At 37.2% G+C, this 72,089-nt stretch overlaps 1 protein-coding gene and 2 non-coding genes across 3 annotated transcripts; 2 read left to right on the forward strand and 1 right to left on the reverse strand.

The window, feature by feature from the left end:
- The first annotated feature begins 21,519 nt into the window (after positions 1–21,519).
- On the forward strand, positions 21,520–21,623 carry LOC148571504 (small nucleolar RNA R71). Its single transcript, XR_015909012.1, has one exon. It is a non-coding gene; the product is annotated as a small nucleolar RNA R71 (small nucleolar RNA).
- A 16,295-nt stretch (positions 21,624–37,918) lies between these two features.
- Positions 37,919–38,979, forward strand: LOC148571505 (uncharacterized). Its single transcript, XM_088507272.1, has 2 exons — positions 37,919–38,053; positions 38,155–38,979. Exons 1-2 carry the CDS (start codon positions 37,919–37,921, stop codon positions 38,977–38,979), a joined length of 960 nt encoding a protein of 319 aa, XP_088363398.1.
- A 17,763-nt stretch (positions 38,980–56,742) lies between these two features.
- LOC148571506 (small nucleolar RNA R71) lies at positions 56,743–56,850 on the reverse strand. The gene has a single exon (XR_015908619.1). It is a non-coding gene; the product is annotated as a small nucleolar RNA R71 (small nucleolar RNA).
- Between the last annotated feature and the right edge of the window lie 15,239 nt (positions 56,851–72,089).

Below are 72,089 nucleotides of genomic sequence, written 5' to 3' on the forward strand. Positions count from 1 at the left end.
GGGGTGATTGGTGCTGCCTTGTTCCTCTTGGTGGCGATGAACGCCAGGAATGGGGTGGAATGTGGCGTTCAACGCTGGCTTAGGTTCCTTTGCGGCGTTGAACGCTAGAAAGGGGGTAACTCCTTGGCGTTCAATGCCCAATATAAGCAAGCTCCTTCGAAGAAAAGTATAGAACATTATATATTGTTCTGGAAGTTATCTTTCCAAAGACGTTGAGAGTGCATTATTTTGACCTCTGTAGCTCCAGAAATGCTCATTTGAGTGCATGGAGGTCAGAATCTGACAGCATATGCTACGCTTTCCTTGCCTCTGAATCGGACTTTGCCAAAACTCCTCAATTTCAACCAGAAATTACCTGAAATCATCAGAAAATACAACAACTCAAAGTAGAATCCAAAAATATGAATTTAGCACTAAAACCTATGAAAATATAATAAAACTTAAACCAAACATAACTAAAACAATATGAAAATGATGCCAAAAAGCTTATAAAATATCCGCTCATCAATTGACGATGACTGAGTATAGCCGGATTGGCTGAGATGGCAAGGTCTGGGTATGATCCCGCTTACATGTTACCTCAAAAAATTATATTGGCGCCTACACTAGGCTAGGAAGGAGGTTCCATCCCGTTTTGCTCGTGGTTGCGATGTCATGATGGAGGCAAAGTTTTTATCTCGCCCATGGTGAGGACGGGGGTTTAATCTCACTCACGAGGTTGGCAAGTTGAGGATGAAGGATTCTCTCTCTTGTCGTGATGTGGATGTGGGAAAGGTGAAAAGGCACTCTCATTCATATTATTTTTTCCCCACATTCTTCATTGGTTGGAAGGTGGAAAGGCACACTCCTTCGATGTGGAAAGGCACTCTCCTTTGTAATTCCTCTAGGAGATGGTGAAAAGGCACTCACTTTTGTTTGTGTTCCTCCTAGGGATGCACAGCCTAGAGACAATATCCGGGTTAGCTACTAGATGTATTGGGTCCTGGGATGTTGGGATGTTGGGATGTTGTATTTTGGGTGCTTTGATGTATATGTATATATGTGTATAGACTTATCCCTTATTTTGTTTCGCTCTTATACCTCATAGAGGTTTTTGATGAAGAACTAAAGTTATTTTCAGTATTTTGGAAACTTGGAACTTGTATATACTTATATAAATATCCTTCGGCCAGCCTTAGCTTTGCAGGTTGAGCTTGGAATTTGAATATTTGTATCATTGACACTCTGTTCTTATCATATATATCTATATTCACTTTTCTTCGTATGCAAGTTATCGTTAACTTGAGCGTTGCACTTTTATTTTTCATGTTTTTGCTTAACCAACCTTCAAGGCTCCTTGAATATTATATTCTTTCCATTATATTATGTATGTATATTTTATTTTATAGGTTGTAATACCACACCACCTTTGTTTTACGGCTTAAGCGGAAAGCTCTATGTGGTAAGGTGTTATACTTTGTATGTGAATGATTGTGCGGGGACGTCTGTAAATATAGAATGGCTTCCAGGAGAAAGGGTCACATGCTTCAACTGGAGAATCAGCGCATACAAGAAGTAAAAACTTGCAAAGGTTATGTTGCTGGAATGCCTTATCCAACTTTCGAGTTGGATTGCGTCAAGTGCGGATCGAAACCGACAACTGAGCTCATTACCTGTGATAGGACCAGAGATGCATCATCCTTGCTGCGCATTTGCATTTTACTTGATAATGTGAAATTGTCTGAGATTGTCTTCTTGTGTTTGTGCATTCCTTAATGGTATTCTGAATTATTGTGACTAGCTATTTCTCTGTGATTCTTGTGTATTTGCCTGTAAATTAATTGAACTGTGATAATCCTGACTTAGCTAACTACCCCTAACCCTACTAAGAACTCCAGTTCTTACCTCTTCCTTTCTTTCCCATCAGATGTGATTGAGATTTCCTCTAACGATGACCGTTAATGCTTGGGAGCTGAGGATGTGGCTTTTGGGAGTTTTTGTGTTAGCCTAGTTTTTGTGTTTAGTCTCTCACCTTTGATTAGACTCACTGAGAAAGTAGGATATATATAGTTGACTAGGCTAGTTTTCGGGCGCCAGCTTAGGGGCTTTCTATATGGACCAGGGCTCGGAATGTTGATTATGTATATAGTAACAAGATGTGAAAGATTGTACGCTAACTCAGGACCTGTATGGCAATATATATATATATAAGTAGTATGTATGATGTATATTATCTCTATCTCTGATGTTTGTGTTATTTTATCGTACTTACTTAATTATTTCAGTTTTTTGAAAACTCGATCGCGCGCTAATACAATTACAGGATTAATAATAAATATTTCTTTAATTTTTAGGAAAGCAAGTTAGTGACGCTTAATTTTCAGTATGATCATGGCATACTGAAAATTGGTTCGTTATAATGATTTGGTTTGATTGAAATTAGGAAATGAACTTAGGATTTTTTATGATTTTCATCCAATCACTTTACATATATAGAGAATAAGCTTAGTCGAATAATGAAATTTTCTAAGAAAAACATTCTTTATAGGGCACCCTAATTGATTTGAGTTAAATTTCTCATTGAACTTGCTTGAAAAATATTGTGGAACATAGTTGAGAGCTAAGAACACACAACTTTGTGAGTTCTGAGCCTTAATGTGTGGTTACATCATATTAACCACTATTTTCATTCTTGTGTGTTATGCTCTTTCTATAATTCTAATCTTTGATTTGTTTGATTCTTTATGTCCATTATTCCGTGTATGAATGTATTTATACGATTGAGACCTTATGATTCTAATCTTTGATTTGTTTGATTCTTTACGATTGTTTAAGTGTAAGGAGTTTGATAAACCACAATTTTATGGTTTATTTTGGATTGAACTAAGTGGATTTTATCAACTTATCTTGCATTTATTCACTAAAATAGCATGGTTTTGTGAATTCCTCCTAATTGTGCTTAATGATTAAAAACATACTTTTTAGGCCCTTAAATTACTAAATTTAATTCACTTTAATTCCATTCGATGCCTTGATATATTTGTTGAAGTGATTTCAAGCATAGAAGGCAGGGATGCCTTGAAGAAGTGAAGAAAAAGCATGCAAAAGTGGAGAATTCATGAGAAAATGAAGTTTGGAGCATTTTATGGTCATGCGTACGCATGTCTTGCACGTACGCATGTTTTGGAAATTCGCCACTTTGTGCTTACACATGCCTCATGCGTACGCAAGACTGCTAGCACATGATTTTACTTAAGTGAATACGTGGGTCGCAATTTCAGGCCAATTTTGCCCCAATCCAACTCATTTCTAAAGTATTTCAAGCCAAACTCAAGAAGGATCAAGGGAGAGAGCAATTAGGATAGTTTTTGCCATATTTTAGGTTAGATTTCTAGACAGAGAAGCTTTCTCTTCTCTTTAGAATTTAGGAATTTAGGTTTAGTCTTCCCCTTAGTTTAGGATTTAATTCTTGTTTTAATGTAGTGTGAATTATGTAACAGCCCAGATCACCCGCTAGCACGATATTGTCCGCTTTGGCACACAAGGCCTCACGGTTTTGCCTTTGACGATAGGGATGATAGCCGAAGCCCCCCTCACTCATCAAAATGCGTCATGCTAGGGAGAGGTATCCACACCCTTATAAGGCATGCTTCGTTCCCCTCCCCAACCGATGTGGGATCTTACAAATTACAATTTCCTTATTTTATCATCTTGATTTTTTAGTTTTACTTGTTAACTCCTCTATTTTGTTGCTTGTTTTAGTTTTATGAACTCTTGTTAATTTTGGTTTTCTTTTTGCAACTTGGTATTTTATGTTTTTTTGATACTTGTTGAGTTATTACTATTGTTATCTTGTATTTGGTAGCTTTAGATCTTATTGTTATTGCAATTTTACCATGTTTTACTTTTATGCCTTCTAAGTATTTGTGAAAATACTTCTTTTAGTTTTAGGGTAGAATTTTATACTCTTAGCTTAGAATTGAGTAATTGGAGTTACCTTGATGTCACTAATGTCTGAATTGATTGATAATTTGTAGATTTTAATTGATCTTGTTCCCATTAATTAGTAAGACCTATGAGTTGAGATTGATTAAACCCGGTTGACTTATCTCACTTTTAGAGGTTGACTAATTGGGTTTGCTCTTATAATTATCATGTCGTAGTTAGTGACAAGAGAGTCATTGATGTCCAATATTGATTGGTGATTTAGGGTTGTTAGCTATTCTTATTTCTATTGATGAGTAAGACCTATGTATTAAGACTGACTATGCCTATTTGACTTTTTCCCGATGTTGGAGATGACGAAATAGGATTAACTCTAGGTAATCACTATGTTTATGGTCAATGACTTAATTAGGAAGCTTTGATTCTCAATCCTTTCCAGGAATGTCATTTAGAATTTATCTTCCTTAGTTGTTAGCTTTACTTTCTTGCAATTTAATTTCTTATCTGTTTATCTACAAACCCCCTCATTCTCATGACCCATAATCTGCACACCTCACTACAATTCCCTTGAGAGACGACCGACTCTCGGTTTTTATTGGTTTACATTGTGACAAACAAATTAAACTTTGATTGTGGGTCATTTGTCGGTTTGGAACTATACTTATAACGAAGTGATTCATTTATTGAAAAAACTCCAAACCGACGTCTGGCTTGCCATCAGTTGACGAGGCTAGTTTCAACGGTGGCGATGAGGACTAAGCTTCCTCTCGGTCACTGCTCGCGTCTCCCTCTCGTCCGTGTGCTCGACGGCGACGCGTAGTGATGGCGACGATATCAAGCCTACGACGCCACACCCTTTTCCCTCTCCTTCTCTTCTTCCTCGCCACTGGTTCTCTCTCTTTCTCATATCTCTTCCTCTCTGTTCAATGTGTGTGAGGGTGAAAGGGGGTGGGGGTGCGGCTGAGTGTGGTGAGGGAGGGTATAAATTAGGGTTAGGATTTATTATTTTGGGAATTAGGGTTTTTGATTTTGGGAATTTAGGATTAAGGTTAGGGTTAGGGTTAGGGTTTTTATAAAGGAATAAAAATAGCATAGATATTTTGATAAAATTGGAGAGTAGAATAATAATTTTAAAACCAAATGTACTCTATTAAAAATATTTAAGAACACTATTTATTATCGCTAAGTTCAAATAATTATTTCTAATTTAATTTATAAAATAAACATATTAATCACATTCTATAAAGTAAGGTTTACATCCAAAATATCAATTATCTAAATTAAATCATATAACTTTTTATCATTTTTCCATTACAAAAATTTTTATTTCAAATTTATATAAGATAACCAATTATAATAAAATTATTCAAGAATATTAATTAACATAAACTCAAAGTATTTATAAAATCAATTTAATTATTTTTAATAAATTTTTTTAAAAATAAGGAACTCAAATTAAATCATAAATTATTCATAATAGAAGTTAGTTAGATTAAATTATATAATTCTTTCTTATTTTTTAATTATTAGAATTATAATTTCAATTATACAAATATCCAATTATAATAAAGGTTATATAAAAATCCTAATTAATTTAAACTCCATCTATTATGAAAATTACATATAACTCCATATTATTATTTTTTTTTTTAAATTCAAAGTATCATAAAGTTTTACTTAATTACTTTTACTAAAATAATTTTTTTTAGAATAAAATCTTCATCAAATATAATAAATTTAATTTTTCAAAAACTTGGATTCTTACAGTTTTGAATTTGAATATTAAGTAGAATTAAGATATAAATAAGTGAACAAAATTCAAAAGAGAAGGCATCCAGGAGGGGGATCTTCGGATCCAAATCCCATTCGATTTTTCAGTATAATTTTCTTCTCGTTTTCTTTTACTTTTTCATGGTAACTTGTAACACCCTACCCTTTAAAGACTTATGCTTATGTCATAATTCAATGATGGTTTGGTACTATGACACAAGGTTGAAATATAAATACTTATGTTTAGAAAGAGATATTAAACTAGAAGCCTGTAAAGGGATTTAAACCCCGGATAAAAAGACAATTCGCCAATTGTTCACACTTGATAACATACATAAGCATGACGAAAATGTAGATAATTAAAAGTTTGAAGAAAGAATAAGGGTAAAGAGACATATACAAGTATATATAAAAATATCTACTAGTGTTAAGACTAATTTTACCTTTACTGGCTTAAATTAGTGATAGAAACCACTAAGAACACAAGCTAGATAACTCCTATACCATCAAAGTCACCAAAAATCCTCAATACTCAAGCTCAAAATGTGAATTCAGACTTGAATGAGAAACTGGAGCTAGGATTTCGAGTTACTTACCAAACCAATCAAATAAAATTGAAGAGGAGGAGATAGACTTCGTGTAACTGCAAATGGTGCAGCGATCGGAGTTCCAGAATAAAAGTTATGAGCAATCAAAGATGATAATGAATAGTGCCAAGAGTTTTCTCACACTGCTCTTCTCTCCAACGTTGCTTTCACTCTCTCAAATGGGAGAAATGTTGAATTTTGTTAAGTGTTGTGGGTTTATAAGTCATGACCTTGGGCCCAAGTGAGGCCCAATTCAATTTTTGCCAGTTATTGGGCCAAACCTTTAAGATAGGTGCTCGGGTTTTTATTCTAAATATTTTCCTTGTTATTTTCAAAGCCTTAGTTCCTTTACTCGCAGTACCAAACAGATTTAAGCCAATACAACTAATTTTAATGCTGGTACGCATTTTTCCCAAAATAATTATATTTTTGCGCTTAATTTAATTTTCTTAATTCAAATTTTACTGTTAAATTTCTAAATTATAGATTCTAATATTTTTAAATATTATGGGCGTCTTACTCCCAATTAACGCAATTTTTAGTTAGTCATTTTTACTAGTTAATTTTCTCGAATCTTACATAACTAATCCTCTATCAAAGGATTAGGAGCTCTGTTTATGTTTTCTATGGATTATTAATCTAAGTTTATTCTATTTTAAAGTCTTGTATTGAACTATTTCATGATTAAGTTATTCGTTCTTCATTTGGATTAGTGGTATCGCAAGATATACTAATCCCTCTTGAATTCTTTTATTATAATTGGAAAATTTAATATTTGATTAAAGTTTGAAAACTCTTTCACATGACCTCCTTGAATTTGGCTAGGAATAGTGGTTCAATTAGTGTGTGACACATACATAATTTTCCATCATTCTAATTTTGAATAAGTGACATATTATTCAAATTTGATAACTTTTGAAAATTGTGTTTTCTTCTAAGGTTTAACTAGACATGACTAGCTTGAATAAGTGACATGTAATTCAACTTAAGGACTAATTTTAAATCTTATTAGAAACTAAATCAGTTTTTGTGCTTAAACTCTTTAATTAATTAACTGACGATTAGTTGCTTAAAGAGAAACTGAGGAATCAAGGAATTGAAAGTCAGTTACTAAAAATTTGTTGTCAAAGATCTTTGCATACTTCAAAATAAGTAAACAAGTTTTGGTTTTTCTAAGAGCATAAACATCTTCGAAACCCTTGACTCTCACCATCATTGCCTTCTCTCAATCAACATCCAAGTTCACTCTCTCTCTCAAGCACTCAAGATTCCAAGAAAGATAAAAGTTTTGCACTCATCAATCCAAGTTATTTTAATTTAATAAGGTATTTAATCTGATATTTGGTTGCTCAATCCTTTATTCCTTGTAAAAATAATATCCACTCACCGTGACATTACTTAAACAATTCAGTGCACTTGGTGATATCCGTGAGCCTTCATTTTCGCTCATCAGGAGTTACCATCTTCCGGCAGTGATTCATCTACAGGTGGGCTGCACGAGGATCTACTAAATGGTGATATCTGAGTTCAGTTAGGTGGACATCAGTTAGTATTTTGGCGGCATCTTAGTTTAGTAATAGGAGAGTTTAGAAGTGCTAGGCTAGTCCGGACACCAATTTAGTGACTTTTTGTATGGGCCAAGACCTGGAGATGTCATTATGTTTATATATTTATTTATTTATTTATCTTATGGAATGTATACTGACGGGGTCTATAAATGCTGTACTAATATATGATGATATGTGAATATCCTGTTAATATTTGTGCATATGATGTTGACTACTCCTGTATGCTTTGTGAAAATAAATTGGTAAATGTTTTCAAAAAAAAATTACTCGTAAAATGACTATATTTTAACAAGGTGGAAGGCTCATATAATATATAATAATTACAAGTTAGAGAAGTAAGTTAGTAATACTCGCCTTTCAGTATGATCATGATATACCAGAAGTTGTGTAAGACTCCGAATTTTTAAAAATTAAATAATAAATTATTTATAATTTATTATATTTGTTAATAATTTTATTTAAAAAAGATTATTTTTCTAAAAGTAATTAAATTAAATTTTATAATACTTTAAATTTAAAATTCATTAGGATTTATAAAATTTTTTAAATAATTAAATATTTTCATATTAGGAATTTAAAATTTTAGTAATTAAAAATAATGAGTTTTATGCCATTTAAATTGAATAATTAAAGGTTGTGAATAATTTTATGAATTAAAAAAAAATTTATTTATTTAACTCTAATTTTGAATTAGAGTACTTAATTAAAAATAATTTATAAATTAAAAAATAAATGATATTTTTAAAATTTATTATATTGAATTAAATTTGATTTTCAATTAGTATTTCACCCAAACCCTAATTCCCAAATCAAAACCCTAATTGACACTAACCCTAACCTAGCACTCACACCCTCATTCCTTCATCAAATCAGCTCCGCTACCCACCCCAAAACCTTCACCACGGCACATTCACACACAATAACACCACAGCACACAAACGCGCACACACACATTCGTGAAGAAGAGAGAAAGAGAGGGAGCCGCTATCACGCCACCATCGTCCAACTCGCTGCCGTTCGCCACATCGCCATCGTCGCCGATGATGAAGGACCGAGGGAAGAGTGTTGCGTAGAAGGGAAAGCTCACGGGAGAGAGAGAGTGCAACACACAAGCCAATGAGAGAGGAAGAAGACGCGTCGTTCTACCCAAAGCCGCCATGGGAAGGATTGTCACCGTCGTCGCCCCTGGACCCATCACCCTGTGTCGCCGTCAAGCCTAGCTACCATCGCCGCTGCTCGTGCCTTCGTTTCACACCGTTGTGACTCTCGTCGCCACCAGATCTGTAGCCATCGCCATGCACGCCGTCGTCGAGAGAGAAACAGGACGCACGTGGAGAGATAAAGGGTCGTGGGGTGGTCCTGCTGCCGTTGGAGCTCCGCTGTTGCTGCTGTCATGGCCATCGCGCCACTGTCGCCAGAAAACGATGTTGTGGTCGCTGGAAAATGCTGTCAGAGTGGGTTGTTGGAGTTGCAGTTACTCTATTCTTGGTTCTTTTTTGGTACAGTAAATCGTTTTGTTCTGAAAACTAGTTTAGTCACTTTTCTATTATATATTACTGAGGTTTCTTCAGCATTTTTGCGATAGGGTTGAATTGCGGTGATTGCATGTCGTGTTTAGAGTTATTGTTGTCACTGCGAAGGTGAAATGGAGTTGTGATTGTGGGTGCTATTGCTGCAGGCTGAAAGAAAAAGAGTTTTGTCACGAAGTTGAGTCCCGATCAAGGTAGGGATTTTTCTTAAACTTATTTTTACTTTCAAGAATTATTACAAGTTGATATTATTGTGAAAAATGTATTTTTGTGATTTCAGAAGTCTCATCGACTAAACTAAGTTGCTTTGAATAAATGTAATTTCTTGCCTGGTTGGTTGTTGTTGACGTGATCGCTTGATGATTGTATTGGTTTCTTAATTATGTTAAAGTCATTGAGAATTCTGATTTATTAATTCATTTTGTTAAGTTGTTGGTTGATGAAATAAATTGAGATTTGTAAATATTTTGATATTGGAATTTGGTTTTGTTGGTTTATCCGAAATGATTTTGAGAATTAGAAATAATTTGAGATATGAAAATGATTTGAAGAGAGTTTGAGAAATGGTTTGGTTGGGATCCTTGAAGGGTGGCATAGTCCGAATTTTCACTACAAGAAAAAAGGTCGACAAAAAAGGTCTGTCGGCACATTTTTTTTTGCCACGCTTTTAAAGCGTGCCCAAAAGTAGTCTATGGGTACGCTTTTGTGAGGGTGGCTACTTATTTGTTATTTGACCACACTTTTTTTGCCACGATTAAAAAGCGTGGCCATAGAGGGAAATCGGCACGCTTTTATGAGGGTGGCCACTTATTTAAAATTTGGCCACGCTTTCTTATTGCCATGCTTGTAAAGCGTACCCATAAAGAAAAATTGGCACGCTTTAAAAACGTGACTAATTTCTTTTTAACAGTCACATTTTATAAGCGTGCCCATATACTGTGTTTATATAGGCACCCTACAAAAATGTACCGATAGAGTGCCACCCTATTTTTTACACACTTCACTTTTTTCTAAGTTAACTTTTAACCTATAGAAGTTGTAACTGCTCATACACTTCATTTTTATTTCCAAATTCATTTTTAACCTAGAAGATAACCTAAAAGCAAGCCGTCGCACCCAGCAAGCCATCGCACTAAGTTCATCACTGCCTATCGCCAAGACCGTCGCACCACACAGCTCGCCGTCATGTTCATCTAACCCTCACACCCAGCTCTTCATCTAGCCCTCACACCCATCCCTCTCTCTGTCGCACCCAACCCCGCACCATCAACGATCTCTCGTGCCCAGCTGTTTCTCGACGGTCTCTCGCACCCAACCCTCGCACCATCGACGCAACCCTCGTTAGATTTGGAACCCTCCATCGGCGCTGCTCCGTCCATGCACCATCAGTGGTCTCTGTCTCGGCGTGCCCTCCTACTCTCTCAGTGGTCTCTGTCTCGCAAACCCTTGTCGGATTCGGAACCTCAATCGTTGCTCACTCTATTTCGCAAACCCTCAATCGCCGCTCCTCCCTCCGTGGTTCAGCACCCGTCGCGTTGCCGTCTCCCTCTCTGAAGTCGTCGCGCCGCCGTCTCCCTCTCCCTCACTCGTCGCACCTCCGTCAGCCATGTTCAACGTTCACAATGCCGTGGTAAATTATTTGGTCAATTTTTTCCTTGATCTGATTATTTGATTTTTGAATTTGATTTTCTTGGTTCTTCATTTTTTTTATTTTTCTAAATTTCTATTTTTTGTTCTAATATGATCCGTGGTTTAGGGTTTTTTTTTTCTCTAAACTTCTTGACATTTGGTTCTGTTCTGCTGTAGCTGTGGTAGTGCTCAGCTACTGATATGTGGTGCTCATTCTGAGTTCATTCTTTGCTGAATCTCGTTTGGCAGAGAATACCTCTAGATTTTTTGCAAGGTGGCAAATTTAGAGCAGCAGCAGATAATTACATTAGGCCTCCCCTAACTAAGGTATTCAAGTTTCTTTTTAGCTTCAAATTATGCCTCGCTCAGGTTTTTCGAAGTTGATTGTGATTTCTTTCTTTTGTATTCTCTCCAGGGAGTTCCATCTCTTTTCTCTGATCTTTCGTCTTTGTATAATCACCCTGGGAAGGTCAACTTTATCCCTTACATTTCTATAACTGAAAAACTATGAGATATTTGATTGTATTTTTTCTTCTATCATGTTATCTAATGGAAGAAGATAAGCTTCCTATGGGTTCTGATTGTTCTTTTTATTCTTTTGAACTTTGTTCAGGCAGACATTTTGGAATAACTTATTCTTGTATTTTTTCACAGCGCTCTTCAAGCTAAGGTATATTAAAGATCAGATAGCGAAGTAGGCAGCTTAATTGCTTCAGTGAATATAGGTTTTAAAGGCTAGCTAGTAATTAATTACTACTGTATATATAGATAGAGAGTGGTCACTACTACAGCCTGTATGTTCTTGTTTAATTATTTGTTTTTAGTTGTGTGTATATTTAAATGTTTGCATCCTTGTTTTGGTTTTCAGAGGTAATTTAGTAAAGGAGGAATTCAAGAAATTATTGTAGCATTTATACTGAGCATCGCATCTGCTAAAATAAATAAATATGTCAAATAGATTTGAGATTCATCAAGAGAATAATGAAGGAAGTGGCGGCAAGAGTAGTAATGATAATGAGGGTGAGGAAAATTCATTTGACATGAATGAAGGAGCGGCTATGAGTGATGATGAGGAATTGGAAGAAGAGAATAATAATGAAGCAAAGGAGGAGGAGGAGGATAACAATGAAGAAGGGAATTCAGCAAACCCAAGTAGCAGCAGCACAGCATCAAGAGAAGGGAAGAGAGGGAGTGGTGTGAGACAATATGTGAGATCAAAGATGCTAAGGCTTTGTTGGACTCCTAATCTTCATCTCTCCTTTGTCCATGCTGTTCAGAGGCTTGGAGGTCAAGAAAGTAAGTCAAGAAAGTAATTCCACTCTCAAACAGTTGTAAGACTACACTTCAATTTGACTTGGGAGGAGTTCAATTTGATAAAATGGTCTGTTTCAATCTTTTTTTAAGTGATTCTTCTGTCTTGTGTCTATCCTCTGAGTATGCTACTATTGTAGGTTCCTTATATTACAATTGCTTTGACGGATTCTAAACTTGGTGCGGAAGGGGTGTAAAGAACTTTTTGATTGGTTATCTAGGAAACTTTCTGTGCAAAGCAGTTTTGCTGAAGCTGCACAACTTCTGAAGCCAGCCTCTGCTGCAATGACAGTTTGGACATTCATGGACCAATTCTAGCTTTAGTTCTTGAGAAGTTGAAACCATATGGAGGCCTTCAAGGTAGGGTTTTGTATCATAGCTCATTCTTAATCCACTTTGTTGCTCAGGGTTAATGATTAACATGAGTATTCTTATGTTTATTTTCTTTCCCATGCAATATTTGTGCTTAGAATCATTTGAGCCTGCTAAGGCAGTTTCAGTGGGCGCATCAAAAGGTGTTCAAAGGCTGGGAAATTAACAAGTTTTGAATTTGGATTAGTTCTGCAAACACTACTGCCAATGCTTTAAACTCTGCTTTAGTGGAACTACGACTGACAGTGGTTTGTTTTCTACATTCCAGAAAACCATATTCGATCCATAGTAAACACAATATCCAGTAGTTGAAAAGAAATTTAGATCATTTAGATCTCCAAGTTCTTTTAATAGAAAAGTTGAATGTAATTTGTTTAAAATAGTTTGTATCGTAGTAGAATTACTTTCACTGACAAGCATATCAACAACATAAATAAATATATAAATAATTGAAGTAGTTGTAAAATGTGTGAAGAGGGAAGGATTTGATTTTGTGCTCATAAATCCAAAAGATTGTAAGGTGGCAGTAATGGTTAGATACCAAGCTCTAAGAGCTTATTTCAAACCATATATTGCCTTGTTTAGTTTGCAAACAAGGTTTGAATTTGAGTAAACTTGATGCGCATAATCTAGTTATGCTACGATTTAGGAAATTGCACGATCGGCGAAATTCCTTCCGGCAAGTGCACCGGTTATCGTCAAGTAAAAACTCACAATAGAGTGAGGTCGAATCCCACAAGGATTGGTTGAGTGAGCAATTCGGATTAGAAGTGTGTTCTAGTTGAGCGGAATCAAGATTGAGATGAGTATTGTGGAATGTAAAATTGGCGGGGAAAAGTAAATGACAAGGAATTGAAATGGCGGAATCTTAAATTGCATGAATTAAAGAGCAGAAACTAAATTGCTGAAATTAAAAGGGAATGGGGGTGATTGCATGAATTGAGTTGCAGAATGTAAAGAGAAAGTGGAAATCAGAAATGGGGAATTCATTGGGTTTAGGAGATATTGAAATCTCCGAATCAAAACATGTATATCTCTTCCTCAATCAATGCATTCATTGAATTTTGCTTGGCAATCTTATATGATTGGATCCCAATCCCTTGGCTCACCAATTCTCTCTAAAAACAAACAAATTCCCAATCCCTTGGTTTAAATGTTCATAAGAAGAGATGATGCTTGATCACTGATTATACCACACAATTTCATGAACCACAATTTGGTAGGATTACATGTCACAATATCCATCCAAACCCCAATCCAATTCACTGTGAGAAAGCTTCTCTAGCATGAATCCTCCATTCCTTTCCCAAGGCTCCGAAGGATTCCAAGTATGGGTAGTTTCTTTCCCAAGACAACTACTCAATGGAATTAGATCGAGAAGCTTTCTAACAAAATTCAAGAGAAAAGATTGAAGAAGAAGATAAACTATTATTGATTCATTGAATTACAATAGAGCTCCCTAACCCAATGAAAGGGGGTTTAGTGAATCATAGCTCTGAATTCAATTACAAATAAAAGGAAAACTAGCTAAAAGTGAAAGTAAAAGTCCTCTCCAACTTAACTTCTATCCTATTTATACACTTTCTATATTGAGCTTCAGTTGTGCTTCTTGGGCTTTGAGGCCTCTCCTTGCTTTCCTTTTGCCTTGGGTTTATGATCCATAATCTTGATGAGGTTGTTGATCCAAATCCTGTAACATTTATTGAGCCAACTTAGTGATAATCAAATAATGACACATGACTCAATAAATTGAGATTTCAAACTCATCAATCCTTCAGGCCCAATCCCATAAACCATGATATTCAATTGGGTTTCATACCAAAGTAAGTTTAAGTTAATCTTTGTGCTCAAAGACTAACTTAAATCACAATATTTTTGGCCCAGAAACCTTTTCCAAGAGTGGCGTTTAAGTTGTAGTTTAAGCTTAAACTGCAGCTTAAACGCCAGACACTTCCAGTGAGGCCTTTTGTAGAAGCACGTTTAAGCTTCAGTTTAAGGTTAAACTGAAGCTTAAACGTGGAGATAGGAAGGGCAGCCCTGGAGGTCGAACACGTTTAACCTCCAGTTTGAGGTCAAACTGGAGGTTAAACGTGGAAAAGGGTGGAGGCATACTGGAGGTCGAACACGTTTAACCTCCAGTTTGAGGTCAAACTGGAGGTTAAACGTGGAAAAGGGTGGAGGCATACTGGAGGTCGAACACGTTTAACCTCCAGTTTGAGGTCAAACTGGAGGTTAAACGTGGAAGCTTAGAATGGTAGCCCTGGAGGTGTCGAACACGTTTAACCTCCAGTTTGAGGTCAAACTGGAGGTTAAACGTGGAAATGGAGAGAGCAACCCTGGAGTAGAAAAGCTGTCGAACACGTTTAAGCTCCAGTTTGAGGTCAAACTGGAGCTTAAACGTGGAATGGCTCCCTGGTACTCTTCCTGGTTCTGGCGTTTAACCTCCAGTTTGATGTCAAACTGGAGGTTAAACGTGGAACTCCTCCCTGGGTGGCATACTCATTCTGGCGTTTAACCTCCAGTTTGAGGTCAAACTGGAGGTTAAACGTGGAATGCTTCTTTAGTGAGGCTTTTCATTCTGGCGTTTAACCTCCAATTTGAGGTCAAACTGGAGGTTAAACTTCAATTCCAGCATTTCTTATCCTTCATGATTTTTGGCGTTTAAGCTCTAGTTTAGGCTTAAACTGGAACTTAAACTCCACATGTGATATTCAAGCTTCCTTTATTGATTTTGTTGCTTCCTTGCCTAGCCTCTTCTTCCCTGAAATCATCCAAACAATTGCATCAAAGTCTTGCAAAATTTCATGAGAAATCTTCCATTCATAGCATTTAAGTATTATAACTAAAACTCATGGAATATGCATCAAAATCATGTTGTTTGGATGGTTCATTGCTTTGTTCTTCATTTAACCATTTTTGGTTACTTTAAGCTCAAGAAAATGCATAAAACAACTAAAACTAACAGAAAAATGCTAGTGAAACTAGCCTATGATGCCTTGGCATCACAACACCAAACTTAATACTTGCTTGTCCCTAAGCAAGTCCTGAGTTATTTGAGAAGAAAGTATGAAACAGAAAGCAATTACATTGGCTATATTAGCAAGCATTTGAAGTTCATCAGAAGGGTTTTATGCAGAAAGTTGCAGCATCACTTTTTCATACTTATCAGGTAGGATTATCACTTTTTCATTGCATCCATCAAACATTGCTATGGCCTCTTGTTATTCTTATGTCTTTGGCACTTTTCTCTTCTTTGTTTTTCTTTTCTTTTTCTTAGAGCTTCTTTTGCTCCTTGTTTGCTTAGTGTCATGTGTTGCACAAGCCTTTGGCATTTTCTTTTTCTTATCAGTGCACTACACATATCCACTTTAGGCATTTTGGTTCACATTTCTTCTTGAGACATTGGTGCCCAGCACCTCTTTGTGTGACTAAATGTTTTGTATTTAGGTTGCTCTTGATAATGGACTTTTGGTTGATAATCCCGGGTTAGTTAACCCAAGTTACCAAGTGTTGAAACACTCCTCAGAACCTATTCATCCAAGCATATCCTTAATACATAAACACCACAGGCATTTGTCTCAGAAGTTCAAACCATTGGTACCTAGCTTATTTTCTCAATTTTTTTGCTTTTTGGTTGCCTTTTTCCGTGGCTTTTTTTTTTTTTTTCTTTTTCTTTCTTTTTCATGGCCAAAGACATTTATTCATCAAGATCCATAGACAATTTTCACTTTCTACATAAAAATGATAATTCTACACTCTAATTTTAGTGATCTGACTAAACAATCAAGCATGCATACCACCACTTAATTCTACTTGATTTGTCACTAATTTAGCCAAGTTACTTTTGTTCAAACTTTTCTTTTATTTTTGGAAACAGAACAAGCATGGCACGCACTTGTTTAAGAAGGTGAAGTTATATCCAAACATCTAGGCATTCACTTTATTCAAAGCAATTAACAAACACACATACTAAAAAAAACGACTCATAAAAAAAAAAAAGACTCCACATAACACTTAAATGACTTATGATGAAAACACGGTCATAAAGACAATTCACCAATTATCATTTGATTATTAAGGAACGAGACCACCTCTTATTTATTGCTTGGTTCTTCTTAATTCTTGGGATCCTGCTTCTTCTTGCTTCCTGCCTCTTTTTGACCACTTGTGCTTCCTTTGTCTTTTCTTATGAGCTTTTTCCAGAATCCAGCCTTTTTCATCGTTTCTTCCACTCCTTTTTCAAGGATCATTGCCTTGTTTATTTCTCCTTCTTTCCTCCCTTTGAAATACTCATCATAAGCTGGGAATGCTGGGTCCATCTTGTGTAGATGTTCCCCTATGTAGTTAAGCTTGATTTGCGAACTGATGTTGTAATCAGCTTGGACTGAGTATCTTGCATTCTGTAAAGTGGTGGCTTCCTTGATTGCCAAGACATTGGCATCTTGGTGTTGGCATATGTGGCTGAAGGATTCCTGTAAGTGTAAATTTTGTTCCCTTTGCAGATCGAAGAATCTTGATTCAAAGTTCCTTTGCATATCCATCATTTTTAGATGAAAGTCCTCTTGTCTCTCCTGAGACCTCATGTATTGTTGAGACATTCCTTCCATGATTTCCTGCATTCTGCTCATATCCATGGGGTCTCTGGGAATTCGTTGTCTTCTTTCAGGAGTTGCTTGCTCTTCTTGCTCTTCTTCTCTATCTTCTCCTTCCTGTCTTTCTTGTTCTGCTTCTTGCTCGGCTTCCACTTGTTGCCCTTCTTCATTTCTTCTTCTTGTATGTCTTGGAGGAGTTGGGCCAAGAGTCATTCTGTGCGCAGTTATGGCCAGTCCAGGATATAGCCAATTAGGTCTTTCATCCTCAAGTGGTACTTGGGCATCGATGCATAGTCTAATGATAGTGCTAGGGAAGTGGAGCCAGGATTCAGGGTCACTTTTCTCACTAAACTCTTGTATCTGTTCAGCAATGAGTTTATGAACTTTGATCTCCCCTCCAACCATAATGCAATGTAGCAAGATGGCTCTTTTAGGGACTATTTCTGAAGAGTTTGCAGTGGGTAGGATGGATCTCCTAACTATTGCATACCACCCTTTAGCTTCAGGTGTTAGGTCTCCCCTTCTCAAGACTCTTGGGGCCCCTCTTGTTTTTCTCACCCATTCAGCTCTGATGGCACAAAGGTCTTCAGCAATAGTTGTATAGTCAGGTTCTCCTATCATCCTTTCTTCATAACTTGCTTGGCTGAAATGTATGTTTTTCAGGCCAAGAGTTTTCATGATTGCTTTGGGACTGAAGTCAACTTCCACCCCTCTCACATAGCTTTTGTATGTGGGATTCTTGGTTTGATCCTCCCTTACTGCATTTGCATAAAACTCTTTCACCAAGTTGATGTTGATTTTAGTGATTGGCTTAGTCAGGAGCTCCCACTTCCTCTTTTTGATCTTTTCCCAAACACCTGGGAACTCATCCTTTTCAAGGTCAAAGGGAACCTCAGCTAGTACCGTTTTAGGTCTCATCCATTCGGCTTGAATCTCATGGAAAACTGATCTGTATCTCCATGCATCGAATTCCCTGTTTTCCTCCATTGGCTGCTTGTCTTTTCTTCTTTTGTGGCTAGATGAAGCTGCCATTGATTCTTTAGTTTTGGTAAGTGACAAGCTAAAGTTGACAAGGTAAAGCAAGAAGTGTTGTTGGAAGTGTGGTGAGGTTGTTTTCGGCAAGAGATAGTTATGCTATTATGAAGGAAAATGTGTATGGAGAAGAATTGGTGGTGTGGGACTCGTTCCTCAAGTGGTTCTTTATAGTGCCCATGAGTGAAAAATGGACGGCTAGGGTGGTTTGTGAAGGGTGGCTTGATGGTAAATATATGAATTGTGGATAAGGACGATTTGCTTTTCATTTTCTTGGAAGTATTCTGGATGCATTAGGTTGTACATGTAGCTTTCTTTTCTTGCAGAACTTCCTTTTCCCATGTGTTAGTTTCAAAGATTTGTGAATTTTCTTTTTGACCAAGCACGTACCTCCCTTTGTCTTTTTCCTCCATTTTTGTCTTTTCTTTTGTACCTGCACAAACAAACAAATTTGCTATCATTTTTCGGTCCATGTGAATTATGAATAGTATTTGCACATGTAAATCAATGCTTGTCTTTAGGAGCTTATAGCCGTGACTTCTACATGTATGCACACTTATTATTTGGACACCAAACTTAGTGTTTGGTTAAGTCTCCTGATGACATGAAATCCATATTGGTTGTCCTTAATGAGTGTGCATAATTCTAATAAATCATAGTCACCTTGGCTCTTTGATTCTAAACAAAGTTACTACCCTAAGTAATTGAAACCAAAGTATTAAAACATGTGAATGGTATACTTGTCATGAATTTTGAAATCCAGAGGAACTTCTTGCTTTTCATAAACTGTGTTCAAAAAGAACACCAAACTTAATGTTTGGTTGTGCACCTTGAATGAAAGATGGAATTCAATTTGAGTAAGATTTGGGAGTGCCATCAGGCACACCAAACTTAGAGACCCATTGTAATTTACATGCAAGGTTTAGTGCACTTAATCAATAGTTGTCCTGAGGATTCAAGTTCATGCATAAGAAACCATGCTTTATTAGATGTAAAGCAAAGCACTAAAGATTAAGGATACTAAAAACATGGGTTGCCTCCCATGAAGCGCTTCTTTAACGTCACTAGCTTGACGGTTGTCCCTTGTTAGGGTGGATTGTAGTGCTTGACGTCTTCTCCTCTCACTATGAAAACGTCCCCACTTGATTCATTCATGATCTCTAAATGTTCCATAGAAAGAACTTTCCTGATTGTGAACACTTGAGGGAGCTGGGAAGGAATGGTTTTGAGGCCAGGTGGGATTGGCAGATAATGACTTGATATCACGTTATCTCCCTGAGAAAAACCTTCAGTGGGAATTTTCTTATTTCTCCATCCTCTTGGCAATCTCCCTATCACTCTTCCCTTTCTCTTGAGGATTTCTTCATTGACCCTTATGTCAGGAGGATCCTTCTGATCTGTTTCCACTGATTCTTGTGGCTCTAACTCTTGCAACTCTTGGTTGCCTTCCAAGGACTGTTTTAGAGTTTCAGCTGCTGGATTCCTTTCCTCCAAACACAGATAGCTACTATCATCCTTAGGCTTTTCAGGTTCTGGTTCAGGCTCAGATGCAGGTTTGAAAACTTTGAAAATGAGCTGTTCATCATGTATTCTCAGAATTAGCTCTCCTTGTTCTACATCTATGAGCGCTCTAGTAGTGGCTAGAAATGGTCTGCCCAGAATGATAGGGTGTAAGTAGCTTTCCTCCATGTCCATAATGACAAAGTCTGTGGGAAAGTAATAATCCCCCACTTTCACCAGCACATTTTCAACTACCCCTTCAGCTTGCTTCTGAGTTTTGTCAGCCAGTTGTATGATTACATCAGTGGATCTCACCTCATTCAGTTGTAGCCTCTTCATAAGAGTTAGAGGCATCACATTTATGCTAGCTCCTAGATCACAGAATCCTCTGTCAATTTTTGTTTCCCCTATGATGCAAGGGATATGAAAACTTCCTGGGTCCGTTTTCTTAGAGAGTGTGTCCTTCTTGATGAGAGCACTGCATTCTTTGTTCATTGTTACCGTTTGTCCTCCCTTCAAAACTCTTTTCCTGCTTAACAATTCCTTTAAATACTTGATGTGTGTGGGCATTTGATGAAGAATCTCAAGAAAGGGAATATTGACATGAAGAGAGTTAAATGTCTCTAGAAACCTTGAATAGGTTTTCCTTTTTTCACCTCCTCCTAACCTCTCAGGAAATGGTGCTTTTGGTTGGTATATTTCCATCATGCCTTTTTGCAGTTCCTTGGCTTGCTCAGTTCCACCTTCCTGCTTAACTTCTTCCACACCTTCCTTCAAGATTTCTGGTTCCTGCTCTGAGGACCTGATTCCTTCTTCTTCTGAGATTTCCTTCAATATGGTGATGGCCTTGCATTCTTCCCATCTTACTCTCTTTTGTTCCCCTTTAGGATTCTTTTCTGTGTCATTAGGGAACACTGCAGTTGATTTGGGTGCCTGTTGAGATAGCTCTCCTACTTGAGATTCCATCCTCTTGAGTTTTTCACCATGGTTTCTTAAGGTAGTTCTCACATCATCCCTGAAGCTCTTCAGTTCAATAATGTCTTGACTCATGGTTGCCATCATTCCTTCTATCCGGTTTAATTGATCTTGAAATTGTTGGTTCGGATTAGGTTGGGTATGTTGATTATTTTGGCCATGATATGATGGTTGGGGGTAAGTGTTTTGTGTGGCTTGGTATGATCTTTGGTTGGAGTTTTGGTATGTGGAATTGTTATGTTGATTGTGGTTGTAAGGTTTGTGGTTTTGTGGTTGGGTTTGTTGGTTTCCCCACCCAAAGTTTGGGTGGTTTCTCCAGCCTGGGTTGTAAGTGTTGGAATGTGGATCATATGATTGCCTTTGTTGGTTTCCCACATAGTTAGCCTCATCCCAATCACCTCCTTCAATGCCTACTTCCTCTTGATCTTGTGTGTGTATTGCAGCCACTTGCTTTGTTTCTAATTGCCTGGTAAGCTCTGCTAGTTGCTTGGCAAACACCTTGTTTTGGGCTAGAATTGTATCAACATGGTTCAGCTCCATGACTCCCTTAGTGTTGTGCCTTTCTGATGCATAGTAGTACTCATTCTCAGCCACTGTCTCGATCACTTCAATGGCTTCTTCCACAGTCTTTTTCCTGTTCAATGAACCTCCTGATGAATGGTCTACAGCCTTCCTTGATTCATAAGAGAGCCCATCATAGAAGATGTGCAGTTGCACCCAATCATGGAACATGTTTGGTGGGCATTTCCTTGTCAAGTCCTTGAATCTCTCCCATGCCTCGTAGAGAGTTTCACCATCTTGTTGTCTAAAAGTCTGAACCTCAGATCGAAGCCTATTGACCTTTTGTGGAGGGTAGAAATGTGCCAGAAACTTGCTTTCCACCTCATCCCATGTTGTTAGACTCCCCCTTGGGAATGATTCCAGCCACTTAGCTGCTTTGTCCCTAAGTGAAAATGGGAACAAAAGCAGTTTATAGGCATCTTCCTGGACTCCATTGGACTTCACAGTGTCACAAATTCTCAGGAATTTTGTGAGATGTTGGTTTGGGTCTTCATTAGCACTTCCTCCAAAGGAACAATGATTCTCAACTAGTGATATTAGCTGTGGCTTGAGCTCAAAATTGTTGGCCTGAATGGGTGGTTTCTGGATGCTACTACCACAATTCCCAGAGGTTGGGTTTATGTATGAACTAAGAACCCTCCTCTAAGGGATGGCATCGTTTCCCTCAGCTCTCTCATGGTTGTGAACTTCTCTATCCATGTTGAGATCTAAAGCTTCCTCAAAATTGTCCTCAGATTCTCCTTCAGATTCCTCTTCTCCCACTACTCTCTTCCCTCTTGCTTCCCTTCTAAGTCTATGAAGGGTCCTCTCTGGTTCGGTATATGGAGGAGTTGATGTCTCTCCTCTCCTACCTGTCATACAAGAACACAGCTCAAACACAAACAAGTGAAATACTCTTGGTTAATGGAAGAGTATGGTTAGCTCAATTGAGGAATTAATTCAAACAGTTAGTGAGTCAGTGAGTTAGTTGCATGAATTTAAAGGCATAAAGAAGGAAAGCATGTAACCAAGTGCAGAAATTAAAATTCAACAAGTATCTTGGACAGAATTAACAAAGCAAGAGAAAATTGCTCAATCTAGTTAGCTTCCAATTTGAGAATTGTCAATCGAAAACCAATCCCCGGCAACGGCGCCATAAACTTGATGCGCATAATCTAGTTATGCTACGATTTAGGAAATTGCACGATCGGCGAAATTCCTTCCGGCAAGTGCACCGGTTATCGTCAAGTAAAAACTCACAATAGAGTGAGGTCGAATCCCACAAGGATTGGTTGAGTGAGCAATTCGGATTAGAAGTGTGTTCTAGTTGAGCGGAATCAAGATTGAGATGAGTATTGTGGAATGTAAAATTGGCGGGGAAAAGTAAATGACAAGGAATTGAAATGGCGGAATCTTAAATTGCATGAATTAAAGAGCAGAAACTAAATTGCTGAAATTAAAAGGGAATGGGGGTGATTGCATGAATTGAGTTGCAGAATGTAAAGAGAAAGTGGAAATCAGAAATGGGGAATTCATTGGGTTTAGGAGATATTGAAATCTCCGAATCAAAACATGTATATCTCTTCCTCAATCAATGCATTCATTGAATTTTGCTTGGCAATCTTATATGATTGGATCCCAATCCCTTGGCTCACCAATTCTCTCTAAAAACAAACAAATTCCCAATCCCTTGGTTTAAATGTTCATAAGAAGAGATGATGCTTGATCACTGATTATACCACACAATTTCATGAACCACAATTTGGTAGGATTACATGTCACAATATCCATCCAAACCCCAATCCAATTCACTGTGAGAAAGCTTCTCTAGCATGAATCCTCCATTCCTTTCCCAAGGCTCCGAAGGATTCCAAGTATGGGTAGTTTCTTTCCCAAGACAACTACTCAATGGAATTAGATCGAGAAGCTTTCTAACAAAATTCAAGAGAAAAGATTGAAGAAGAAGATAAACTATTATTGATTCATTGAATTACAATAGAGCTCCCTAACCCAATGAAAGGGGGTTTAGTGAATCATAGCTCTGAATTCAATTACAAATAAAAGGAAAACTAGCTAAAAGTGAAAGTAAAAGTCCTCTCCAACTTAACTTCTATCCTATTTATACACTTTCTATATTGAGCTTCAGTTGTGCTTCTTGGGCTTTGAGGCCTCTCCTTGCTTTCCTTTTGCCTTGGGTTTATGATCCATAATCTTGATGAGGTTGTTGATCCAAATCCTGTAACATTTATTGAGCCAACTTAGTGATAATCAAATAATGACACATGACTCAATAAATTGAGATTTCAAACCCATCAATCCTTCAGGCCCAATCCCATAAACCATGATATTCAATTGGGTTTCATACCAAAGTAAGTTTAAGTTAATCTTTGTGCTCAAAGACTAACTTAAATCACAATATTTTTGGCCCAGAAACCTTTTCCAAGAGTGGCGTTTAAGTTGTAGTTTAAGCTTAAACTGCAGCTTAAACGCCAGACACTTCCAGTGAGGCCTTTTGTAGAAGCACGTTTAAGCTTCAGTTTAAGGTTAAACTGAAGCTTAAACGTGGAGATAGGAAGGGCAGCCCTGGAGGTCGAACACGTTTAACCTCCAGTTTGAGGTCAAACTGGAGGTTAAACGTGGAAAAGGGTGGAGGCATACTGGAGGTCGAACACGTTTAACCTCCAGTTTGAGGTCAAACTGGAGGTTAAACGTGGAAAAGGGTGGAGGCATACTGGAGGTCGAACACGTTTAACCTACAGTTTGAGGTCAAACTGGAGGTTAAACGTGGAAGCTTAGAATGGTAGCCCTGGAGGTGTCGAACACGTTTAACCTCCAGTTTGAGGTCAAACTGGAGGTTAAACGTGGAAATGGAGAGAGCAACCCTGGAGTAGAAAAGCTGTCGAACACGTTTAAGCTCCAGTTTGAGGTCAAACTGGAGCTTAAACGTGGAATGGCTCCCTGGTACTCTTCCTGGTTCTGGCGTTTAACCTCCAGTTTGAGGTCAAACTGGAGGTTAAACGTGGAACTCCTCCCTGGGTGGCATACTCATTCTGGCGTTTAACCTCCAGTTTGAGGTCAAACTGGAGGTTAAACGTGGAATGCTTCTTTAGTGAGGCTTTTCATTCTGGCGTTTAACCTCCAATTTGAGGTCAAACTGGAGGTTAAACTTCAATTCCAGCATTTCTTATCCTTCATGATTTTTGGCGTTTAAGCTCTAGTTTAGGCTTAAACTGGAACTTAAACTCCACATGTGATATTCAAGCTTCCTTTATTGATTTTGTTGCTTCCTTGCCTAGCCTCTTCTTCCCTGAAATCATCCAAACAATTGCATCAAAGTCTTGCAAAATTTCATGAGAAATCTTCCATTCATAGCATTTAAGTATTATAACTAAAACTCATGGAATATGCATCAAAATCATGTTGTTTGGATGGTTCATTGCTTTGTTCTTCATTTAACCATTTTTGGTTACTTTAAGCTCAAGAAAATGCATAAAACAACTAAAACTAACAGAAAAATGCTAGTGAAACTAGCCTATGATGCCTTGGCATCACAAACAAAACTAGGGAGTTGAGACATGTAAATAGTCTCGGTTAGATTTCCATTTAGAAAAGCATCATGAAAATTATACTGCTTCACTGCCCAACCTTTTGATAAAGCTATGATTAAGATTATTCTAATAGTTACAGGTTTGATAATAGGTGAGAAAACCTTATCAAAATCCACACCTACTGTTTGTGTATATCTACAAGCAACTAACTTTGCTTTATGCCTAAGAATGTTTGAGTTTGTGTTGGTTGATTGCTTTTAAGATTTGTTTGACTTCCTAACTACTTGATTCATCATCTTGATAGCGGGCTGTTGCAACAAAGGGTGCTAGGTCTGAGCCTATCTCTGTCCAAGATATAGCGCTTCAGTCTCAAGCTTTATTAAATGTTAAGGATTCAAACAAGGAACTGCTAAGCTCTGTATACCATAATCTACATTAAATCTTCAAAAAGAGTTCATGGATGAACTGTCAACTGTGTTGCCTTACATGCAGGAAGATAGAGAAAGAATGGTGATTCGAAAGTTTAAGTTTGAGGACCCACGCATTGAGCAGATTCAAGATCTAGAGGTGAGTCCATTTTTAACCAATGACCATGTGTATATTTTCTGTGATTTTTGAATTGTAATAAACTACTCTGCAACATGCTTGTGATGCAGAGTGATATGATTAGGTACTTCAGAGAGTATTTATATAGGAGACTCTTAATTGATAACTTCTTGAGAAATAAAGAAATATGATTTTAATGAGATTATTACAATTTGTGCTCTGGAGTAGCTGCCCGCTGGTAGTTCTGCCCCCTGCACAGCTTCCACGGTTTTGGAGATTTAAGCGAGACTATCAAGGTATCATAACTTTTTTCTAGGTTTCATTTGTATGTTAACTCAGTGCTGTGAATTTTGATGAGCTTTCAGATAACAGATGATGCATTAACGTATAGTGGTATTGGCTGTAATTGGACACTACCACCATATGGTTTGCCACTATTATTCTTAGTGTGAAATTCCGCTACTTAGTAATAGCTATATGTTTGTTGTATTTGTTGAAACCTCAGCTCAGACATCGAGTATTTTTCTTTTTTTTTTTTTAATGTAACTGGTGTTTCAAGTTTGAACATACTCAACTAGTGCCAACTTATATGCATCATTTGATTCATTATGGCTGCTTGCTATCGTTGCAGTCAATGCAATGTTTACATTCCATTTGTCAATGTTTTATGTGATTTTAATGCATACTTTTCACTAATGCTTCCTTGATGCCGGCATGAATTTTTTTACATTAATTCAGTTAATGAAATGATTTAATGAGATGAGATGAAAATTTTCATTTGTTCACTTTGCTATTAGAAAAATGTACCTATATTTTTTATTTGGGAACCCAATGTATGAAATTTAAATCTGCCTTTAGCCTCTAATATTCTGAATTCTGATGCTATACCAAGTAATGAGAGTTAATATTAATATGTTCAGGTCAGAGGTGATGTCTACACATATGACTCGGGTCTTGTTGCAGGTACGTATTATTATAAAAAGGAGGCTACTAGTTTTGATTACTAAGTGACAAATTTGACATGGTTGAAATTAGTACTGATTTTGCAATTTGTTGTATAGTTCTCATGCATACAGGTTACTGTTGCTCAACAGCTTCTCCACCTCCAACAGCTATACAAGAGTTGCGGGCAACCATTCGTGTGCTACAAATTAGTCCGGATGTTGTTTAAGAATTAGATTAGATTTTTTATAACATAGAATTGTAATTTTTTTAAATGTTTATTTTGGAATTTGAATTTATTTTTTTTTAAATATTTTATTCATGTTTTATCATGTACATAATTCATATAAATCAATGGAAGATTAATTTTTTAGTATTATATTTTATTTGAAAGATTAACTTATTAGTATTTCTATTTTTCTTATTTTTCTTTTTTTTTATTTGAAAAAGTATTAGGCCACGCATTTGAAGTGTAACGACAAGTTTTTAATTTTTGGCACGCTTTAAAAGCGTGGCTGTATATACATCTTTCGGCACGTTTTAAAAGCGTGGTTGGATATCCATTTTTTGGCACGTTTTAAAAGCGTGGCTGTATATTCATCTTTCGGCACGCTTTAAAAACGTGGCTATAGGGTTATACATACAGTCACGCTTTTAAGCGTACCAATAGATAAAAGCGTGACAAAAAGTAAAGCGTACCAATAGATCAAGAAAAGCGTGCCGATAGATCAACCGGCACGCTGGCAGATGTGACCCTTTCAAAAGCGTACCGATAGCTCAAAAATTTTTTTGCACCTTTCGGTACGTTTTAAAAGCGTGGCAAGAAGTTTATTTTCTTGTAGTGTTTAGAGGAAATGCTGTCAAAATTTTATAAAAATTAGAGGTTTCGTTTGAAATGGTTATTTAGAAAGATTTGGATTTAAGGGTTATATGATTTGATTTTGAGTTATTAAGGAAAGGATTACGTTTTGAGTTTTATTTATTTAAAAAAGGATGAACTAAGTTTTGATGAGTTTGAATTATTGATGAATGGAATGGAAAGGATGATGAGGTTTGAATTATAGCAAGGGGGTTATGGCTCAGGTCCACTTACTCCGCAATGGGTGTTTCTGTCTAAGGTTAGCTACCAAGACATGTCGGGCTGGCTATATAACTGACAGATGATATCATCAGCCGTAGGATAGGCATGCATCATATGCTTTTGCATGTTTTGTTTGAGTTTAAATTTTGTTTTAGTTTGCCTAATTGCTTAACTATTATTAACTGCTATCTGAGCTATTTGTCGTAATTACTATCTATACATGTGCTTTCCTTGTCTGTTTTGCCTATGTTTGTTTCTGGTGTGGTACTTTTGTGATTGATGATTGGTGATGGGTTGATGGTAATGTTGATTGATTATGCGGTGGGCTGGAGGCCGTGTTTGGTTTCTGATTGAGGTTTAGTTAAGTATGAAAAACCAAGCTGGTTCAGCATAGATTTAATGAACCTATGCTTGGAATAGGTTGGTCATTCATACAGTCTAGGAATCTTTTAAGACTTCTTTTATAAGAACAAAAAGGTTTTGGATTTTTGGATGATCACTATGTTTGAAAACGGTTTTCTTTGTAAATATCTTCTTATAACAAATTCTGAAATGCCGTGGTGGGACCGTGTGGTTAGGTTCTCACTCCCTCACAGCTTTACCTTTTTAGGAATCGGATGAAGGAGCTTACGAAGAGTTTTGTTGCGTTTTGTTTATACGATGTTATTGTTTTAGTTAGATAATTTTTCTTCCCTTGCCTTTGTTATTGTAATATTGTAAGAGGGATAGGAGTTGTATATTTATATGTATATTATATCTATAAACTACTTATGTAATAAGTTTTGAATATATGAATATGCTTGTTTGTTTTTAAGATAAAGTATTTTTTTCGGTTTTTCAAAGAAAACAGCGATACGGTTTCGAGTCAAAAGCTCTTACTTTATTACTAAGTATATGAAATCGTCGTAATACTTCTTACTATCAGAGTGGCACAGCTGGAAGCGTGACATTCTGATAATGAGAATGTTACAAGTTGGATCATTACACCCTAGGTCACTATGAAAATGTAAAACTTAACTAAAATTTTTTAACAAAAACAAGTTGTACCTATAATCCTAAAAACTAGTTGCACTAAAAACATGTTCAATGTTAGCATCTAAGTTAAAATATATTCTAAACAATAAATTCTAACCCTAACAATAATGTCATTACTTAACCAATTATTCCCAATAATGCACAAAATTTGTACAATAAAGGAATTTAAATTATTTAAAAATAAAATTAACAAAAAAAAATAAAAGATTGACTAATATGAGTACCAACCTCACGGTTGAATGCTCTCTCCATGTGTCAATTTGCATTCATCCTGTTGAAGTCTAGAAAACGTACTCAAGATATTAGATCTCACTAAGAGCTACAAAAATTCTATCAAAGTCAAAACTTACTAAAAAAGTGTGCTAAAAGACAAAATAGAGTGGTCCAACTCGTTCCCACACGATATACTTATATAGGCATTACAATATACATATCCCGGTTACAATAAAAACATAACAATTATGAATATATCTTGTCTCCAATACAGACGAGATACATGTAGTATAATGTCCATGTCTTATCATGTATGAAAATATTATATGCATTTAGCGCATATTTTCTTATCTCATTCTCTATGCAAACGAAATACGTGCATAACAGATTCGTGTTCTATAAAGACGAGATAAATAATATAAAAAATATATAAATTTTTTATTTATGTCTATATCTGTAAATATAATATTTATTTTATTTATGGAAAAAAATTCCAAACAAGGCCACATGCATAGAATGATATATTAAGTCATTAGAAGACCACACACAAGTTTGAAAATATAAGGCCCTAAGCTTTTTAGAAAATTAATTTTAATTAAGTTAGGGATAATTTCTTTAAAATAGAGACTAGTGTAAAATAAATAAATAAGAAAGAGAAAATAAATATAAAATAAAGAAGTATAAATAGAAGACTCTAATATTAATATCTACAAATATTATTATCTCAATATAATGGAGATGATTCATATATATTTATATGTATTGCAGCGTGCATAGAGAGACAAAGAAAGAGGAGTATTTTATATTCGCAGTGTCTATCTATTGCCTCAGCCTATACCCTTATTTATATATCTACAATGTTAACTTTTCAAATTTTAAAAATCTTGCACCGTCTACCATTCAATGTTTGTACTGCCCAAAAGTATTTGATCGGAGGAATAAGTTATGCTGAGTGGATACTGAGTGGACATTCATATTGTAATGCTCCCCCTTGGATGTCTATTAGGAATATGCCTCATTAAAACCTTATTAAAAAAATGCAATAAAAAAATTTAGTGAAGGAAAAAGAGTACAATATTCTTTGTGATAAGGACTGCCTCATTAAGCACCTTGTCAAGAAAACCCATTAGGAACAAAAATCTGACCAAGAAAAAAAGAGTACAACCTCTCCCTCTTGTCAACATTATTTAATATCTCAGAATCGGCGCATCCCAATCTGATGTACCAATCTTTCAAAGGAGGATTTTAGAAGTGACTTTGGAAATAAATTTACCAGATTATCACTTGAGCGGATCTGTTGGACATTAATTATTCTTTGATTTTGAAGGTCATGAGTAAAGAAGAATTTGGAAGAAATATGTTTTGTTCTATCACTTTTGATGTATCCGCCCTTAAGTTGAGCAATGCATGCTGTATTATCTTCAAACAAAATAGTTGGAGCTATTTTATGGTCGATCAATCCACAGGATGACAGAATATATTGGATTAAACTCTTGAGCCAAAAACACTCGCGACTTGCCTCATTTATCGCGAGTATATCAGCATGATTAGAGGATGTTGCTGCTATCGTCTATTTTGTGGACCTCCATGATATAGCTGTATCACCATATGTGAATAGGTATCCTATTTGAGATCTTCCTTTGTGCGGATTAGACAAGTATCTTGCATCTGCATAGCCAACTAATTGTGACTTGGATTTATATAGATAAAATAGTCCCACATCAACTGTTCCATGAAGATATCGAAAGATTTGTTTGATTCTATTCCAATGTCTTCTGGTTGGAGAGAAACTATACCTTGCTCGTAAATTCACTGCAAATGATATATCAGGTCGTGTATTATTAGCAAGATACATTAGTGCTCCAATAGCACTGAGATATGGTACTTCAAGACCAAGGATATCTTCATTTTCTTCTTTAGGACAAAATTGATCCTTTTTCACATCCAAAGACCTTACAATTATTGGGGTACTTAATGGATGTGACTTATCCATATAAAATCTCTTCAAGATCTTTTCTGTGTATGTTGTTTGATGAATAAAGATCCTAATTTTTGTATGCTCAATCTGCAAGTCGAGACAAAATTTAGTCTTTCTGATATCTTTCATGTTAAACTCTTCTTTTAGATCTTTTATAATTGTTGGAATCTCTTGAAGGGTTCCAGTGATATTTAAATCATCAACGTACACAGCAATTATAATGAATCCAGATGCAGATTTCTTTATGAAAATACATGGGCAGATATCATCATTCTTGAATCCGTTTTTGGCCAGATACTTAGTAAGATGATTATACCATATTTGTATAGATTGCTTTAGATTATATAAAGATCTTTGTAATTTGACTGAGTACAACCCCTCCAAATATTCATTGAATGATTTAGATATCTTTAGTCCTTCAGAAATTTTCATATAGATATCATGATCTAATGATTTGTATAAATAGGCTGTTACCGCATCCATTATATGCATATGTAGTTTATAGTATGCGGATAAACTGACCAAATAATGCAATGTAATTGCATTTACTACAAGAGAATATGCTTCTTCATAATCTATACCAGGCGTTTGTGAAAAACCTTATGCCACAAGTCGAGCTTTGTAGCGTACAACTTCATTTTTCTCATTTTGTTTTCTCACAAATACCCATCTGTATCCAACAAGTTTTACATCTTCTGGTGGATGAACTACATGTCAAAAGACTTCACATTTTACAAGTGAGTCTAACTCAGCCTTCATAGATTCTTTCCATTTTGGCCAATCATTCCTTTGTCGATATTCTTCGATTGTTCTTGGCTCAAGATCTTACTTTCATGCATGATGTATAATGCCACATTATATGCAAATATTTTATTGATAATTGTTTTATTTCGGTTCTATTTTTGTCCTGTAAAGACATAATTTATCGAGATCTCATCAGTTTTATAATTTTCAGAATTTTCATGTACCTGAACGTCTTCTGGCATCAAAATTATATCAGAATTTTGGATAACTATAAGTGTCTTTACTATGTCTTTATCTTTTCCAGCAAGAATAGTATTTATCTCTTTTCTTTTTCGAGGAATTTTTCTTTAGAATCGACAAGTCTACCACACTTCTGACATGAATTTGTTTCAGTAGCCATTTGTCCGGCTGGGACCTCAATTTGAGTTGGTGCATTTTCAGCTGGTATGTAGGATTTCGATATCCTTTTCGTATTAGAAAATGCATCAGATAATTCATTTTCTATTCTTTGCAAATATATAATCTTTTGAACTTCTAGTCACATTGTCTTGATCAATGAACTAAAAGCATCAAGGATGATACATTCTAATTAAGTTCTTTTTCAAGAAGTTATTCTCTCCCCCTAATATTAGAAATTTTGATTCATCAAAATGACAATATGCAAATCGAGCTTTAAACACATATAGAGGGAGACATAATTTGAAATACCATCAAGACACCTCACTATAGAGGGAGAATCATATCCCACATAATTTCCTAATTTTCTTTAAGATCCAATTTTAGTGCGAGAAAGTGGGGCAATTGGGACAAATATCGTACACCCAAATATTTTTAAATGGGAAATATTTGGCTGTTGGCCAAAAGCTAATTGCAGAGGAGAGAATTGATGGTAATATGTTGGCCTCAATCGAATAAGTGCTACATCATTTGAAATAGCATGCCCCAAGCAGGGATTTTTTATTTTAATAAATAAATTAATTATAATAATTATTGAAATAAATAATTTAAAAAATATTTACCAAAATAAATATCCCTCTCTTATCTCGTTTACACTGTAAACGAGATAATTTTGCACGTATCTCGTTTATAGTGTAAACGAGATATGCGTAGTTTTTCAATTTTCGTATATCTCATTTATAGTTTTATCTCGTTTACACTGTAAAAGAAATATGTGTATTTATAAATATAAAAATATATTTTCTGAAAATAATAAAAAATATAATTTGAATAAAACAAATTTAAAATATAATTATATTTAACCATTTTCCAATTGTTGGAAGATAAATAAAACAAAATTTGAAATATAATTATATTTAAATTATATTTCAAATTTTTATGTACTCTTATGCAATAAACGAAATTTGAAATATATATAATTTGAATTCAAAAATTAATACTCAAGATAGTACATAAAAAAATTTAAAAATTTTATCAGTTAGAAACAATAGTATTAATAGTGGGGTAGTTAGAAAAAGATAATCGTATTAATAGTGGGCAGTTTAATGGTGCACTTATGTGCTTTCACGTAAACGTGTTGACGTGCTTATTTTCAATAGACAGTCCATCTTCCCTATCATTTAAAATGGATGGTTTATCTTTCCTATTATTTAAAATCATCCATCTTGTTTATTATTTGAAACGTTTCATTTTTAAGAGTTTTATCCAATTTAAATCATTAATATTTTTTATTATTTTTAAAAATTATATTTAATTATTTATAAATACATATATCTTGTTTACAGTGTAAACGAGATAAACGAAAATAGAAAAACTACACATATCTCGTTTATACTGTAAACGAGACACGTGAAAAATTATCTCGTTTACAGTGTAAACGAGATAAGGGGGGAGTATTTATTTTGGTAAATATTTTTTAATTATTTATTTCAGTAATTATTATAATTTATTTATTTATTAAAATAAACCCCCCGGCAGAGGTTGAGAGATTCATTCTCATAAGTAAGGGTCTAGCAATTAATTGGAGGCATGTAATAAGTGATTCTGCTAACCTATTTTGTGTGTGAACATGAGCTACTAGATGTTCAACGCTTATTCCGTTAGCCATACAATAAGCATCAAAGGCTTAGGAAGTGAATTTACCAGCATTATCAAGACGAATTGCTTTGATTGGATTTTCTGGAAGCTGTGTTTTTAATCGAATAATTTGAGAAAGTAATCTTGCAAACACCAGATTTCGAGAAGATAATAAGCACACATGTGACCATCTTGAAGATCCGTCTATTAGGACCATAAAATATCTAAAAGATATACATGGTGGATGAATAGATCCACATATGTCGCCTTGAATCTTTTCTAAGAATTCAGGAGACTGAAATCCAATCTTTACTAGTGATGGCCTTAAAATTAACTTTCCCTCAGACATACTGCACAACAAAATTCATTGAATTTAAGAATCTTCTGGTTCTTTAGTGAATGTCCATGAGAATTTTCAATAATTCTCCGCATTATGGTTGTTCCAGGATGTCCCAATCGATCATGCCAAATTATGAATTTATTTGGGTTAGTAAACTTCTAGTTTAAAATGACATGTGATTCAATTGTACTAATTTTAGTATAATATAGCTCAGAAAAAAGTGAAGGCAAATTTTTTAATATAACCTTTTTATTTGAATCATGAGTTGTGATACATAAGTACTCATGATTTTTCTCATTCATTGTTTCAATATGATATCCATTTCGGTAAATATCTTTAAAACTCAACAAATTCTTTACAGACTTAGTAGACAGTAGTGTATTATTTATTATAGATTTTGTTCCTCCGGAAAAAAAAAGTATAGTTCTTCCAGAGCTTTCTATCACATTGCCTGAGCCAATAATAGTATTAACATATTCTTCTTTTGGTACAAGATGAGTAAAATATATATTACGTTTGAAAATGGTATGCAAACTTACACTATCCTCAAGACAAACATCTTCATTATATCTCATTGCCATTTTCTTCAAAGACAGATAATAATAATAAAATGAGTAAAAGTACATGCGCAGTAAAATTGTATTCCTGCTTAAAATTATTTTTCTAAAAAGTACTGTACATAGTATCATATAGTAAAAATTTTATTATTATTATTTTATAACTTGACACATTTAGTAATTTTGAAATTCATAAACATAAATATTTTATTAAACATTATTTATATACATTATACTTGAAATTCAAATACATAGAGAATAAAACTTAATAAGAAGTTTTGTTTACATTATTTATTTACATAAATACTTAACGAACCTAAATATTAAAATTTTTCATCATTGATCAAATGGCCAATATTTTCTTTAGGATTCTCAAAGAAATAAGATATTTCATAATGAGTGGTGTAATTTTTAACAATATCCTTTGAAACAAAATTTGTCTTCTTTCCTTTGTCATCTTTTTTCAAAGATATTTGATCAAGATTAACTAAGTATCTTGGGGTACGACAGGTACGTAACCAATGTCCCTTTCCACCACAATGAAAACATTTATCCTCTGTCAATTTATTTTGCCCATTATTTCTTTTTTTATCCCACTTCTGGTGAGATATTTTCTTTGAGCATAATTTTTCTTTTTTTCATAATTTTTCTTATTATCAAAATCTTGCCATTTATCTCTTCTGGGTTATGATTTGTCGCATTTGCTTCAGAAAACGGGGCAGCGTCAGCTAGGCGCGCTTCGTGATTTCTTAAAAGCAATTCATTATTACGTTCAGCAACAAGAAGGCAAAAAATTATCTCAGAATATTTTTTAATTATTTTTCTCAATACTGTTGTTGCAGAAGCACATTCGAGGCATGGAAAGTTGAGAAAATTTTCTATAGCATGTCATTATCAGTTATATTTTTTTCACATAATTTCATTCGTGAGGTAATTCAGAACATTGCTGAATTGTATTCATTTATGGATTTAAAATTCTCTAGACACAAGTGTGTCCACTCATATCGAGTTTGAGAAAGTATCACTGTCTTTTGATGATTATACTTTTCTTCAAGGTTCTTCCATAGATTTGCAGGATCTTTTAGTGTGAGATATTTATTTTTCAATCCTTTCTCAAGATGACGATGAAGGAAGATCATGGCTTTGGCTTTATCCTTCTGAGATGTATTATTTTCAGCCTTAATGGTATTTTCAAAATCCATTGAATCAAGATGAATTTTGACATCTAATATCCATGATTAGTAGTTATTTTCAGATATATCAAGAGTATTAAATTCAAGATGAGAGAGTTTTGACAAAATAAAATTTGTTACTTGAGACTTCTTAAATTTTGATCAGAATCTCATACTGATAATGTGTTGTAAATAAATAAATAAGGAAGAGAAAATAAATATAAAATAAAAAAATATAAATAGAAGACTTTAGTATTAATATTCACCAATATTATTATTTCAATATAATAAAAAATTATTCATAAATATTTAAATATATTGTAGCATGCATAGAAAGACAAAGAAAAAGGAGTATTTTATATTGGTAGTGCGTATCTATTGCCTCAGTCTATATCCTTATTTATACATATGCGATATTAATTTTTTTTTTCAAATTTTGAAAATCTTGCATCGTCTACTATTTAATGTTTATACCGCTAAAAAATATTTGATTAGAAGAATAAGTCATGTTGAGTGGATATTTAATGGACATTTATATTGTACTAGAGACAACTATATTTTTGTTTGTTCGATCGAGCATAATTAAATTCAATAGTTAAAAATTGAATTTAATTATTATAGATCTTGATATTTTGCAATTAATTATAAACTTACCTGGATAATAAGAGAAAAATAGAAATTAAAAAAAAACTATGAATTATAAATTCTAATTTAATTATAGGGCAAATGACTTGGTTAAACCAAGTGCATTTCAATATGTCCTGAATGTCCCAAACTAAAAATTGTAACGTCAAAGTCCCAAACCACGTTTCTATATAAATCGAATTGAATAAATTCGATTTAGCAAAACAGGTAGTAAATCGAAACTAAATTATTCGAATTAGGTAATAAATGAAGTTGAATGAAAATTAAATCAAATCAATTTGATTTAGAGATGAACTTAAATCGAAGCTAATAAATTCGATTTATGAATGAACGTAAATCGAATGAACTAAATTCGATTCACACATGCAACCAACGTTAGAGTAAATCGAATTTAAATGTTTCGATTTACAAAGCAAGGAGGTATGTAAAAACGAGCTACTATACGAAATTTTGTAGAAGAGTGAGATTCACAATGACTACTGATGAGAGTTTTGTAGCTCTTGTGCACTATAGAGGGTCCATTAAGAAGAAAACGCAATTAGAAATTAAGTTCACTGACAAGGACCCACTGAGTATTTTTCTCAAACCTTCGATAAGTTTCGCTAAGTTTAAGAATACTATACTCCAGAGACTAGGACTGCATGGCATGAAACGGGTGGAGAAGTTGTTCTATCGAATTCCGATTTTCATGTTACGCGATGATGTAAAGTATGATTCATTCATTATTAGCAATGACGAAGATATGCAGGTGTTGTTTCATTGTCGCCGTCAATTTCTTGAGGTGAGGACTCCGGAGTTGTTGGCGAAACTTGTGGATGTGGTATCTAGTTCTGGAGGCTAGAACAGGAATATGCACTCCACAGGACATCTAGCCAGCTCTAGTGCATTGCCTGTTGGATCCTCGTCAGCAGTGCCGGTGATTGTACCCATGCCAGATTTAGTGGCTTCACCATCATTTGTCGTCAATCTGAATCGAAGTTGTGATGTATTAGTTGGCGAGGCTGGACCGTTGGGAAACGGTGCTTTCGCGGCGCCCAGTTCTCCTCTGTGTGTTGCGGTATTCAGAGAGATTGGAGCACCCGAAAGGGTTGATGATGCATTACAGGATGATGATGATGATGATGATGATGATGATGATGATGATGATGATGATGATGTGGAGCCCACAACGATTACTGTAGATGATAGCGAGGAGGAAACACCACGGACGACTCCACCTGTGGGTGGAGGAGCATCTAGTTCAGGTACTAATCAGTCCCCCCCACTTCTCTGCTCTGGACTTGGATGCCATGGCACCTCAGGAAGATCCCTCTGTACCTGTTAGCTTCAGGGCAAGAGACTCACAAAATGCAGGAGATGTAGCTGAATTTCAGGTTGGCCAGCAGTTTCAGGATAAAGAGGAAGTCGTGCTTAGCGTGAAGACCTATAGCATTCGCCGCGGAGTTGAGTACAAGGTATTGGAGTCGGATCATCGCAAGTACTATGGCAAGTTCAAGGAGTTCGGGAGCGGGTGCGTATGGCTAATTTGGGTCAGCCTCCGCCAGCGCAAGGGGATATGGGAGGTAAAACGGTACAATGGTCCTCATACTTGTCTAGCCACATCGATCTCTAGTGACCACAGAAAGCTTGATTATCATGTCATATCGGCCTTCATTATGCCCCTAATCAGAGCTGATGCTGCCACGTAGACTAAGGTACTGCAGAATGCCACGGAAGCACACTTCGGGTTCAGACCGACGTATAGGAGGGTTTGGATGGCCAAACAGAAGGCTGTGGCACAAATTTACGGATACTGGGAAAATTCGTATAATGAGTTGCCACGATGGGTATTGGGCTTGCAGATTACTATGCTGGGTAGTGTAGCTATCTTGAGAACGAGTCATGTTCGAGTATGTGGGTAGTTGGATGATTCTACAACTTATTTCCATCGCTTGTTTTGGACATTCCCACCATGTGTTGAGGCATTTTGACATTGCAAGTCATTGGTTAGTGTGGATGGGACCCACCTGTACGGCAAATACGGTGGTCACTACTTATCGCTATTGCACAGGATGGCAACTCCAACATCATTCATGTTGCTTTTACACTTGTGGAAGGTGAAAATGTGGAGTCATGGTCATTTTTTCTATCCCACCTTCGGGCTCATGTGACACCTCAACCGGGTATACTTGTTATATCAGATAAGCACAATAGGATAAAGGCTGCGTTGGAGGCTCCTGATGGGGGATGGCTTTCGCCTACCGCATATAGGGCGTTCTGCATCCGTCACGTTGCGGCTAATTTTGCCCTGACATTCAAGGACAAGGATGCAAGGAAGCTGTTAGTGAATGCTGCATATGCAAAGACAGAGGTTGAGTTTCAATACTGGTTTGACATCCTGAGAACGTTTGATCCTGCGATGTGCGACTGGGCTAATCTAATTGAGTATGCACATTGGACTCAGCATCGGGATGAAGGCCGCAGATTTGGACACATGACTATGAACATATCTGAGTGTGGGAACTCGATCCTAAAGGGTGTTAAGAACTTTCCGGTGTGTGCATTGGTGAAAGCCACATATGGGCGGTTGGCCGAGCTATTCGTTCGTAAGGGAAAAGAGACCGAGGCACAGTTAGGCACTAGGCAGCAGTTCAGTCAGCATCTGCTTAAGGCGATCGAGGCCAACCTGAAGGCCTCAAGGTGCTTCACCGTGATGCAGTACGATAGGGACAACTCAGAGTTTACTGTGGCTGAGACCACTCCAACAGGGAGCTTTTCACTTGGCTCATACAGAGTATCCCTCAGGGACCAGACATGTGATTGTGGCTATTTCTAGGCACTTTATTATCCATGCCGACATGCATTGTCATGCTGTGCATATGCACGCCTAACGTGGTCCACCTATGTGCATGAGGTGTATCGACTTAGCTCCGTGTTCGATGTTTATCGGATGGGATTCATTTCTCCGATTCTGGAGGGATTCTAGCCGCCATATGATGGTCCAACCGTCGTACCGGACCCGACCAAGAGACGGGCGACTGAAGGACGCCCAGGACTACTAGGATTCGGACTTCGATGGACGAGGCGGACCCGAACCGGCCCAAGCGATGTGGACTATGCCGACAACCCGGCCATACAGGTAGGAGTTATCTCCAGAGAGGAGTGACAGTTGGATCTGCAACTGCCAGTAATGTGTGATGTCTATGCTTCTTGTTATGTCATGTTATATTTCGATTTAGCATTTTATTTCCATTGTATGGTTTATTGTAAGCAATAGACATCTACTATTGATGTTAATTTAAATTTATCATGCATTATGGTTTTATAAATTGGGTACGCGTGCTTACTAGTGATTCCTTATTTTAATAAAATTTATCAGCGATTTCTTTTTCATAATACAATAGAACATAAGGTAACGACGTTTTGCGTGACAAATTAACTACACCACATACATAAGTCAAACTGAAGTCTAGATAACAGAATAACTAAAACATGATGCACAAATAAGTTTCCATACATAACTAATATAGGAATACATAAAACATGTGACAAATCCACTATGTCCTCATATGAGATGTGATCTGGTGAAGCAGCGCTGAGGTCGTCTGACCCGCTGATAAACCCCAATTTTGTGATTTATCTTGTGCTTATTTTGGGGGATTTTATCACCTTTTCTCACATTTATTCAATGAAATAGCATGGTTTTGCAATTCTCCCTTGATTTGTGCTTAAATGTGAAAACATGCTTTTTAGGCCCTAAACTTGGTGATTTTAATTCACTTTAATTCCATTCGATGCCTTGATATGTTTGTTGAGTAATTTCAGGTTCATAAGGCAAGTATTGGATGGAAGAAGTGAGGAGAAAAGCATGCAAAGTGGGAGAACTCATGAAGAAATGAAGGAACCGTAAAGCTGTCAAGCCTGACCTCTTTGCACTCAAACGACCATAACTTGAACTACAGAGGTCCAAATGAGGCAGTTCTAGTTTCATTGGAAAGCTAACATCCGGGGCTTCGAAATGATTTAAAATTTTCCATATGTTTTTTTGCGTATAGGGACGCGCACGCGCCATGTACGCGTGCGCGCCGATGCTGCTCGTGGCCCACTAAAGTGAAATCACCCCCAGCGATTTCTGAAGCACTTTGGGCCCAACCCAACTTATTTCTAATGCTATTTCATAAATAATTCAAGCTTGGACAAAGGGGGGAGCAATTGTTTGTAGTATTAGCATCATGTAGGTTAGTTTCTAGAGAGAGAAGCTCTCTCTTCTCTCTAGAATTAGGTTAGGATAGGTTAATCTCTTCTAGATTTAGGTTTAATCTCATATTTTCATCTTGTTTCTTTTATGAATTCTTACTTCTACTCTTTCATTCTCTTAGTTTATGATGTTAATTTCCCTTTTATGCTCTTTTTTATGTTCATGGATGCTCTTGTTGGATTTGATTTACATTTAATGAAATTTAATGTTTGATGTTCTTTTAATTGATGATTTGAGTTGTGATCTTACTTTCCTTGCAATTGGTAGTTGGTAGATTTATTATTCTTGCATTTTTACTATGCTTTCCTTTTATGCCTTCCAAGTATTTCATAAAATGCTTGGTTGGATGTTAGAGTAGATTTTGAGCATTCTTGGCTTGGAAAGAGTAATTAGGTAATCTTGAGTCATAAAAACCCAACTCATGTTGGTGATCTAGAGTTGTTAACTCATATTATTTTCATTGACGCTAATCTTTTGCTAATTTAATTAGTAAGTTGATTAGGACTTTTGGATTGAGATTAGCTAGTCTTGTTAGACTTTCTCTCATGGAAGATAACCTAAATCTTATTCCAATGTTAGAGATGACATAATAAGATAAATTCTTGTTTATATTTGTGACATGATTAATTAGTCTTGTTTGACATTCTCCCTATGTGAAGATGACATGATACCTTCTTCCGTTTGTTGGAGTTGACTAAATAAGATGAATTAATCAATGTATGACTAGGATAGAAAGCCTATGATCTCAATTCTTGCCATGAATGTTGCTCTTTATTACTTGCTTTCTTTAGTTACTTGCTTGATTTACTTTTCTTGTCATTTATTTTCCGCCTCTTATAAACAAAACCCCTTGTCCCCTTCATAGCCAATAATCATTCACTTCATTGCAATTCCTTGTGAGACGACCCGGAGTCTAAATACTTCGGTTAATTCTTATTTAGGGTTTGTTACTTGTGACAACCAAATTTAATTTGATGTGAGAGTTGTTTGTTGGTTTGGAGCTATACTTACAACGAAGTAATTCTTTTCTATAAGAAGAAAATCTAGACCGACGACAAATTTTCAACATCAAATAAATGGCATCGTTGCCGGAGAATTGCAATGGTGTTATGTTATTGGCTATTGTATATATGTTAATATGCTTCTTTGCTAGTTTTTGCTTGTTTTAGGAGTTAGTTTTTATTAGTTCTTATTAGTCTTTGTTTTCATTTTCTCTTGCTATTATGAATTCTCATCACTTTGGTTATGAGTTTGGCTCAAATTATGTTGTAGGGAATGGGAACTATAATGACAATATGCATCAAGGATGGAACAATCAAAGGTGGGAGGAGCCTCAAAGGATTGATCAACCTTATTGGCAACAACAACCTCTGGTTTCTTATGGGTATAATTCTCATCCTAATGCATATCAATCTAATGGATGTGGTGACCCTTATTGTGATTGTCAACAACCACCACCACATGCCTATGAACCACCCCCTCAATATAATTTTGAACCACCTTACTCACAAGCCCCTACTACCAAATACCTCCATATGACCCTAATCCTTATCCACCATACCAACCACCTTATGAACCATATGAACCATACATGGAACCACCACTATTTCAACACAATTACTCTTAAGAACCACCTCAATATACCCCATCTTCATACCCTTGCCAAGATGAACCAACTTTCAATTATGAAACCTCATTTCCAAACAATGAACCTTCTTTTTCCACACCACCTCCAATGGATGATTCTCTCCAAGAATGTGTTAGTTCTTACATTCGAAGGGAAGAAGAGAACCAAAAAGAGTTTAAGGAGCTAGAAGCCAAGATGGCTATCCTAGCGGAAGCCGTTAGCAATATGGTCTCCTCCCGCCTAAGCCTATGCGATCAAGAAACTCCCATCGTTGAATGTGGAGTAGCAATGAAGGAGCATAGTGAGGGAGTGAGCTTAGAGCTTCAAGATGAAGAAGAGGAGTTGAAGAAAGAATTGTCACAATGGGAAGAAGTTGAGATAAATGAGCCGGAAGAAGTGGTTGAAAACATAGGAGATGTTGGAAGTCCATGGGGATGTAGCATTAGAGAGCCCTCTTTCAAGAAGTTTGATATTGATGTTGAGGAGGGTGTACAACCTCCAAAGCATATCTTGATTGAAGACTTTGAAGAGGTTGACCAAGAGATGGATTCAATCATTGAGGAATTCCTATGTACAATTGAATTCTCTCCCATTGGACTTGACATGGAGATTAAAGAAGAAGACACCTCACCTCCCATACCCTTGGTGAGCAATGAAGAAGAGATTGAATTGGAAGAGAGCCACCAAGAGGAAGATGTTGAAGTTGAAGGAAGTTGCAAAGAGGTGGAGATAGTCAAGGAAGAGCACAAGGGAGTGGAGCTTGCAAGATCATTGGGACCACCCTTCCTAAGTCACCATCCTACACAACATTCAAGTGGGTAAAATTCTTATCCCTAAGCTTCACTTTCTCACTTGAATATGGTTTGATTAAAAATGATGGTCAACTTAGAGCTCTTTGTGGAGTTAAGAGTAAGAGAGAGTTGTGTAGTGGTTGGAAACGTCACTCTAAGTTCATAATGGTTGCATGCTCAAAGTTGAATGGCAATGGTTGGTGTAAAACCAAATGGCATGGGTCTAGGAGGTTGTTTGGAAGCTTCTTTGAGAATTCCAAGGCTAAACCACCCAAGTAGAATCATGATGATCAATTTGAAGATGGGTGTCAAAACAAAGTGTGGGATCCCGGATCGCGCAAGAAAAATCAACTTTGGGAGCTCATGGTTTGTGAAAAACTCCATCAAAGCTTGAAGATATTAACACTGAAGAATGGAGCTTATTGGAGATTCAAGCATTGGTGGATGTTCCAAGATGGTTACAAGCACAAGCCACCTTAAGAAGAGCTCCCCATAAGTCCAACTTAAGGACAATAAATAAAAGTGCTAGGTGGGAGACACCCCACCATGGTAAACTCTTTTCATTTTTCTCTTTTGTAAATATTGGTAGAATAGGTTTGATTTCATGTTTTGTTTTGTTTGTTGAGTTTATTTGGTAGTATAATATGTTAAATAAGGTTTTAAGGTGTTTGGAGGTTTGGAATGCTTGGTTTGGTGCAAGAATTTGGAAAAATTTTGAAAAACAGAGCACCAACCTGCGCGTGCGCGTGCCTCAAACATTTTCAACCATCCACGCGGGCGCGCCATGTGCGCGGACGCGTGGATTGAAAAATCTCACCCCTCCATACATTGACCCGAGAGTTGCGCCTACACTGCGCCAGCACCATGCCAGAAGCACGAACCACCCGTGCGTGCGCGCACCTGGCGCGTACGCGTCCCTGAAGCTAATTGCGTAATGTGCGCGCACGCACGCTGTGCGCGTGCGCGCCGATAGCGCTACCTGCCCTCTCAACCAAAAACCAGAGAGTTATGCCCACTTTGTGCCTATTCTGTGCCTACAACTCACGCGTGCGCGCACCTGGCGCGTACGCGTCCTTTGGCCAAACTGCGCATCGGCGCGGAAGCGTGCATGACGTGTCCGCGCCGATATAAAAAAATTTCTTTTCTTCCATTTTCTTTTATTGCATTTGCCTAGTTTCATTCATTGCATGTTAATTTTGTTTTTATTACTTGTTCTTGTTTTCTTTTCTAAGTTCTTGTTTTAATAATGGTGTTGAATGCTCTTACTCAATTGTTGAGAATTTCTTGGTTACTCTTGGTGCTTTGTGACTTGTTTGGCATTAATTGTAATATTTACTCTACACACAAGATTAGTGCTTTAGTCCTTCCTGACTCATGATCCCTTGTTTTTGTACCTCATCATCATTGAGTTAGGATGGGACCAAATACTCTCATGCTTATCACTAATCTTGTTTGTGTCAATTATTGATTAAGCTTGATGCAACATGCTCTTTATGACATGTACTCATGCTTTGACTTTTTTCTTGCATCAAGTATTAATTGATATGCCCTTTGCCTATATTGCTTTCTCACTCACATGCGTAGCTAACATGTAGTGAGAACCTTACTTTTAATTGGCATTAGCCCTCGCCTATATTCTATTTGCTTTGATATCTTTATTATAGGCTTAATTTCCTTTCTTTCTCTTTCCTTTTAGGTCGGCCACCAAGAAGGAAAGGGATGGAAAAAGAAGGTTCATTATTTGGAAAGGAGGTTTCATAATTGGAAATTGGTTCATCTTGGCAAGGGTATGGAGATGGTGTATATTGAGGTGGTTCTTGAGAGTAATTGTGTTGGAATGGTGGTGGTTCCATGAATAGTTCATATGGTTCATAAGATGGTTGGTATGGTGGATAAGGATTAGGGTCATATGGGGATGTTTGGTAGTAGGGGGCTTGTGAGTAAGGTAGTTCAAAATTATATTGAGGGGGTGGTTCATAGGCATGTGGTGGTGGTTGTTGACAATCACAATAAAGGTCACCATATCCATTAGATTGATATGCATTAGGATGAGAATTATACCCATAAGAAACCAGAGGTTGTTGTTGCCAATAAGGTTGATCAATCCTTTGAGGCTCCTCCCACCTTTGATTGTTCCATCCTTGATGCATATTGTCATTATAGTTCCCATTCCCTACAACATAATTTGAGCCAAACTCATAGCCAAAGTGATGAGAATTCATAATAGCAAGAGAAAATGAAAACAAAGACTAATAAGAACTAATAAAAACTAACTCCTAAAACAATCAAAAACTAGCAAAGAAGCATATTAACATATATACAATAGCCAATAACATAACACCATTGCAACTCCCCGGCAACGGTGTGACAAATAGATTTTTGCCGGTATAGAAATTATCAAATGATCAATCGTAATATAGTCTAAACCGACGCAAAATCCTTCATCAAACAAATCTACAATCTATATCCGAGAGTACTAGTCTCCCGAGTCGTTCTCCCTTGGAATTGCCAAAGTGTGCATCTTATTGATTTAGTAAGCTTTGTTGGAATTCTTTGAAGGTTTTAGCAAAGCAATGAGAAACAAACAATCAATTATCAAAAGACTTGGCTTAGGGTTGGCATTAGAAATCCTATCCTTATAGTCCATTCAATGTTGACAACAATTAGGCCTTGCTCCATTTAGTTATCCCCTAGGTATAGAGGAAGATCAAATGAAAGTAATCAACTTGAGTCACAAGTCCTAGCTTCACCTTATGGGAATCTAGCTTTAGTGCACTCCAAGCCAACTAGCAATCCCTAATTCCAAATCAACTATTGATACACTATTCAACTTCTTCCAAAGACCAAACCCTATGCCAAGTGTGAGAATTCTACTCCATAGCTAGTGTTGTCATTTTATCAAACATGTGATGAGCAAGAAGGAAAGTCATAGTAAAATGAGAAGAAAAGTCAAATTGAAAGTATTGCAACACAAAGATCTAACAACAAATCTCAAAGAGTAGCAATGAAAATCCAAAATAGAGATGAAATCCAAAATTACAAAGTTGAATTCTAGATCTATGAGAATTGATCAATTGTATCTACTACTTGAAATTGGAGAAGAAAATCTATGACATGAACAAAGTGGAGTGAGAATTGTAGTGGATCTCACCAAAAAGTCATTGAAAATTCAGAAATTAGATGAGGATGAACCCTAGTGAAGCTTGGAATCTCCCTCTTCTTCTCCCAAAAAATGTAACTAACTCTCTCCTCTCTCCAAAAAAAGGAAAATATCTAGATCTAGAAGAAAATGAACTAAAAGTGTCCTTAACCCTTGTTCCTTTGGTCTTCTTAAGCTTTTCCCACCAAGGTGTTTCTCCAAGAGTGGGATCCTCAACTGCCTCCATGCCTAAGTCACGTGACTTCTTAAAAAATCATATTCGCAAATCGGCGCGCACGTGCAAGGTACGCGCACGTGCAAGGTACGCGCACGCGCCGTTGAGACGTCTTTTAATGTGCGCGGAGGCGTGATGTACGCGTGCGCGCCCATGAAGATCCTGGCTTAGCCGCTTCTCAAGCCGGCTTCTTGGCTTTGGCTTCGCGTTGCTCTATCCGCGCGGGCGCGCAAGGTGCGCGCACGCGCCCATGCGGAAACCTCCAAAGCTTAATCCTCATGCTTCCTTCCTTTGTACCCATCTTCCTTCTCTCTTTCGGTCCATTCCTACTCTATATCCTGAAACCACTTAACACACAAGTCACGACATCGAATGGCATCAAGAGAAGATTAGAAATGTATCTATTTTAGTGCGAAATAAGCATGTTTTCATTCATGAGGCGCAACTAGGAAAGGAATGCAAAATCTTGTATTTTCATATAGAAAGTGTGTGGAATCATTGATAAAACCCCTGAAATCATCACAAGATAAATCCTCAAATTGGGGTTTGTCACGGTGCCATTTATTTGATGTTGAAAATTTGTCGTCGGTCTAGATTTTCTTCTTATATAAAAGAATTACTTCGTTGTAAGCATAGCTCCAAACCAACAAACAAATCTCACATCAAATTAAATTTGGTTGTCACAAGTAACAAACCCCAAATAAGAATTAACCGAAGTATTTAGACTCCGGGTCGTCTCACAAGGAATTGCAATGAAGTGAATGATTATTGGCTATGAAGGGGACAAGGGGTTTTGTTTATAAGAGGCGGAAAATAAATGACAAGAAAAGTAAATCAAGCAAGTAACTAAAGAAAGCAAGTAATAAAGAGCCACATTCATGGCAAGAATTGAGATCATAGGCTTTCTATCCTAGTCATACATTGATTAATTCATCTTATTTAGTCAACTCCAAGAAACGGAAGAAGGTATCATGTCATCTTCACATAGGGAGAATGTCAAACAAGACTAATTAATCATGTCACAAATATAAACAAGAATTTATCTTATTACGTCATCTCCAACATTGGAAGAAGATTTAGGTTATCTTCCATGAGAGAAAGTCTAACAAGACTAGCTAATCTCAATCCAAAAGTCCTAATCAACTTACTAATTAAATTAGCAAAAGATTAGCGTCAATGGAAACAATATTAGCTAACAACTCTAGATTACCAACATGAGTTGGGTTTTTATGTCTCAAGATTGCCTAATTACTCTTTCCAAGCCAAGAATGCTCAAAATCTACTCTAACATCCAACCAAGCATTTTATCAAACACTTGGAAGGCATAAAAGGAAAGCATAGTAAAAATGCAAGAATAATAAATCTACCAACTACCGATTGCAAGGAAAGTAAGATCACAACTCAAATCATCAATTAAAAGAACATCAAACATTAAATTTCATTAAATGTAAATCAAATCCAACAAGAGCATCCATGAACATAAAAGAGAGCATAAAAGGGAAATTAACATCATAAACTAAGAGAATGAAAGAGTAGAAGTAAGAATTCCTAAAAAAAATAAGATAAAAACATGAGATTAAACCTAAACCTAGAAGAGATTAACCTAGACTAACCTAATTCTAGAGAGAAGAGGGAGCTTCTCTCTCTAGAAACTAACCTACATGATGCTAATGCTACAAACAATTGCTCCCCCCTTTGCCCAAGCTTAAATTCTGCATGAAACAGCATCAGAAATGAGTTGGGTTGGGCCCAAAGTACTTCAGAAATCGCTGGGGGCGATTTCACTTTAGTGGGCCACGAGCAGCATTGGTGCGCACGCATACATGGTGCATGCGCGCCCCTATACGCGAAGCAACATATGGCAAATTTTATATCATTTTGAAGTCCCAGATGTTAGCTTTCCAACACAACTAAAACTGCCTCATTTGGACCTCTGTAGCTCAAGTTATGGTCGTTTGAGTGCGAAGAGGTCAGGCTTGACAGATTTACGGTTCCTTCATTTCTTCATGAGTTCTCCCACTTCGCATGCTTTTCTCCTCACTTCTTCCATCCAATACTTGCCTTATGGACCTGAAATCACTCAATAAACATATCAAGGCATCGAATGGAATTAAAGTGAATTAAAATCACCAATTTTAGGGCCTAAAAAGCATGTTTTCACACTTAAGCACAAATTTGGGGAGAATTACAAAATCATGCTATTTCATTGAATAAATGTGAGAAAAATTGATAAAATCCCCCAAATTAAGCATAAGATAAACCACAAAATTGAAGTTTATCACTCGCCGGCCTCTCTGTGCCAGGGGGATCTCATCACCACCCCGTCGTCGTCACCGTTCGAGTCATCGTCCTCTCCCTGCGGATCTGCATCTGGTGTGACTGCATGCGATGTAGACAGACCAACCTGTGATGAACTGGGCCCCGCGAAAGCAGTGGGGGTGCCCCACCCAGCGCAAATGTGTCGTCGATCGGTCCAGAAGGAGGCTCATTCAGGTCGACATCTACCCGAGCCTGGGGTCCACCAAGCGGAGACATACGCCTGGCTAGCTCATCCTCCTGCATTATCATGCTGATCTCATCTAGAAAATGTGACCCTCCAAACTTTGCATTGAGCCCCTCACTACCTAGCAAGTCCGACAACATCTGACCAGGGCTATTATATGGATGATGCTCCTGCAAACTATCATCACACGCAGGGACCCTAATGAATGAAAAAATTGACGGTTCAGAATTTCACAAATGAAATCTCGTTGCAAGTATAGTTTCTAAACCAACAATAATCCTTTTATACAAAAGATTGTTTGTCACAGGTACAAACCTCTAAAAATAATAACCGAAGTATTCAAATCTCGGGTCGTTCTCCCTAGAAATTGCAATAAAGTGTTCTTGTTATTGGTTAGAGGTATGTTTTGGGGTTTTTGGAATAAGAAACAAGAATTGTAAATTGCAAAAGGAATAAACTAACAACTAGAAAAGCTCTTGGCAAGGTATGAGAACTAGAAGTCCTATCCTAGCTATCCTTATCAATTGTGATGAGAATTGTCCATTGCTCCCACTTAGTTAACCCCTAACCATGGAGGAAAGCCAATTGGATGGATTAACTTGATTCCACAAGTCCTAGCCAAATCCTAAAGGAAAGACTAGCTTTAGTGGCATTCAAGGCAATTAGCAACTTCTAATTATCAATCGACAAAAGCATTAGATAACTCAAGAGTCACTAATTACTCTACCAAAGCCAAAAGGAGAAAAATATAACTCATAGCTAAAAGAGGCATTTCATCAAATACATAAAAGGAAATAAAGGTAAACAACATGAATTGCAAGAATTAAAGAGAGATCTAACTACAAAGGTAATAGATCCATAATAGAAAATCAAATCAAACATGAAAAAGCATGGAAATCATAAATTGCATTGGAAGAGAAATGGAGGTCTACATAAGAATTCATAAAACTAAAGTAAAATTTAAGCAAGAGAAGAAGAAGATCTAGATCTAGAAGGAGAAAACTAAAACCTAATCCTAATCCTAATTCTAGAGAGAAGTGAGAGCTTCTCTCTCTAGAAACTAACTTTCCCTCCAAAACTCAACTAAACTAAACTAATGTAATGTGTTCAAAAAATTGTGATTCCCCTTCAGTCCTTGGGTCAAATAGCAACAGAGATGAGTTGGGTTTGGGCCTGGGAAGCCCAGAAATCGCCCCCAGCGGATTCACTTTAAGTGGGTCATGTGCAAGCATCGACGCGTACGCGTACAGCACGCGTACGCGTCGCTTGGCAATTTTCCATCCACGCGTACGCGTGATGTGTGCGTATGCGTCGCCATGCGACCTCACAATCCACGCGTGCGCGTCTGCTGCGCGTGCGCGTCGTTGATCTCATCCCAAATCCTTGCTTTTCCATGATTTCTCCATTTTGCATGATTTTCTCTTCATTCCTTTGATCCATTCCTAGCCTTTTCAACCTGAAATCACTAACACACACATCAAGGCATCTAGTGAAATCAAAGGTGAATCAAAATTGGCAATTAAGGGCCTAAAAAGTATGTTTTCATACTTAAGCACAAATTAGGAGGTAATCATGAAACCATGCTATTTCTTTAGATAAATGTGGGTAAAAGGTGATAAAATCCCCTAAATTAAGCACAAGATAAACCTTAAAAATGGGGTTTATCAACCTCCCCATACTTAAACCATATCATGTCCTCATGCTAAATCAAGAAGGAAATAAAGGGTATCAACATTTATTCAATGTAACAACTAAATGCAATCTACCTAAATACAACTATTTAAATGAATGCAACTACTTAGTCAAAATAACTCAACTCCCAAGAAAGCATATATAAGCACAAGGGCTAAGGTATTAACAACCATGCCAAACCACAATTCAATTGAGTTAGTAAAGAGTTTACAAACTTGCAAGAAAAGTGATGATCATAGGTGAAAACATGTAATTGAGCAATCGAACCCTCACCGGAAGTGTTTGCACTCTAGTCGCTCAAGTGTTTAGGGTTGATTCACTCAATTCTCCCCTAATCATGCTTTCTAAGATTTGTGTTTTATCTAACAATCAACATTTATTTCATGCATGCATACAAATATCATGAGGTATTTTCTTAGGTTGTAATGGGGCTAGGGTCAAGGTAAGGATGCATATTTGGTCAAGTGGACTTGAAATTTGAATCTTTGATAAGTTTAAACTTTCCACCTAACCTATGGCAGCCTATACAATTTCAAAGCTAACCTAACTACCCATTCTTCACTTTTTTTCACATACTCATGTACTTTCTTTTCATTTCACAACACTTATGCATTGATTTTTATTGAACTTTACTTTGGGGCATTTTGTCCCCTTTTTATTTCTTTTTTTTTTCTTTTTTCTTTCTTTTCTATTTTTTTTCTTTTGATATATTTTTTTCTTTTTATTTTCTCATTTTTTTTCTTTCTATATACAAGAACATCAATGCATAAGGTCTAACATTTGATTAATACATGAGCATGCACTCAATTCCCACTATTTTCAACAAAACTATCCTTTTCTCAACCAATGTCCCAAATTTCCCCACTCTTGAATGATACACACTCACTAGTCTAAGCTAATCAAAGATCCAAAGTAAGGACATTTATTATTTTCCGCTTCAAGACTTGTAATGTGCTAAAAAATTAAGAACAAAGTGGGTTAATCGTAGGCTCAAAGTTGGCTAACAAAGGAAGATAAAAGGTAAGGCTTTTTGGGTAAGTGAGCTAAATGAAATGATGGCCTCAATCATATAAATGCATGTCTACACAAAATAATGGACATAAAGAATCAAACAAATCAACGGTTACAATCATAGGAAGAGAATAATGCACACAAGAAGGAAAAAATAAGTGGTTATAAGATGTAACCACACCATTAAGGCTCAAATCTCACAAGGTTGTGTGTTCTTAGCTCAAAAATCATGTTTCACAATATATATAATTCAAGCAAGTTCTATGAAAAGTTTTTACTCAAATCAATTGAGGTGGTGCCCTATAGATAAATTTCTTGAAAAATTTTATTATTTTAACTAAGCTTATTATGTATACATATGCAAAGATAAGAAAATGCAACAAAAAATCCTAAAAGACCTAAAATGAAATATAAAAGTGTTGGGATTAGAAATTTGTCACCCAAAAATGCCGAATGGTCGGACGACCTCCCCACACTTAAAAGTTTGCACCGTCCTCGGTGCATTCAAAAATGACCAAGGGGGTACGGTGACTCTTCGAATTGCTACCTTCAGCTGGTAGGTCAACCGGTGCTGCGTGTTCTTTCTTCCGCTTCCGTTTTAGCTTATAATGACTCATCCTAAAATTAGAAGACCGGATAGTAAGAAAAGTGAATGCAAAAGCAAGAAAGCATACATCGTTGGAATGAGATAAATCACTAGAATGGGGTGAGTGATCTAATGTGTGACATTAATGAAACAAGTGTGTAAGTTCTAAGATGCATGCGGTCTAGAACACTCACTAACATAAAAAGTCCCATGTCACAATTACACAAAAAGGAACATGCACTTCACTCATCCTAGTGTGCTTGAGATGCTCTAAACTTGTGGGTTAAGACAACCAAACAAGCAATAAAGAAGCATGAGAGCATTCAAACAAATATATAACATATGGTTGCATATGATCAAGAAGCACAATGCATTGAGATAAATACACAACATCCACTATCAAGAAATTGCCTAATCAAAGAAAAGAATTCAAATCACATGGTGGCCAAATCATGCAATTCAAAAGAATTAAGATGCTTGAAGGCAATGTCTAGTGTACTTGGTATTCACAAAATTAAGCATGAAAAATTCAAAACCAAGTAACAAATTATAAGCTCAATCAAGGAATCCAACAATGAATATCTAAAAACAATTATGCTAAGATAGCATGCAATTAGGAATAAACAACAATATATAGCAAACAAAATCAATAATCCAACACTTATCATGAAAAATGGAAAATTAAACAAAATTTAAACCATCAAAATAGCTAACTAACTAAACTAACTAATGGTTGATGGTGTATCGTGGTGTTGGATGAGGTATAGGAGAAGGGAGGAAGAAAGGTGAAGGAAAGAAATGGAAATAGGAGAAGAAAAGAAGTGTAGTGAAGAAAGGGTGTCCACGCATACGTGATGAGCGGATAATTTATACGCTTTTTGGCATTGTTTTTAGTATATTTTTAGTAGGATCTAGTTACTTTTAGGAATGTTTTTATTAGTTTTTATGCTAAATTCACATTTCTGGACTTTACTATGAGTTTGTGTGTTTTTCTGTGATTTCAGGTATTTTCTGGCTGAAATTGAGAGACTTGAGCAAAAATCAGATTCAGAGGTTGAAGAAGGACTGCAGATGCTGTTGGATTCTGACCTCCCTGCACTCAAAGTAAATTTTCTGGAGCTACAGAACTCCAAATGGCGCGCTCTTAATTGCGTTGGAAAGTAGAAATCCAGGGCTTTCCAGAATTATATAATAGTCCATACTTTTATTAAGGATAGATGATGTAAACTGGCGTTGAACACCAGTTCCATGCTGCATTCTGGAGTCAAACGCCAAAAACAGGTTGCAAAGTGGAGTTAAACGCCAGAAACAGGTTACAAACTGGCGTTCAACTCCAAGAGAAGCCTCTACACGTGTAAAGCTCAATGCTCAGCTTAAGCACACACCAAGTGGGTCCCAGAAGTGGATTTCTGCATCAATTACTCATTCTGTAAACCCTAGTAACTAGTTTAGTATAAATAGGACTTTTTACTATTGTATTTACATCTTCGAATCAGATCTTTGATTAGTTTTATGCTATCTTAGACTTTTGGGAGGCTGGCCATTCGGCCATGCCTGGACCTTATCACTTATGTATTTTCCACGGTAGAGTTTCTACACTCCATAGATTAAGGTGTAGAGCTTTGCTGTTCCTCATAAATTAATACAAAGTACTACTATTTTTCTATTCAATTCAACTTATTCCGCTTCTAAGATGTTCATTCGCACCCAAGAACATGATGAATGTGATGATTATGTGACGCTCATCATCATTCTCACTTATGAATGCGTTCCTAACAAACACTTCCATTTTACATGCAAACAAGCTAGAATGAGTATCTCTTGGATATCTAATACAGGGGACCAAGTCCGAGTTATTAGTATCTTCGTGGTATAAGTTAGAACCCATGGACGGCCATTCTTGAGAATCCGGAAAGTCTAAACCTTGTCTGTGGTATTCCGAGTAGGATTCAGGGATTGAATGACTGTGACGAGCTTCAAACTCGCGAGTGCTGGGCGTAGTGACAGACACAAAAGGATAGTAAATCCTATTCCAGTATGATCGAGAACCGACAGATGATTAGCCATGCAGTGACAGCACATTGGACCATTTTCACTGAGAGGACAGGTGGCCATTGACAACGGTGATGCCTAACATACAGCTTGCCATGGAAAGGAGTAGGACTGATTGGATGAAGACAGCAGGAAAGCAGAGGTTTAGAGGAACGAAAGCATTTCTATACTTTTATCTGAAATTCTCACCAATGATTTACATAAGTATCTCTATCCTATTTTAATTATCTTTTAGAACGCTATAATCTCTTAATACATTTGAATCCGCCTGACTGAGATTTACAAGGTGACCATAGCTTGCTTCAAGCCGACAATCTCCGTGGGATCGACCCTTACTCACGTAAGGTTTATTACTTGGACGACCCAGTGCACTTGCTGGTTAGTTGTACGAAGTTGTGAAACAGAATTAAGAACATGAACGTGCGTATTGAGTTTTTAGCGCCGTTACCAAGGAAGGAATGATCACGATTTCGCACACCAAGTTTTTGGCGCCGTTGCCGGGGATTGTTCGAGTTTGGACAACTGATGGTTCATCTTGTTGCTCAGATTAGGTAATTTTCTTTTTGATTTATTTTCAAAAATTCTTCAAAAATCTTTCAAAAATTTTTTTTCCTTTTGTTTTCGAAAATCATTCTAAATTTTTAAGAATGAATTCTAAAGTTTCAATATGGTATGTTGAATCTTGGCTGGCCATCAAGCTTTAGACTAACTTGGTATGATTCCTGGAATCTTGATTGAGGAATTTGAATTCATTACTTCCTCTTTCCTATATGTTTTCGAAAAAATATACAAAAATCCAAAAAAAAAATAATAAAATCATAAAAATAAAAAATATTTTATGTTGTCTGTTTGAGTCTTGAGTCAATTCTTTTAGTTTTGTGTCAATGGCATTTTTCTAAAAATTTATGTATTTTTCGAAAATTCATGCATTCATAGTGATCTTCATGATCTTCAAGTTGTTCTTGGTAAGTCTTCTTGTTTGATCTTCATATTTTCTTGTTTTGTGTCTTTTCTTGTTTTTCATATGCATTCTTGAATTATTAATGTCTAAAGAATAAAAATCTTTAAGTTTGGTGTCTTGCATGTTTTCTTTTCTTGAAAATTTTTCAAAAATAAGTTCTTAGTGTTCATCTTGACATTCAAAGTGTTCTTGGTGTTCATCTTGACGTTCATAATGTTCTTGCATGCATTGTGTGTTTTGATTCATAATTTTTATGTTATGTGTTATTTTTCATGTTTTTCTCTTTCTTCATTAAAAATTCAAAAATAAAAAATTTATCTTTCCCTTTTTTATCTCATAAATTTCAAAAATTTGGATTGAGTTTTTCAAAAATTTTTAAAATCTAGTTGTTTCTTATGAGTCAAATCAAATTTTCAATTTAAAAATCTTATCTTTTTCAAAATCTTTTTCATTTCTTATTTATTTTCAAAAATTTTAAAAATATTTTTCAAAAATTTTTTTCTTAATTTTATCTCATAATTTTCGAAAATATTATCAACAATTAATGTTTTGATTCAAAAATTTCAAGTTTGTTACTTTCTTGTTAAGAAAGATTCAAACTTTAAGTTTTAGAATCATATCTTGTGATTACTTGTGAGTCAAGTCATTAATTTTGATTTTAAAATTCAAATCTTTTTCAAAACTAATTTTAATCATATCTTTCTATCATATCTTTTTAAATCATATTTTTTAAAAAATTTGATTTTAAAATATCTTCTCTAACTTCTTATCTTATCTTTTCAAAATTGATTTTCAAATCTTTTTCAACTAACTAATTGACTTTTTGTTTGTTTCTTATCTTTTTCAAAACTACCTAACTACTCTTCCCTCTCTAATTTTCGAAAATACCTCACTCTTTTTCAAAAATTCTTTTTAATTAATTAATTGTTTTAAATTTTAATTTTAATTTTATTTTTCCTTTAATTTTCGAAAATCATCAACCCCTTTTCAAAAATTATTTTTGAAAACTCCTCCCTTTCATCTTCTTCTATTCATTTAATTACTTACTAACACTTCTTTTCATCTCATATCTCTGCTCCTATCCTTACCCTTGTGTTTGGATTATCCATTCTTCTTCACTCTTATTCCTTTCTTCTTCTACTAACAATAAGGAACCTCTTTACTGTAACATAGAGGATTCCTCTTCTTTTCTTGTTCTCTTCTCTTTCATATGAGCAGGAACAAGGAAAAGGGCATTCTTGTTGAAGCTGATCCAGAACCTGAAAGGACTCTGAAGAGAAAACTAAGAGAAGCTAAATTACAACAATCCAGAGACAACCTTACAGAATTTTTCGAAAAGGAAGAGGAGATGGCAGCCGAAAATAATAATAATGCAAGAAGGATGCTTGGTGATTATACTACACCTACTTCCAAGTTTGATGGAAGAAGCATCTCAATCCCTACCATTGGAGCAAACAATTTTGAGCTGAAACCTCAATTAGTTGTTCTAATGCAACAGAACTGCAAATTCCATGGACTTTCATCAGAAGATCCCTACCAAATTTTAACTGAGTTCCTACAGATCTGTGAGACTGTTAAGACTAATGGAGTAGATCCTGAAGTCTACAGGCTCATGCTTTTCCCTTTTGCTGTAAGAGACAGAGCTAGAACATGGTTGGACTCACAACCTAAAGATAGCCTGAACTCTTGGGATAAGCTGGTCACGGCCTTCTTTGCTAAGTTCTTTCCTCCTCAAAAGCTGAGCAAGCTTAGAGTGGATGTTCAGACCTTCAAGTAAAAAGATGGTGAATCCCTCTATGAAGCTTGGGAAAGATACAAGCAGATGACCAAAAGGTGTCCTCCTGACATGCTTTCAGAATGGACCATTCTGGATATATTCTATTATGGTCTGTCTGAGTTCTCCAAGATATCACTGGACTATTCTGCAGGTGGATCCATTCACCTAAAGAAAACGCCTGCAGAAGCTCAAGAACTTATTGACATGGTTGCAAATAATCAATTCATGTATACTTCGGAGAGAAATTCAGTGAATAATGGAACGCCTCAGAAGAAGGGAGTTCTTGAAATTGATGCTCTGAATGCCATATTGGCTCAGAACAAAGTGTTGACTCAGCAAGTCAACATGATTTTCCAAAGTCTGAATGGATGGCAAAACGCATCCAACAGTACTAAAGAGGCATCTTCTGAAGAAGAAGCTTATGATCCTGATAACCCTGCAATAGCAGAGGTAAATTACATGGGTGAACCTTATGGAAACACCTATAATTCATCATGGAGAAATCATCCAAATTTCTCATGGAAGGATCAACAAAAGCCTCAACAAGGCTTTAATAATGGTGGAAAAAACAGGCTCAGCAATAGCAAGCTTTTTCCATCATCTTCTTAGCAACAGACAGAGAATTCTGAACAAAATACATCTAATTTAGCAAACTTAGTCTCTGATCTGTCCAAGGCCACTCTAAGTTTCATGAGTGAAACAAGGTCCTCCATAAAAAAAATTTGGAGGTACAAGTGGGCCAGCTGAGTAAGAAAATCACTGAAACACCTCCTAGTACTCTCCCAAGCAATACAGACGAGAATCCAAAGAGAGAGTGCAAGGCCATTGATTTAATCATCATGGCTGAACCTACAAGGGAGGGAGAGGACGTGAATCCCAGTGAGGAAGACCTCTGGTGCACAAATTGTGAATCACACTTTTCACAACTCGTACCACTGACCAGCAAGTGCACTGGGTCGTCCAAGTAATACCTCACGTGAGTAAGGGTCGAATCCCACGGAGATTGTTGGTTTGAAGCATTCTATGGTTATCTTGTAAATCTTAGTCAGGAAGTCAATTATGTTTATCAGTTGAATTGCAAATAAACAAGAGAGCATGGATTAAAGGTTACTTGTTATGCAGTAATGGAGAATATGTTGGAGTTTTGGAGATGCTTTGTCTTCTGAATCTCTGCTTTCCTCTGTCTTCTTGTTCACGCACGCACGTCCTCCTATGGCAAGCTGTGTGTTGGTGGATCACCGTTGTCAATGGCTACCTTCCATCCTTCCAGTGAAAACTACGCTCACGCGCTCTGTCACAGCACGACTAATCACCGGTTGGTTCTCAATCCGGTTGGAATAGAATCCCTTGATTCCTTTGAGTTTGTCACTAACGCCCAGCCTTCAGGAGTTTGAAGCTCGTCACAGTCATTCAATCCTTGAATCCTACTCGGAATACCACAGACAAGGTTTAGACTTTCTGGATTCTCATGAATGCCGCCATCAATTCTAGCTTATACCACGAAGATTCTGATTAAGAGATTTAAGAGATACTCATTCAATCTGATATAGAACGGAGGTGGTTGTCAGGCACACGTTCATGGGTTGAGAATGGTGATGAGTGTCACGAATCATCACCTTCATCACAGTTAAGCGCGAATGAACATCTTAGATAGGAACAGGCGTGTTTGAATAGAAAACAGAAATACTTGCATTAATTCATTGAGACATAGCAGAGCTCCTCACCCCCAACAATGGAGTTTAGAGACTCATGCCGTCAAAGAGTACAAAGTTCAGATCTAAAATGTCATGAGATGCAAAATAAGTCTCTAAAAGTTGTTTAAATACTAAACTAGTAGCCTAGGTTTACAAAAAATGAGTAAACTATGATGGATGATGCAGAGATCCACTTCTGGGGCCCACTTGGTGTGTGCTGGGGCTGAGATTTAAGCAATTCACGTGTAGAGGCCATTTGTGGAGTTGAACGCCAGTTTTTGTGCCAGTTTGGGCGTTCAACTCCAGCTTTTGATCCTTTTCTGGCGCTGGACGCCAGAATTGGCAGAGAACTGGCGTTGAACGCCAGTTTACGTCGTCTATCCTTGAGCAAAGTATGGACTATTATATATTGTTGGAAAATTAGAAGCACGCCATTTCGAGTTCTGTAGCTCCAGAAAATCCACTTTGAGTGCAGGGAGGTCAGAATCCAACAGCATCAGCAGTCCTTTTTCAGCCTGAATCAGATTTTTGCTCAGCTCTTTCAATTTCAGCCAGAAAAATACCTGAAATTACAGAAAAACACACAACTCATAGTAAAGTCCAGAAATATGAATTTTTCTTAAAAACTAATGAAAATAAACTAAAAACTAACTAAAACATACTAAAAGCTATATGAAATTAACCCCAAAAAGCGTATAAAATATCCGCTCATCACAACACCAAACTTAAACTGTTGCTTGTCCTCAAGCAACTAGACAAATAAAATAGGAGACTAATAGGTTGAGAAGCAATAATATTTCAGAGTTTTTGAGTGAAGCTCAGATTCTAATTAGATGAGCGGGACTAGTAGCTTTTTGCTTCTGAACAGTTTTGGCATCTCACTTTATCCATTGAAGCTCAGAGTGATTGGCATCTATAGGGACTTAGAATTCAAATAGTGTTATTGATTCTCCTATTTCAGTGTGATGATTCTTGAACACAGCTATTTTATGAGTCTTGGCCGTGGCCCTAAGCACTTTGTTTTCCAGTATTACCACCGGATACATAAATGCCACAGACACATAATTAGGTGAACCTTTTCAGATTGTGGCTCAGCTTTGCTAAAGCCCCCAATTAGAGGTGTCCAGGGTTCTTAAGCACACTCTTCTTTTTGCTTTGGACCTTGACTTTAACCGCTCAGTCTCAAGTTCTCACTTGACACCTACACGCCACAAGCACATGGTTAGGGACAGCTTGGTTTAGCCGCTTAGACCAGGATTTTATTCCTTTAGGCCCTCCTATCCACTGATGCTCAAAGCCTTGGGATCCTTTTTATTTGCCCTTGCCTTTTGGTTTTAAGGGTTATTGGCTTTTTGCTCTTGCCTCTTGGTTTTAAGAGCTTTTGGCTTTTTCTGCTTGCTTTTTCTTTTTCTTTCTAAATTTTTTTTCGCCTATTTTATTATATATATATATATATATATATTATTTTTTCTGCAAGCTTTGTTCTTTACTGCTTTTTCTTGCTTCAAGAATCATTTTTAGGATTTTTCAGATTATCAATAACATGTCTCATGTTCATCATTCTTTCAAGAGCCAACATATTTAACGGTCTTAAACAACAAATTCAAAAGACATATTCACTATTCAAGCATTCATTCAGAAGACAGAAAGCATTGCCACCACATGTTACTAATTAGGATTTTTCTTATTAAAAACTCGAAATTTTATTGCCTCTTATTCAAAAGATCTACTATTTTATTCATGTTTGCTGATGATGAGAAAAATAGACTATAACTTAATTGGGGATAAAATCAAAATAGACACTAATTACTACTAATGATCATATAATGAAGACACAAACATAGATAAGCACTTAACATAGAGAAAACGAAAAACAGAGAAAGTAAGAACAAGGAATGAGTCCACCTTAGTGATGATGGCATTTCCTTCTTGAGGAACCAATGATGTTCTTGAGCTCTTTTATGTCTCTTCCTTGCCTTTGTGACTTGATTCCTAGTGATTTTTGGTATTTCTATCCTCAGTTGCTTCCAATAGTTATGTGGAGGGAAGTGCATCCCCTGAGGTATCTCAGAGATCTCTTGATTTGCAGCCACATGTTCTACCACTGAGCTATAGATCCTTCACATAATTGTTTTACCACACCAAACTTAGAATGTTGCTCGCCCTCGAGCAAAAGAAGAAGGAATAGATGAAGAAGAAGATGTGGAAAAAAAACTAGGATTATGAGGAGGGAAGGTGGGGATCCTGTGGGGTCCACAGATCTTGAAATGATCCTGTGAGGTCCACAGATCTTGAGGTGTCAAGGCATTTACATCCCTGCACCAATTTAGGCATGCAAAATGCCCTTGCACACAACTCTGGGCGTTCAGCGCCAGGTTGGTGCCCATTTTGGGTGTTCAACGCCCATTTACTAGCCATTTCTGGCGTTGAACGCCAGAACCATGCTTGTTCTGGGCGTTCAGCGCCAGGATGTTGCCTATTTTGGGCGTTCAGCGCCAGAACCATGCTCTGTTCTGGCGTTGAACGCCAGACAGGTGCTTCCTCCAGGGTGTGATTTTTCTTCTGCTGTTTTTGATTCCGTTTTCAATTTTTAATATTTATTTTGTGACTCCACATGATCATGAACCTAATAAAACATGAAAAACCATGAAGGTAAATAAAAGTTGGGTTGCCTCCCAACAAGCGCTTCTTTAATGTCCTTAGCTGGACTTTGCTGAGCTTTTAATCTAGCTTCAACCTTGAGCACTCTTGCTCAACATTGCCTTCAAGATAGTGCTTGATTCTCTGTCCATTAACAATGAACTTCTTGTCAGAGTCAATATCTTGAAGCTCTACATAACCATATGGTGATACGCTTATAATCACGTATGGTCCCCTCCACCGGGATTTCAATTTCCCGGGGAATAGCCTGAGTCTAGAGTTGAACAGCAAAACCTTCTGTCCTGGTTCAAAGATTCTAGATGACAGCTTTCTGTTATGCCACTTTTTTGATTTCTCTTTATAAAGCTTGGCATTTTCGAAAGCTGTGAATCTGAACTCCTCTAGCTTATTTAGCTGGAGAAATCTTTTTTCTCCTGCTAATTTGGCATCAAAGTTTAGGAATCTGGTTGCCCAGTAGGCCTTATGTTCCAGTTCCACGGGCAGGTGACATGCCTTACCATACACGAGTTGGTATGGAGAGGTCCCTATAGGGGTCTTGAATGCTATTTTGTAAGCCCACAGAGCATCATCCAAGCTCCGTGCCCAATCCTTTCTACGGGTATTTACTGTCCGTTCCAGGATTCTCTTTAATTCTCTGTTAGAGACTTCAGCTTGCCCATTAGTTTGTGGAAGATATGGAGTAGCCACCTTGTGGCGAATTCCATACCGAACCATGGCAGAGTAAAGCTGTTTATTGCAGAAGTGAGTGCCCCCATCACTGATTAGTATTCTAGGGACACCGAACCTGCTAAAGATATGTTTCTGGAGGAACTTCAGCACCGTTTTAGTATCATTGGTGGGTGTGGCAATGGCCTCAACCCATTTTGATACATAATCAACTGCCACCAGAATATAAGTGTTTGAGTATGATGGTGGGAAAGGTCCCATGAAGTCAATTTCCCATACGTCAAACAACTCAATCTCCAAGATTCCTTGTTGAGGCATGGCGTAACCATGAGGCAGATTGCCAGCTCTTTGGCAACTGTCACAGTTACGTACAAACTCTCGGGAATCTTTATAGAGTGTGGGCCAATAGAAGCCACATTGGAGGACCTTGGTGGCTGTTCGCTCACCTCCGAAATGGCCTCCGTATTGTGATCCAAGGCAATGCCATAGGATCCTCTGTGCTTCTTCTCTAGGCACACACCTACGGATTATTCCGTCTGCACATCTCTTAAAGAGATAGGGTTCATCCCACAAGTAGTACTTTGCATCGGTAATTAATTTCTTCTTTTGTATCCTATTGTACTCCTTGGGTATGAACCTTGCAGCTTTATAGTTTGTAATATCGGCAAACCATGGTGTTTCCTGAATGGCAAATAAATGCTCATCCGGAAAAGTCTCAGAGATCTCAAGAGAGGGGAGGGGCGTCCCTTCTACTGGCTCTATCCGGGACAGATGATCAGCCACTTGGTTCTCTGTCCCTTTTCTGTCTCTTATTTCTATATCAAACTCTTACAGAAGCAACACCCATCTGATGAGCCTGGGTTTTGAATCCTGCTTTGTGAGTAGATATTTAAGAGCAGCATGATCAGTATACACAATCACTTTTGATCCTACTAATTATGATCTGAACTTGTCAATGGCGTAAACCACTGCAAGTAATTCTTTTTCTGTGGTTGTGTAATTTTTTTGGGCATCATTTAAAATGCGACTAGCATAATAAATGACATGCAGAAGCTTGTCATGCCTCTGTCCCAATACTGCACCAATGGCGTGATCACTGGCATCACACATTAGCTCAAATGGTAACGTCCAGTCTGGTGTAGAAATGACTGGTGCTGTGACCAGCTTAGCTTTCAGCGTTTCAAATGCCTGCAGGCACTCTGTGTCAAACACAAATGGCGTGTCAGCAGCTAGCAGATTACTTAGAGGTTTTGCGATTTTTGAAAAATTCTTTATAAACCTCCTATAGAATCCTGCATGCCCCAGAAAGCTTCTGATTGCCTTAACATTGGCAGGTGGTGGTAATTTTTCAATTACCTCTATTTTTGCTTGATCTACCTCTATTCCCTTGTTTGAGATTTTATGCCCAAGGACAATCCCCTCAGTCACCATGAAGTGACATTTTTCCCAGTTTAAAACTAGGTTGGTCTCTTGGCATCTTTTCAGAACAAGTTTCAGGTGATCAAGACAGGAGCTGAATGAGTCTCCATATACTGAGAAGTCATCCATGAAGACTTCCAGAAATTTTTCCACCATATCAGAGAAAATAGAGAGCATGCATCTCTGGAAGGTTGCAGGCGTATTACATAGCCCAAATGGCATCTTTCTATAAGCAAACACTCCAGATGGACATGTGAATGCTGTTTTCTCTTGATCCTGGGGATCTACTGCAATCTGGTTATAGCCTGAGTAGCCATCCAAAAAGCAGTAATAATCATGACCTGCTAGTCTTTCTAGCATCTGGTCTATGAATGATAAAGGAAAATGATCCTTTTTGGTGGCTGTATTGAGCCTTCTGTAGTCAATACACATGCACCACCCTGTAACTGTTCTTGTAGGAACCAGTTCATTTTTTTCATTATGAATCACTGTCATGCCTCCCTTTTTTGGGACGACTTGGACAGGGCTCACCCAGGGGCTATCAGAAATAGGATAAATAATCCCAGCCTCTAGTAATTTGGTGACCTATTTCTGCACCACTTCTTTCATGGTTGGATTTAGCCGCCTCTGTGGTTGAACCACTGGTTTGGCATTATCCTCCAATAAGATTTTGTGCATGCATCTAGCTGGGCTGATGCCCTTAAGGTCACCTATGGACCACCCAAGAGCTGTCTTGTGTGTCCTTAGCACTTGAATAAGTGCTTCCTCTTCCTGTGAATTTAAAGTAGAGCTTATGATCACTGGAAAAGTGTCACCTTCTCCCAAAAATGCATATTTCAAGGATGGTGGTAATGGCTTGAGTTCGGGTTTAGGAGGTTTTTTCTCTTCCAGAAGAAATTTCAGAGGCTCTTTCATGTCCTCTGAGTCCTCCAAATCAGGCTGAACATCTTTAAAGATATTTTCCAACTCTGATTCGAGACTCTCAGCCATGTTGATCTCTTCTACCAAGGAGTCAATAAGATCAACTTTCATGCAGTCTGTTGATGTGTCTGGATGCTGCATGGCTTTGACAGCGTTCAACTTGAACTCATCATCATTGACTCTCAGGGTTATTTCCCCCTGTTGAACGTCAATGAGGGATCGTCCAGTTGCTAGGAAGGGTTTTCCTAGAATGAGAGTAGCATTCTTGTGCTCCTCCATTTCCAGCACAACAAAGTCAGTGGGAAAGGTGAATGGCCCAACTCTGACTATCATGTCTTCGATCACGCCTGATGGGTATTTAGTGGAGTCATCAGCAAGTTGGAGACATATTCGGGTTGGTTTAACTTCATCAAGTAAGCCAAGCTTTCTGACAGTGGATGCAGGTATTAGGTTGATGCTTGCCCCAAGATCGCGTAAAGTTGTCTTGGTACAATTATCTTCTAATATGCATGGTATCAGAAAACTCCCAGGGTCTTTAAGCTTTTCAGGAAAGCTCTTCAGAATGACTGCACTGCATTCTTCAGTGAGAAGAACTCCTTCTGTTTCTCTCCAATCCTTCTTATGACTCAAGATCTCTTTCATGAACTTGGCATAAGAAGGTATTTGCTCAAGTGCCTCTGCAAATGGAATCTTTATTTCAAGAGTCCTGAGATAATCTGCAAAGCGAGCAAATTGCTTATCCTGCTCCTCTTTCCGGAGTTTTTGAGGATAAGGTATCTTGGCTTTATATTCCTCAATCTTAGTTGCTGCAGGTTTATTGCCTACAGAAGTGGTTGAAGAAGCCTTTTTAGAGGGGTTGTTATCAGCATTTGTGTGTGTCTGATCCCTCACTGGCAATTGAGTGCCAGAGTTAGAAACTGGAGTGACGTTAGACGCCAACTCCTTGTCTGTTCCTGGCGTCTGAACGCCAGAACTGTGCCCATTTTGGGCGTTCAGCGCCAGATCTTGCCCAATTTGGGCGTTCAACGCCAGATCCTTGCCCATTTCTGGCGTTGAACGCCAATCCTGCCTTGTTTCTGGCGTTGAACGCCAGTTTTGGGCATGGTCTGGGCGTTCAGCGCCAGCCTTCCACCAATTTTCTGGCGTTTTAGTGCCAGAATTATTTTTCCCTGGGCTCTTACTGTCCTCAGGTGAATTTTGGGTGGTTTGCTCATTCCTTAGTTTTTTGCTGCCTTGAGGTGGGGTATTTAATGTTTTCCCACTTCTTAATTGAACTGCTTGGCATTCTTCTGTTATTTGTCTTGATAGCTGCTGCTTTGTTTGCCTAAACTGTTCTTCCATATGTATATTAGCCATTCTTGTCTCTTGTAGCCTGTCTTTAAATTCGGCTAGCTGCTTTGTTAGAAAGTCCAATTGCTGATTGAATTCAGCAGCTTGTTTTACAGGACTGAGTTCAGCAGTTACTGTTTTAACCTCTTCATTCATGGAAGGGTTGCTGCTTAGGTACAGATGCTGATTCCTGGCAACTGTATCAATGAGCTCTTGAGCCTCTTCAATTGTCTTTCTCATGTGGATAGATCCACCAGCTGAGTAATCTAGAGACATCTGAGCTCCTTCTGTAAGCCCATAGTAGAAGATGTCTAACTGAACCCACTCTGAAAACATTTCAGAGGGGCATTTTTGTAGCATCTCTCTGTATCTCTCCCAGGCATCATAAAGAGATTCATTATCTCCTTGTTTAAAGCCTTGGATGTCTAGCCTTAGCTGTGTCATCCTTTTTGGAGGGAAATATTGATTCAGGAATTTTTCTGTCAGTTGTTTCCATGTCCTTATGCTGGCCTTAGGTTGGTTATTCAACCACCTCTTAGCTTGATCTTTTACAGCGAATGGAAACAGTAATAGTCTGTAGACATCCTGATCTATTTCTTTATCATGTACTGTGTCAGCAATTTGTAAAAACTGTACCAGAAACTCTGTAGGTTCTTCTTGTGGAAGACCGGAATACTGGCAACTTTGCTGCACCATGATAATGAGCTGAGGATTCAACTCAAAGCTACTGACTCCAATGGAGGGTATGCAGATACTACTCCCATATGAAGCAGTAGAGGGGTTAGAATATGACCCCAGAGTCCTCCTGGACTGTTCATTTCCGCTTAGGTCCATGATGGAGAAAGGGAGATGATGTAAAATAGAGAAAATATTTTTATTTATTTATTTATTTATTTATTTCGAAAATAAAATAAAATAATAAAATAAATAAGAATAGGTGAAGATTTTCGAAAAAATGAGGGAAGAGAAAGTGGTAAGGAAGTTTTGAAAAAGATATGATTTGGAAAAGATTTTAAATTTTGAAAAAAAATGTAAAATTTTTTTTTAAAAAAAATAATTTTCGAAAATTTGTTTTAAAATTAGAGAGAAAAGATATTTTTGAATTTAGTGAGGAGAGAGAAAAATAATAAAATAGCATACGATTTAAAATTTTTAGATCTAATGCTCCTTGTTTTCGAAAAATTTGGAGAGAAAACACCAAGGAACACCAAACTTAAAGATTTTAAGATCAAGACACAAGGAAAACTCAAGAACACTTTGAAGACTCACAAGAACACAAGAACATGAAGAAGGAACACCAAACTTAAAATTTTTAGAAAACCAAACCAAAATTTTCGAAAATCAAGGGAAATCAACGGGAAAACACCAAACTTAAAGTTTGGCACAAAATTTAATAGAGAAAATATTATTTTTGAAAAAGATTTTAAAAAGAGTGTACCAAACTGCCACGGACTTAGACTAACGCTCTAGCCAATTGGGCAGTAAATGTAACACTTGTTTTAAAGAAGGATATTTTTAACCAAGAACAATAATAAGAGACTCTAAACCAAAAAGAAAAATTTTCCTAATCTAAGCAACAAAATAATCCGTCAGTTGTTCAAACACGAACAATCCCCGGCAACGGCGCCAAAAACTTGGTGCACAAATTGTGAATCACACTTTTCACAACTCGTACCACTGACCAGCAAGTGCACTGGGTCGTCCAAGTAATACCTCACGTGAGTAAGGGTCGAATCCCACGGAGATTGTTGGTTTGAAGCAATCTATGGTTATCTTGTAAATCTTAGTCAGGAAGTCAATTATGTTTATCAGTTGAATTGCAAATAAACAAGAGAGCATGGATTAAAGGTTACTTGTTATGAAGTAATGGAGAATATATTGGAGTTTTGGAGATGCTTTGTCTTCTGAATCTCTGCTTTCCTCTGTCTTCTTGTTCACGCACGCACGTCCTCCTATGGCAAGCTGTGTGTTGGTGGATCACCATTGTCAATGGCTACCTTCCATCCTTCCAGTGAAAACTACGCTCACGCGCTCTGTCACAGCACGGCTAATCACCGGTTGGTTCTCGATCCGGTTGGAATAGAATCCCTTGATTCCTTTGCGTTTGTCACTAACGCCCAGCCTTCAGGAGTTTGAAGCTCGTCACAGTCATTTAATCCTTGAATCCTACTCGGAATACCACAGACAAGGTTTAGACTTTCCGGATTCTCATGAATGCCGCCATCAATTCTAGCTTATACCACGAAGATTCTGATTAAGAGATCTAAGAGATACTCATTCAATCTGATATAGAACGGAGGTGGTTGTCAGGCACACGTTCATGGGTTGAGAATGGTGATGAGTGTCACAGATCATCACCTTCATCACAGTTAAGCGCGAATGAACATCTTAGATAGGAACAAGCATGTTTGAATAGAAAACAGAAATACTTGCATTAATTCATTGAGACATAGCAGAGCTCCTCACCCCCAACAATGGAGTTTAGAGACTCATGTCATCAAAGAGTACAAAGTTCAGATCTAAAATGTCATGAGATGCAAAATAAGTCTCTAAAAGTTGTTTAAATACTAAACTAGTAGCCTAGGTTTACAAAAAATGAGTAAACTATGATGGATGATGCAGAGATCCACTTCTGGGGCCCACTTGGTGTGTGCTGGGGCTGAGATTTAAGCAATTCACGTGCAGAGGCCATTTGTGGAGTTGAACGCCAGTTTTTGTGCCAGTTTGGGCGTTCAACTCCAGCTTTTGATCCTTTTCTGGCGCTGGACGCCAGAATTGGGCAGAGAACTGGCGTTGAACTCCAGTTTACGTCATCTATCCTTGAGCAAAGTATGGACTATTATATATTGCTGGAAATCCCTGGATGTCTACTTTCCAACGCAATTGGAAGCACTCCATTTAGAGTTCTGTAGCTCCAGAAAATCCAATTTGAGGGCAGGGAGGTCAGAATCCAACAGCATCAGCAGTCCTTTTTCAGCCTGAATCAGATTTTTGCTCAGCTCCTTCAATTTCAGCCAGAAAAATACCTGAAATTACAGAAAAACACACAACTCATAGTAAAGTCCAGAAATATGAATTTTTCCTAAAAACTAATGAAAATAAACTAAAAACTAACTAAAACATACTAAAAGCTATATGAAATTAACCCCAAAAAGCGTATAAAATATCCGCTCACCAACCTCCTGGGACGTCCAGAGATCAATAAGGAGTTTCCCTCTGAGGAACCAAAGGACTCTGAGGCTCATCTGGAGACCATAGAGATTCCATTAAACCTCCTTATGCCATTCATGAGCTCTGAAGACTATTCTTCCTCTGAAGAGGATGAAGATGTAACCGAAGAGCAAGTTACCCAAGTACCCTGGTGCAATCATGAAACTGAATACCAAATTATTTGGTAATGAGACTTGGGAAGATGAACCTCCCTTACTCAGCAATGAACTGAGTGATCTGGATCAACTGAGATTGCCTCAGAAGAAACAGGATCCTGAAAAGTTCTTAATACCTTGTACCATAGGCACCATGACCTTTGAAAAGGCTCTATGTGATCTTGGGTCAGGGATAAACCTCATGCCACTCTCTGTAATGGAGAAACTGGGAATCTTTGAGGTGCAAGCTGCCAGAATCTCACTAGAGATGGCAGACAAGTCAGTAAGACAAGCTTATGGATTAGTAGAGGACGTGTTAGTAAAGGTTGAAAGCCTTTACATCCCTGCTGATTTCATAATCTTAGACACTAGGAAGGAGGAGGATGAATGCATCATCCTTGGAAGACCCTTCTTAGCCACAGAAGAAGTTGTGATAGATGTTAACAGAGGAGAGTTAGTCCTTCAATTGAATGGGAACTACCTTGTGTTTAAGGCCCAAGGCTATCCTTCTGTAACAATGGAGAGGAAGCATGAAAATCTTCTCTCAGTACAGAGTCAAACAAAGCTCCCACAATCAAACTCTAAGTTTGGTGTTGGGAGGCCTCAGCCAAACTCTAAGTTTGGTGTTGAATCCCCACATCCAAACTCTAATTTTGGTGTTGGGAGTCTACAAAATTGATCTGATCACCTGTGTGGCTCCTTGAGAGCCCACTGTCAAGCTATTGACATTAAAGAGGCACTTATTGGAAGGCAACCCAATTTTTATTTATTTAATTTTATTCTTTCTTTTATTGATCTTTTATGTTTTATTAGGTTCATAATCATGTAGAGTCACGAAAAAATACTAAAATGAAAAACAGAATCAAAAACAGTAGAAGAAAAATCACACCCTGGAGGAAGGGCTTACTGGCGTTTAAACGCCAGTAAGGAGAATCTGGCATTGAACGCCAAAAACAAGCAACATCCAGGCATTCAAATGCCAAGAATACACCCTGGGAAGAGATGGCGCTCAACGCCAGAAACATGCTGCACATGGGCGTTGAACGCCCAGAACAAGCATCACTTCGGCTTTTAAGCGCCAGAATTGCATGCAAAGGCATTTTACATGCCTAATTGGTGTAGGGATGTAAATCCTTGACACCTCAGGATCTGTGGACCCCACAGGATCATCTCAGGATCTGTGGACCCCACAAGATCTCCACCTACCTCCACTCACCTTCTCCCCCCTTCACACAATCCCATAAACACTCTTCCCCAAAAACCCTTCACCAATCACCTCAATCTCTCTTCCCCATCACCTCTCCACCACTCACATCCATCCACCCTTCCCCATAAACCCCTCCATTCTTCTTCTTTTTCACACAACACAACCCTCTTTTCTCCTCCTTGGCCAAAACACAACCCTCTCTCCCTCTCCTCCATATCTTCTTCTTCATCTATTCTTTCTTTTCTTGCTCGAGGGCGAGCAATATTCTAAGTTTGGTGTGGTAAAAGCATAGCTTTTTGTTTTGCCATTACCATTGATGGCACCTAAGACTGGAGAAAAGGGAAAGGGTAGACAAAAGCTTCCACCTCCGAGTCATGGGAGATGGAAAGGTTCATCTCCAAAGCCCATCAAGACCACTTCTATGATGTTGTGGATAAGAAGAAGGTGATCCCTGAGGTCCCTTTCAAACTCAAGAAAAATGAGTATCCGGAGATCCGACAAGAAATTCAAAGAAGAGGTTGGGAAGTTCTAACCAACCCCATTCAACAAGTTGGAATCTTAATGGTTCAAGTTCTATGCCAATGCATGGATCACTAGGAACCATGATCAAAGTAAGAACCCGAAACCAAAAAATTACCTTACAATGGTTCGGGGGAAATACTTAGACTTTAGTCCAGAGAATGTGAGGTTGGTGTTCAACTTGCCCATGATGTAAAGAGATGCACGCCCCTACACTAGAAGGGTCAACTTCAATCAAAGGTTGGACCAAGTCCTTATGGACATATGTGTGGAAGGAGCTCAATGGAAAAGAGACTCCAAAGGCAAACCGGTTCAATTAAGAAGACTGGACCTCAAGCCTGTAGCTAGAGGATGGTTGGAGTTCATCCAACGCTCCATCATTCCCACTAGCAACCGGTCTGAAGTTACTGTAGACTGGGCCATCATGATTCATAGCATCATGATTGGAGAGGAAGTAGAATTTCATGAAGTTATCTCCTTTAAATTCTACAAAATAGCCGAAAAGCCCTCTACCTTGGCAAGGCTAGCTTTTCCTCATCTTATTTGCCATCTATGTTACTCAGCTGGAGCTTTCAATGAAGGAGACATCCCCGTTGAGGAGGAGAAGCCCATCACTAAGAATAAGGATGGAGCAAACAAGAGAGCTTATTCATAGAGTTCAAGAGATGCATGAGGAAGCTCATCATCAAGAAATCCCTGAGATACCTCAAGGGATGCACTTTCCTCCCAACAACTATTGGGAACAACTCAACACTTCTCTTGAAGATTTGAGTCACAACATGAATCAATTAAGGGTGGAACATCAAGAGCACTCCATCATTCTCCATGAAATTAGAGAAGATCAAAGAGCAATGAGGGAGGAGCAACAAAGACAAGGAAGAGACATAGAAGAGCACAAGGACATCATTGGTTCTTCAAGAAGAAAACGCCACCATCACTAAGGTGGACTCATTCCTTGTTCTTAAATTTCTTCTGTTTTTCGTTTTCTTTATGTTAAATGTTTATCTATGTTTTGTGTCTCTACTTCATGATCATTAGTATTTAGTAACTATGTCTTAAGGCTATGAATAATTCCATGAATCCTCCACCTCTCTTAAATGAAAAATGTTTCTAATTCAAAAGAACAAGAAGTACATGAGTTTCGAATTTATCTTTGAATTTAGTTTAATTATATTGATGTGGTGACAATACTTTTTGTTTTCTGAATGAATGCTTGAACAATGCATATGTCTTTTGAAGTTGTTGTTTATGAATGTTAAATATGTTGGCTCTTGAAAGGATGATGAACAGGAGACATGTTATTTGATAATCTGAAAAATCATAAAAATGATTCTTGAAGCAAGAAAAAGCAGTGAATACAAAGCTTACAGAAAAAAATAGCAAAAAAAAAGAGAGAAAGAAAAAAGAAAAAGCAAGTAGAAAAAGCCAGTAGCCCTTAAAACCAAAAGGCAAGGGTAAATAAAAAGGATCCAAGGCTTTGAGTATCAGTGGATAGGAGGGCCTAAAGGAATAAAATCCTGGCCTAAGCGGCTA

This window comes from Arachis ipaensis, chromosome B3, assembly GCF_059453495.1.
Source record: "Arachis ipaensis isolate K30076 ecotype BB chromosome B3, ASM5945349v1, whole genome shotgun sequence".
In the NCBI taxonomy this organism is placed as follows: domain Eukaryota; kingdom Viridiplantae; phylum Streptophyta; class Magnoliopsida; order Fabales; family Fabaceae; genus Arachis; species Arachis ipaensis.

Coding starts and splice junctions, on each gene's coding strand:
- LOC148571505 (XM_088507272.1), top strand. CDS start 37,919: ATGGCCAAACAGAAGGCTGTGGCACAAATTTACGGATACTGGGAAAAT. Junction 38,054..38,154: donor TGAGAACGAGTCATGTTCGA/GTATGTGGGTAG, acceptor GTCATTGGTTAG/TGTGGATGGGACCCACCTGT.